A 70929-nucleotide genomic window follows, 5' to 3' on the forward strand; every position below is an offset into this window, starting at 1 on the left:
TTGCACAAATTTCCAAAACTTTTAGCCCGACGTATCAAATCACGGGAGGAGCACTTTCTTTGATATTCCAAAGTTTGAGTTACCCCTTCTTCCCATTTTATCTCTGACAAACTGAAAACTTATTGAAACTCAATCCGTTCAACATGAAAGCCCTTTAAGCTCCATTCAATTCTCGGAGAGTAGAACCAACCACGCGTACATACGCCTTCGCCATAGTTTACCTCCTCCATTGCCAACCATTCATCCATCTTCCTCGCAGATTGGAATCTTTGATTTCAACGTCGTCGTTTCATGTCGTCGGTCCTATTTCTTCACTTCCCTCTTTGCCTTATATAACCCTTCCCTGCAAACTCGTGAACAACTCTGCAAAGCCAACCAACCAACCAACCACCATTTCATCCTTGCGTTCCCAGAGGAATTCAATCTTGTCGAAATTGATGGAAAAGGCCCGGTACCCACTTTGAATTTTCACTCTAAGAAAGTTTCCATCACAGAAATGTTGCAGTCGCATGCTTTCCGAACTTATTTTCCAAGGATTCCAACCAACCAAGGCAGTCTGCAAAAACTTATTGAAAGTTGAAGAGAGAAATTTCATCTGTGACTACAAAGTTGACCAGATTGGTTGAAATCTTGAAAGTGATTTGCTATCGAATGTATGTACTATGATCAAGGACCACGTGTATGTGCTGCAAAATAATTTAGTTACAAGAAATATACTTAAATTATCCTTATGAAAGTCGTTTATATATGTTGCATAAGTACAGTCAAAATATTGTTGGAATTTTTGCTTAAAATAAAAAAAATGGCGTAGAACAGTCGACTCGGGAGCTTGAATTGAATACATATGGCGTATTTTCAACTGACACCAAACAATTTAGACTATTTGCTTATAAATAAATCTTACATAAATAATGCAAATCTATAAACCATTTTGCAAAAGTCAAGTCACCACTTTGTTGGCATTAAACGCACGCGTAGTCTGTTTGCATTGTATTGTTGCATGGGAAAATTGTTGTTTTCAATTCCTGACCAAGGCATCCAACCAAACCTGGGACAATTGCTTTGTTCCTCGCTATGGGCTTACACATTGTATTGACTTTTGTGTATGAATAAGAAAATAAATCTACGACTACGAGAGAGCAAGAAATGAATAAGAAAGAAAAGGCAATGGAACAGGAATGTGATTCATTCTTCAGTTTGTCTGCTCATCAAATCCTCTTCCTTCCTGTACACCTTTGTTGATGTGGTTATGTGTGTGGTGGTTGGTTTACCTGCCTGTGAGTGACTTTACCTTTTAAGACGCTCACTTGCATGCTGCTAACTCTGAGAAAAATGTTTCACATTCAAAGCAACTGCATTGACTCTCGTCTGGTTTTGTTGAGAGAAAGAAAGAAAAATGTCTGCATTGATTCCAGATTCGCATTCAAGGAGGTATTCTCAATTGGAACCAAAGCTTAAGTTGCACACCGTCCTAAACAGATAATTCTCATTGTGTATTAATTTCAATTATTGGCAACGTATTCATAAAATTATCTCTCTTGCAGGGATATCTGCTGCCAAAATCTAAATTCCAAAAAATTCTAAACACAATGCATAATATTTATCGTAGCTTTATTTCATATTGAGATAAAGCGCACACAGAAAAAGCTACATGCATAGTATCTCAAATTCCCACTCCTTTTTGTACGAAAACAGAGAAAAAAGCCACAAAACAGAAGGAGCAGCTCCCACTTTTAAAAAATCCCGTTGTTGGTATGATTCCCCCACTCATTCACTCAATTGCATTATACTTATCCTTTGTCAATTGTTAAACTTACACTCATGCAAGTGCTGAATGGAATGAGACAGCTGAATGCTCTTATTGATGAGACTTAAATCCGACATAAAATGCACGATGCCGAGCCGAACTGTTCGCTCCTGCCTAAATATGTATGCTGCCAACTTATTCTTACTCACATCTCACAATTTAGTTAGTAAATAGGACCAATATGTAGCTCATGTCCATGGTGTTTCACAGGCTGAATCGTCCAATCTCATGCAATGTTTTGAAATTTGGAGACTCATTCAGCAACATCCATGAATGATATCTAATTGGATTACTTTTACAAAGTTTAGGGAGCGTTTTTACGAAGGTGTATATATTCTCCGTGGGCACCCTGATGATGATATGCAGTGTAAACAGGTTAAGCCACCAAGATTAAATAAAAATTGTCCTCCTGACAAGAAGTACAAGTGGAGCGGAGCAAATCATATTTGTTTGTTATGCATGTACGTATGTGGGTCCAGCCAGACGGACGGAAGGGAATAAATGGACATGAAAAGACATCTTTTTAGCCACACAATGACTGCTGCATTTCAACCTCAAGTTTGAGATTCTCAATAATCTTAATCCAATTCAACTTTTTAAAATTCTTTCATACTTTAAACATGGTCTTTCAATTCTCGAGTATTTCTGTTAAAAGTATTAAATCTTATTTTTATCTGAAAAGAACTCGGCTTGAAACTTGTCATTGATATTGTCAACCTGAGCTTACCATAGAATAATGTATCAACTGAATGGTAAATCATTTCATGCTCTTCACAAACTAAACTGATACAATTGCATGTATGGATCTGGGAAACTATAAAAATTTGGTGATCTAACACATGTAAGATATTATTCTTATTGACAAATTACATGAACCGAACCACGCTCCCAAATTTTGCTAGCAAATTTAAAAAATGGCATACAAAGCAATTGACATGTACGATGTACATTACACACTATTTGCATTACTATGTTATAAATTGCAATAAGAGACTGATACTATTTTAAACAAGTGTTCTTATTGGTATGTAGTTATTTCTCTGTTGGTCTGTCTGGTCTGATGGTTGTAGTTTGCTGCCATCATCAGCATGGTGAAAAATGTGAAGAGGTGCCTAGACTAAAATGGACATTTCCAAGAGGAAAAGTGTGTGGCTGGCTTGGCTTGCTCTTCAAAACCACGACGCCACTACTGTACATGTGTACATATTTATTATACGCATTATATGTACACCGATGAGTATGATGACAGCTCACAAATATTTTTAGTAATAAGGTGGTTGGGGCTTGAATTGAATAATTGAATTCGCCAACCCTTTGTTCAGTCCAATCTCTGTAAATGAAAGCATTAGAACAATTAGTTTTGCTTACTAACCACCACTTTTCTGGGATACATTTTATAATCCTTTGTAGTTTGACGGTATGGTCCACATGCCGTACTCGCAGGTTTGTCAATATCATGTGTTGTTTTAGGATGGCGACATCAGAACTACCCGAACCGTTTGGCTAAGGTTTAGGAGATCATCAATCCTGCACCGGAAGATCTTTAATGACTACCGAATAGCTCAAATTTTTATTGTTTTGTGCAAACAAGGAGAAAATGAGTAATGACTCACGTACCGAATTTGGTATCTGACTCGATAAGGATATTTTATTTACAAGTTAAAAGCTGGTCAATATATAGTCCACAATCTAATCTAAGGGCGATAGGATGCGTCTTCTGAGGTCAAAATATCATCACATGCATCACATAATTGTTATCATCTCTAGTACTTTTTCATGATAAATATTTATGACAAATATAAAGGGCGGATAAAACGAGATTGCTATTTGGGTCATCAGTGTCGTAATACTCGTCGACATATCTGTTACCCTAATATTGTACTCACAAACGGACTTGAAACAAGCCCCATGCTGTGAACATACTACAAAATAAAACTTGTATGTCCGCCCTTATCTGTTGTTCATCTCGATTCTCAAACACGCTTTTGTCACAACAAGCATAGACACAGATGAACAAACTGATGCCTCCCATTCAGTTGCAGATTCCATTGTTTACACCAACTTTACATGTGCCTTTCCGTCCAAAGTGTTATGTTGTTATTTGTTTTAATTCATCCGTACACAGTTTACCAGTGATCCTGAAGAGTGCGACAAATCAAATGCAGTTGAGATACATCTTTGTAATCTCTGCCTATGTACATATTTATCAGTGAAATGACCATCTTTCATGTTCTGTTGACATGTTTGCTAGAAATATTTGCCTACGTAGGTCAAGGATGATTTTGATTTGATACTGTGTAGAAAATAAATTATGGGCTGTATCTTCTTATCCATCGTATTATCGCTGTTTTAAAATGCCTATTTCATTTATATATTAAACTAAATCATGCAGCTTTATTAGCTGATAACTTCTCTTGGTCTTTAACTAAAGTTCGTGGCATTCTATGAAACTCGACGGATTTATTGTAACAAAGTTGAGCCCTGCTTAGTTAATTCTTGAAAAGAAACCATGCAATGTATGTATGTACGTATTATATAACAATCTGGGCTGTACTGTCGCACAAGGATTAGAACTTCGTCTCCATGCAATTCTGCAAATCTGCGAGTGTTTCAGACGATATTAGAGAAAGAGGATTCTGCAAGGAGGACGGGAAATGAAGGTTGCATTATGTTTGGTGTGAAATTGACAAAGTGTGTGAGTGGTTTGTCAGGAGGAGATGGATGGTCAGACTTGGCAGTATTTCCATTCATTTATTATTTCACTTCACGGCATTCACGGTTTCTGAGTTTTCTCACTCACTTCCCATCGTCATCATCAGCATGACATGACACACTCGTCATAATCATTGAAATATACCTCTGTCTGACCACCGGTGCTAAAACCACCAACAGCTTTTGGTTATCTTACGAAATGAGCCACCAATGCGCTTTTGCTGTTTGTTGGTGAATAGCGTTGGTGGTAAAAAGTGGTAAGTGTACGAAGGTATATTTAACACACTGCTGTACCAATGTCCACAGCAGTATTTTGAAAATCATCACCACTGGAGACATGAAGACTTAGCCCTGTCATTAGTTGAAATGGATAGATGAGAATTCGTGTCTTTTGCAGACCTTTAAGGATTACTGGCCCGTCAGTAGGGTCCATTGTCCACTCTTCGAAACACTAAACCTCGTCATCATCCTCGTGAGCAGAGAGTCAGAGCATCATCCGCATCGCATCTTAATCTCAACGCTCATGTTATTTCACCTTAACCTCACTCCTCAACCTCTGCACCGACCAACTTACGGCCACGAAGACGACGACGACGGGCCAAGGAGCAAATGTGCTGAGTGAGACTCGCTGACGGAATGAACTGCTTTGGACAAAGTGTTTACTTATCCTTTTCACTGTGGTCACTTTTCTCTGATCACGTTACACAATGCACTAAACTATTGCTCAAACAAGTTCAAAATTTACTCATAGATTTATAAATCGCTGCCTACATTTAGAATTCGAATCATTTAACCATTTTTATCCAGGGTGAAAGTAGCTTTCTCCAATTGTCGAAGTGCGAAACTAATTTTGAAAATACTCTTTAAAAATACCTTAAAATTTCCAGCTCAAGTTAGAAAAATATCGATACATTGTCGTATATGCACTACGAAATGCTTTACATGACCCTGGAAATTGTGCGTACCTGAGAAGAAGCAAATGACAATAATTGTAATGCACGTTGACAAATCACCCCTCTACTTCATACATATTCAACACTTTGGTGTATTTTTTGTAAATTAATGGCATGAGACATAATGAGAGAGAGACAGCTCCAATTCAATAATACTCTGCTTGGTGAATGAATCGGTGGATTGAAGATGATGAAAAAGAGCAATTATCCTTATGCCATATTATATATTGTTTGTTGTTGGGCTGTAGTTTGGCTTTGTCATCTCTTGTATGAAACACTTTGTCCTCGTGCTGATGAATAGGTAATTTCAGTCCACAATTCATTTCAACGAATCATAATGTCCATATGGATCAAGTATGAGCGTTCCACTTCACCCGACGAGTTGTTCAGCTTTGGCCAGTTTATTATTATTCTACACTTTATGATTATGACTATTGACTAAAAGTACAAGTTTTCACTACACGCTCCTCATCGTTGCAGGTGTTGTTGTCATCGTCATCATCATCCCGTCTCTCCGTTCGTATGTATGCATTACTGCTAACAAGGACTTGTAGTAATAATGAAAACAACGACGTGGAGTGAGAGAAAAGGGTTGTTCTCCATGGACATTTAAGTAGGAGTTTGAAACTGGCAGGCTGAAACTGCACCAAATTGGAAAACATAAAATATTACATTACACCACTGAACCAACAGAACGACGGAACAGAAGGACAAAATGAAATGAAGTGGATTTTGTTGTCATTCAGAGAGCCAAGCAAATCAATTTTTGGATAGCCTGGAAAGAAGACGAGATGAGTGCATGACCAAATTGTGCGACTGCTGGCAGGAACAAGCAAGTGGACATAAGAGAGACTGGTGAAATAAATCAATCGATTCTTATGACCAAATTGTCCTCACTCCAATCAGTCAAGCCAAGGCAGCAGCCAACCCACGTCATGTCGTCAAAATAATATGCTCTTCTGAGAACATTGTACGCAAATCCACCATTTCAATTGACGCATCATGTTTACCACACTAATCGGATTCTGAAAATTATCAAAAAATCAACTTCTAAAACTATGTATTATGATTTTGTATATTTAATGCAGTTGATGTTTAAAAATAATTTGGCCAGATTAGACAAAACAACATACAAGTTTGAGCTTTTATCGGATGCACTCAATTTTTGTCTATCTTGTTAATTTTGCAATTTCCAATAATTTTTCTAGCTAAAAGAACTCCCCCGCAGTGACTTACGTAAGTAGTTAGGTACTGAAAAACGTATGTAGGTACTCGTGGAAATAATCATCGCATCATCAACACATCAAAATTAGAATAGGTGTGCATCCATGTACCGATCACGTCATATTGCTTGCTATGCGTGTATAGAAAAATACCTATATTTATGCACGTATGCAACAGTAGTAACATGAAACGACCATGTCCGCCCTTTGTGTGTTTAGAATTAGTAAATTAGATCTATATCTATTGAGAGGGTGGGCAAGTCAAATAATCATTATGATAATTTGGATGATTTTTTCTATACATTTTTACATATTGTGTATGTATGACGTCGCAATGAAGTTATCTATGCATTTGACGGATGAACGAATAAAACCGAAATGCTTCTTCTTGAATTATGAATAAATGCGAAGTATTCCAGTTCCCATCTTAATTTCAGTATCAAACATAATCCTTAGTTTTACATGCATAAGTAGCTGTAGAGCTAGCGGACCCAACCGGAAGCAGCCTCTGTTAGGTACTGACCACGCGTTGCGTATTATTATGTGACGGAGCGCTCCCATGTATTCATAAATATCAAAATGCATGGTCATCCTGTATTAATAATTTATACTTGTATACTTATTAGAGTTTGCAACTCAGCCGAGGTGTTGCTGGGTGGAATTAACTTAATTGGAACACTTTTAGTTTAATTTTGCTTATTGTGATAGAAAAGCAGGTTAACCAAACTAGGATTAAATTGATTATTAATTAAATACCAAACATACGATTCTAATGCTTGCGTTAAATGCATGCTTTGGAGTTACAATATGCTACATATAGTGACCCATTTAATGGCAATTCTCAAATAAAGGACACAATCTAGAATTTTCATTTAATAATATTTATTACGTGAATTGTTGTTTGCTGCTGTAATTCGTTTTTGGTAATATTTAATTATCCAGTACTAAGCCGATATTTACACGTTATGGGTTTATAGATACATTTCCAGCAGTTATTGAATATGTACATGTATGTATAAAGTTAAATTACTGAATTTTAAAATTGCACGTTTACCGTTATTTGATACTAAATTCTAGGTCATTTTCCTGTTTTAGGACAATTATATAAACAATCTACGATAACTTTCTATAATTACAAACTAATGATTGAAGTCATCATTTGACATTTATGCATGTATGGGGTAAAATTGTTTGTTACAAAAGCAGGAGCAGGAGCATGTTCTGTAGATGCAAAATGATTTTCAATAAAAAAAAACATCAAAGAAATCACGTGAATATTAAAAGTAAAAAAAAATTATTACAACTAATGATTGTACTGATAAAAAAGAGTTTCAAACAAATGATAAAAGAAAGTTTTATACGAAAAGGTATAAAATTTTCGCTGAGATAAAGCTCTTTAAAATAACTTAACAAAGTACAACTCTTGTGGTGTGGTGGTACATAATTGTTGTCAAAAACAGGTCAACCATTGAGAACTACTGAGCTCTCAAAGTAATCGTCAGAATGTACATATTTAATGAAAAAAAATTAAACAAAAATTGCGAAACACCATTTTCTCTCTGTTGCTATCATATCGGAATAATTTATCGCAATAATAATAGCAATTTTAGTCTTGCTAAATAACGGAAGGGTCGTCGGGTTGGTTGTTTGCGATGTCTGTATGCGCGTAAATACTATTTCAGAACGATTAATTGTTTCTACCCTGACCAAATTCAAGGGAAGATGATGCTTTACATCAGTTTTTGTCTAGTCAAAAAGTGGGCTTGCACATTGTGAATACACGCCATAAATAAAATCATTGAAATGTGAACCTTCCTCAAGAGTCGAGTTGGATGATGATGAGCGTGTGGAAACTGAAATGAAAGAAAGGTGCGACTGGCTTTTGGTAATAAAGGAACAAAAAGGGACCCTGCTGAGTTGATCTTTCTTTTCTCCACTGTGTGCCAAAGGAGCACATTTGTGAATCCACCAACCCCTAAACCCTGCTTGATGCTGTTGTTATTTGCTGTAAATTGGACACAAATTGTATGCCATTACCTCCTTTATTAGATTCTACCCACCTCGCGTAATCGCTCGTATGCGTAGCAACTTTCGACACAAACTGGATGATGGATCATAATAATAATAATAATGCTGCTATGTGCGGAAAGAAAAGAGAACCCTCCACAATGTCATGACATCCAATTTGTAAAGGGCAGGGCACCACCACCACCACCGACATTAATACTCAACAACCGATTTGTCACGGCTAGTTAGACTACTAGATACGCGTTATCGATATCCCTCCTGCTCTGCCTACTCGTGTAACCGCGGGGGTTGGCTTTCTCCTTTGTCACTGACTTATGCATCATTACATTACATAATATTATCTATCACACTAACTATTAAGTGCGGGGAGGGGATGATGATGAATAAAAGTGGGTGCGAGTGAGTATCAGGTTGCCTCCTCACCACTTTTCTTCTGCCGTGTGCATTTCAGTAGCTAAATATTATTACAAAGAGTTGCTAAATATAATATATTTGTGAATTGGATATAGCTCAACTCTTATGCAAACCATCGCACCAGACGAAGTAAGATGGATAGTAGTACTGCTACATATATGTACGATGACGGATATCTGGTCGTGAATCTGGTGGGGTCTGTTACTGAAAGGTTGTTGGTGGAGTGTTGTTGGTGGTGAATGTTATTCAAAGTGGTGATGACGATGATGATGCAACGGGGCAGATGGGCATGATTTTGATTTGACACTAAAAGTGCTCTTATTTCATTTGCTTGGATGATTTTATCTTGCAACACGGATATTTAGAGAGAGACATTATTCGAGCGAGTTGCGCTTTTGATGGAAGATTATTAGAGAAAGATTCTTACAAAATGCGAAGATACGGTTATTTTCCTATTAAATCTCCAAGTAATAGTGGTGATTACTGCAACCACCGGGTTAATAGGATGGATGGACTTTTGGACACACTTATTGTATGTATTTAGAATAGAAAAGAATAAAGTGTTTACTTATTGAATTGTTGAGTGTGATTTCACGTGCGTGATTGCACTCGTATTAATGTGAATGACTGATTATCTACCTACATACACATGGCAAGTTGCCTAACTTTTAAGGAATGTTAAACACTATTTACATTTAATTTTGGAGTCTGATTTAAATAGCAGTAACTGTATGAATAACTAGTAGGATTTTATTATACTGATTTAAATCGAGGGGAATTATGTATTGTTACCAGACAGCACTTGCTTACAGTATGTAGAGCTATTTAACTGATTTTAAATTACCAACCGTTACATCGCATGGGTTTTCTAACAATGGGGAACACCAAGCTAACCTACTTATTACAACAGCAATAAGAAATATATATGCGCCTCGTCTTTACTCACTTGCAGATTGGTAACTTGAAATCATGATAAATTGGTGCATGTTGGTGAAGGAACACTCGTAGTCAACGACATGAATGGATAACAGTTGTTTTGAAATGGACACAATTTCTAATTAGTCCCTTCACTCCGTACGTACGTACGTATGCACTACTTGCAACAACTATGCAACCAACATCTGCTGTAGTAGAGAAAAAGAAAGCTAATTACTAATTAGCAACTTGCTGCTGTGTGGTGTCTGGTGTGTGTTATTGATGTGGGCCAACGCTTAAGTTTGAATATCGTATTATTAGAATAGTGAGTGAGTGGTGAAGAAATATTCCCCACGCAACTAGCTCTTTAAAATAACTGACTGCAATGCGTCACTCGCCAACTACTAAATTCTTAGATTAATCCAACCAACCTAAATATGTATGTATGCATGTATAAAAAAAACTTGTATTGTATGATTGTAATTCTTAAAGATACAGATACAGCGGCAGAGTCACAGTGGACGATATATAGGAACAACAACACCAATGTATAAGTGATGGTTTTTCGTAACTCAACCAAACTTTCACCCTCACTCAATGCATGCACTTCTTCCTCCTCTTCCGTGCATTCTTCTCCAACATGTAATTATTTATATTATTATTGAATAGCCGAAAAAAACCCTGAAATCCAGTCGTCATGTGCTTTACCGATAGCTCCAATTTCAAGAAGCATTTCCAGCCGGAAGGTGATGGTAGATAGGGTTGTAGAAGGATGACTCTTGCGGGTTGCCCGACAAAGCACCAAAGTATCCGTAATGCTGCATCAGATCATACTTGGCGTCCCCCCGGACTGACTCGACCGACTGAGGAATGAGCGACTTGATGGAGAAGGGGTGGGAGGAGGCCACGAGGGACGCGGGGTAAGGTAAGATTGACGATGGGTCCTTTTGCATCCCATGCAGCATGCTTGGCAACTGCCCAGAGTCGCCCAGAGGGGGAGGATTCCTTGTCCCACCCACCTAACACCAATTACAGAAGGAAATATTCGTGAGACATTGCTATCGGAGCTTTTCATTATTGAACCTAAAATAAATTAAGATTAATCAAGTCTCCATTTCGTACCTCACTTACCCAGCGATGTTGGTGACTGAGCACACCTCCTGTACAATCAGACGCACCACCACCACCATTGCCCATCATGCTCATCTTCTCAATGTCCTCATGTGGACTGCCCCCGTTGGTACTGCTGCTGCCATGTTCTTTACTCGTGTGCATTAAATGGTGACCTCCCCCTGCTCCGTGGTGGGAGAGGCTCATCAAATGTGCTCCAGGATGCTGCTGTTGATGATGATGGTGTGGTGCTTCTGAGGACAATTTGCTGTGATGGTGGCTACTTCCGCTATGGTGATAACTCGTTGGGGACCCGTCACCATCGCTCTGGTGGGATGTCATGTTATCTGACCCAGAATGAGACTTTTTATTCCCAGAAGAATTGTGATGCGAAATGATGGAAGAGTTATTGTTGTTGCTGTGATGGTGATGATGGTGATGTGTGGACCCACCTGAGCTGTTTGAGCCCCCAGAGGTCGAAGATATTGACTGCTGTTGATCATTTACTGTTGCTCGATGGGCTGCACGAACCGCTTCTTTTTTGTCGTCCTTAAATCGCTTTTGTCTCCGAAGATAGCAACCGTTCTCAAACATGTTGCCAGAATCTGTTGGATTAGTACAATTTCGAGGTCATTATTTATTCTTAACTAAGGAGGGAAGTTTTTATAAACCGATTTATGTTAACATTTGAATAAAGACTTAAATCATTAAATCAAATTAAGCCCTCTACATGCCCCGCTCAGATCTAGATGCCCTTTGCTGGGTCCCCTAGGTGAGTGAAGGATAACCCTAAAGTGGTTTTACTCCATGGCCACATTTTCGCCCGCCACACCCCCTCAAACGTGTGAAAAACGCGAAAAAAGCCCAGCTTTCACTTGGTTCAACTTTCACCAAAAATCCAATTTTGCTCGGATTTTTATAATTTTTACATTTTTGTGATCCCAGATACTTGTGTTATCATATGATAAGCTTATCATATGATAAAACAAGTATCTGGGATCACAAAAATGTAAAAATTATAAAAATCCGAGCAAAATTGGATTTTTGGTGAAAGTTGAACCAAGTGAAAGCTGGGCTTTTTTCGCGTTTTTCACACGTTTGAGGGGGTGTGGCGGGCGAAAATGTGGCCATGGAGTAAAACCACTTTAGGGTTATCCTTCACTCACCTAGGGGACCCAGCAAAGGGCATCTAGATCTGAGCGGGGCATGTAGAGGGCTTCTCCTCCTCAGAAAAATGTTTCGCCTTGCTTTCACTCATTCAAATATTAAAAAATGAAGCTAAAAATATGAAAAAAACGCTGACCAGGGTGGAGCGACCAAAAACTTCCTTTTCCAGGGCGGTCAGGGGTCCGTGGAACTTTGATGAAACTAAAGAAAATTAGAACATGACATTAATTTTCCAAATTTTTTTTGCGAATTTGCTTAAGAAAATGTTAAGAATAGCGTGACTATGCACTACAAGGACGCATAATCTTGCTAACAACAAGAAAGAGATGCCAGAAGCTCAACTAGTCGAACTACACATTGTGCTTATCATGGAAAACTGCATAAGAATAATATAAACCCAAAAATAAAAATAATATAAATCAACATATAAGACTTACCAATCATTGAACGACCTGCAAACAAAAATAGTAAAGAGTTAAATATATCACCAGCCAGTAAAATTATGATAAAATGAAGAGAATTAAACGAATTCTTACAGCGAATGGCGAATGCTGTTTTGCCAGCGTTGCTGCAAAAAAATAGAATAACAATTAATTGGTGCACTGTAGGTAGGATGATTAGGTGTCTAACTGACCTGATTTTGTCGGTAGAACGGAAAATGGTCTTGAATAAATTGGTATATCTCTGATAGAGTGAGCATTTTGCTGTTGGAACTCTGCAATAAAATAACGTGCATATGTTGCAAAATCAATCAATGAAGTTTTAATGAATTGTTCATAAGGCATACGAATGTAAGTATGTAGGAGTTTGAGCGGAATTGAAAGTGAGAGGTCGTGGCATGAATGAATGAAATATTAATTAACACGCGATCACGGTGACCATGAGACAATTAAAACTCAACTCTCATAACATGCATCCCAGGTCCCCATGCAAATTCCAAACTGAGGCGACAGTTTCATCATACCCCGCACTGGGAATTGATAACCTGTCAATCATTCATTCATCTATGATGGATGGACACTTTAATTGTGTTCCTCATAAGTATTTCAGTTTCCCGATCAAGTGATTTGTAGCAACCAGCAGCACGGTTAATGTGGAAATGAAACAAGTTCTGCTACATGTACATAGTTCGCACGTCGTTATTTGTACTCGTCTCATCATTCTCATTGAATGCAATAAATTGTCCATTCCGAATCAAAATCAACCGTTTGCCACCCTTTCATCGTTTGTGAGCAGTAGTTGAATCTGAATGCACAAGAGTTTTGCATTTTATTTGCAGATCGGCTTAGCCCTATGCTCGACTGAACTCTACTCGAAAGTCTCAACTCCCATAATGTGTATGGAAAGTGTCCTGCATTTGGTTGGACTGCTGCTGCTGCTGCTGTCATGATTCATACTCAATGTTTCAAAGACAGAAGAGGAAGAGACTCTTGAAGCTTTCTCTGAATGTCATCACGTTGGACGCGACAACTGCAAACCAGCAGAATTCCTGCCTGGTTGTTGATTGAGCTGAATTGTTGGATGGAATAAAGCTACTGTGTGAATTGTGAGAGGGGGGACCCAGAAGAGAAGAGGAACAAATGAAGGATTAAATGTTAAACCGGTACAAATTTTGTTTGGTTAGCAGTTTGTCATGCACATCTTCTATTTATCCGAATAGCAGCATGCATTTGTATATCTCATCTTCCCACTACGAAATGCTCACTACTACGAATGCCCAGATGAGCCCCACTTAAATTTTACGCATCTTTTTTTATATAATAATAGCACGTCTGGTTTTCGCATGTGTACATGAGTTGAGATGGTATTTACATATTTACTGGAATGCAATGCTCTAATTTTCTCTAAAATAATAAGATACTCGATAAAACTATTATTTACTTAAAGTGTATGTTCACTGCAATATTTGTGTATGTACATTGTAGGTGTGCTTTTCTCAATGCACTTGTCAAACTGTTGAACGTCACACAACCAAACTCAAATAAAACAATGCGTGAATAAATATACACAAAAAATAATACAAAAGTTTTAACCTGGTCTGGTTTTCTTTATGCTAAAAATTGATCTTACACATCGTCGCTGTAGATCCATAATGTGCAAAGCTGGAACTATTCGAAACCAAGGCTGTTTTGGGGTGTATTGCGATTTTAATTGGTAAAATTGGGCATAACATTGCCTAAAAAGCAGGTTTTAGAAAAAATATTGACAAACAAGTTCCCGAGCATTAAAGGTCAAAAAATGCGTCAAGTGTGGCAGATAGAGCGCTTCTGCACTCACTAAAAGGTAACGGCGCGACGGGATATCCACGCGCACTGATTGATATTTTGTACGGTCTAAGCGTTCAATAATGGGTTCCTGGGTCCCAAAGTGGTTTTGGGCATGTTTTAAGTTTCTAACTACGTTTCAACTTGACACATTATGGATCTACAGCGATGGTACTGTACACACCAAACAGTGCGTGAATTTCGCCAAGTTAATAATCCAGCGTGTTCAGTTTATTCAACTTTTCATCAAATATTGTGATGATGACAGCGTAAATTTATGTCTGATACCTATATCTGTGTAATTTGAGATCAACAACAAGTGTACTCTCATCTCTTCTTGACCATTCGTCTATATTATTGTGGAAAATCAAATGGAATGATGCTATCATGTTCGAACCGGTGATCTGACTATGCGTAGGTACGTACATATTTATGGGATAGATAAAAATGCTACAACTATACGATCGAATGACAGCGTTATCAAAGTGTTAGTTGGATGATGGTGTCCATTTTGTATGATGACTCACTTCCACAGGGCTTGTCTTATCTCACTGGAAGAGATTAGAAAATATAACGCCCAACTTCCGCACAACGCATACGTACATTTGTACATATGGACATACACACGTCGCCATAAATTCCCCAGGCTACACATACATACCCTTTCGCTTTGGTTTTTATTACCTCAACTAAAATTATACTAGCTGGTTATGAAATTATCGCTAATTAAATTTAAACTAATGATAAAAAATATGACGAACATTATACTATGCAAGTCAAAACTACCAGCTATTAAATCAGAGGAACCATCTTCTGCATAAATATTTTACAGATAATAAAAAATCACAGATTGTCATAAAACACCATGAGTAGTTTAGTAGCGACATAAATTGGAGAATAATAGTCTCGTGGTGCCCCAAAAATAAGATAAGCTCCCCCAGTAGATTAGCATGGGGAATTTTTCGATACATGTTTCTGAGACCTCACAGATGCAGAAATCATGTGCATATTTACTGAAATGCGATTTTTAGGGAGTTTTGGCGAGTACATCGGTAATTTAAATGCCTTTACTTATTTAGTTCGAGGACCTTGAATAAATATGAACTATTTTTATAAAAATGGTCATGGAATACATACCTGTATCGACATTGTGATGAGGGAAATGTACGAATACGGCGGCTGGACATGAAAAACATAAAAAAGACAACATTAAAACAACCAATAATAATTTCCTTAAAAACACATTAAATTAGTTAAAACCAACAAGAACATGTAATATTCATATGCATGTGAGTGGCGCTGAGGTACATTATAAAACATGTGGCCCTTCAAAGCATAACTGTCTGCAATGTAGGCTGCATTATGTCCCTGGTGGCTTTTCACAAATTTTCTGTCCATTCGTGGTTTTTACGCTATAAGGGATACATTGATACAGTGCACGGTGCCGATTTGTTCTGCCCCCAGACTAAAGATATTGGCATTTCTGGATTGAGGAGCAGAGGCATCACTCTTAATTTTACCTAGGAATTTTTTGAAAATCATGAAAAATATGATTGCACACAAGTACACATCTAAACGGGCTTATTCGTGTATAGTTCGTCCACATACATAAAGAAATTTAATTATTATTTCTAATTAAGTGGGTGTATATAAGAATTTTTTTAGCCAAATTGATCGCAAACGTTCTGCATAGACTACGTAATCCTATCAAATATGTATGTTCATGTAGATATACTGCAAACCCGTCATCCATATTCTCATCCTGTGCGCTTCATAAAATTGTGGATTAATCCTCTATAAAATAGAAAGGCAGATCACAATGCTATGCATTGTAATGAGACCGAACAAATTTTTATTATAAAGTCTCCCAAAATTTGAGCAAAAATCAAATGAATTAGAAAACTGGTTATGGGGCTGACGATTTGAGAACAGCTAAAGTTCTCGCGAACGCTGTAGCCAATTAATGTATAGTAAAACGCATCGTGCATATTGTGTTGCTTATGAGTGACTCACCTTTGCGTGGGTGTAACTGCGTCTGTAACTCTTTAAACTGGCAACTGATGCTGCGGCCGCGGCAGACGAGGCACTCCCACCTCCTCCTCCCCCGTTTGCAATGACTGAACTTTCTCTGAAACTTGATGAATTTGTTCTTCCCCCAGGACTTGGTCCCCCGTTGATATTGACGAGGCTGTCACAAGACCCAGAGTTGATGGCGGAGAGGTTGTTGCCGTACACACCTCCTCCGCCACCTGGGGGTCCACCCCCACCACCGCCGCCCATGTACTGACCCCCCGAGACTGGAGATCCCATCGTGGTGTAAGTATTCATGGATGGCGACATGCATGGCGGTGACCCAAACTGGGCACACCCACCGCCGTTCACTCCTCCATAAGATGAATAATTCATCAGAGGTTGCGGGGAGGGGGTGGACTGACCCTGGAGCCCGTTTGTTCCAGAGCAGTCAGATGAATATAACTTTTGATGCAACATATTGTTGTGGATTTGAGTAAACTTTTTTTACTAGTAGATATTTGCAAGTATTTGGTTTTCACTTTTAAATTTTCACAATATTACACATTGCTTTTCTTGTTTTTCTTTTTCAATTTTATGTTCGTATTTGACAAATATATTTTCACTTGGTCAAAACTCACAAAATATTGTCCAGTATAATTAGTAGTGTTTTTACTTGTCCAACGAACGCCAACTATTCAACTAAACTGTATTGGCTTGATACTGTAAAGTTATGTGTAAATTTACCTGTCGACACTGATAATAAAATCGCACTCGTTTTGTTTAAACCAAATTGCAAACACTTTCTGACACAAAGTTATTGAACTTTATTGGCGTCCACTCGCTCAGCCACTAATGATCCGCGAGCGCTTATGAATTGATTTATATTTTTTAACGAATCGTTACTAACGATCGTGCAGACGAGATTATATTTAGATGTTCAGAATTAAATAAATAGTGCGACAAGATTGTCACGTTCTGTTATTAAGAGTTCATTACCATTACTGATGCTCAAACTCATGAAATAACCCAATCTGTATACAGTGACAAAAATCGTAACTTGAGGGTTCAACTCACTCAGACAGATACAATGATCAGTTTCACATTAGGACACAAAATAAATAAATAAGGCAAACGAACTCAATATTTGCAATAGTCTTTCCCAGTACGAATGGCGAACGGACTAATGAAATTGCAGTGTAAATGACTGATTAAAAATGGGTTGGTTTTGTCTCTGGTCACAACGAGCGCAACGACACCCCACAAGTAGTAATTTAGTACCAAAAAGTAGTAGTAATAGTAGTAAAGGTTCAACGCTGGACTGCACTACTCCCACTTGCTTTCGACGTGCAGGCGGTAGTGAGCTAAATAATAATTAGTATTTTTCTGACTCTTGATTCCGTTCATTGATCACTCGAATGTGCGATAATAATAATGAATCTCAAGTGGTTTCTCTTATGTATTATGGGAAAGAAGATGCGTGCCACACAGCGCTGATAGATATTACAGTGAGCAGTTGAATGCCCGATGTCCAGGACTCAGGTATTCGTCGTGGTCGTCGTCGTTGTCGAATAATATGGGATGGGGACGGACGAATGACGAAACTCTGTGTGTATGGGATGAGACGAGTTGAACCAGATATTTTTTGCAGTTTAAGCAGAATTCACTAAAAGATAAGAGCAAATCCATCCATATTAAATCATTGCTTTTTCATACCTCATAATTATATAGGGAAGGACGAAGGAGTGAGTGAGTGATAAAGCGGGTTCCGAATTGGTTATCAGCTGCATAAATTTAATACGCATTTTGTTTTTGTCAATGAAAATGAGTGAAACCAACGGTGCTGATGATGATGATGATTCCCAATGCGGCGACATAATAGTATGATAAGGACGACGAGTGATAAATAACCCATGAGCAGGTGATACTTGTGCAGATATGCATGACGAACTTTGTAAAAACAGTCGGGGAAAGGTGATGCCTATCTCTCTCATTACTTATTTCTCAAATATTGGTACACAAGCATGTAACAAGCGATTTAGGTACTGCTTGCATTTTGTGCATTGCATTAATTGTTTGGATTTGATAATAATCGAGGTAAAATGCATTTTCTGCAGGCACGTGCATATTTGTATTATCAGGATTGGTGAATAATTGAGTCTAATCTAACATACTTTTCACTGGATTAATGCATATGTGTACATATTGCAAAAAGGAAGCCTACGCACTGGGAGCAAATTAGCTAAATCAATTCCTTCATTTTTAAAAGTAAATCAGTAAGAATAACGGAATTTTTAGAGTTTGCTCAATGCACATTGACTTTGGCGTCTTTCACTGAATATGTATGTACATAAACTATTTGTCAACTAACAATGTTCAATATTTGACCTGTGAAAAAATGAATGGATGAATGAGAGGGGTCACCACTTGTAGACTTAATTCATTCATGATTCAATAAGAGCTCAATAATAATGACTCCAGAGATGAAATGAACCGGAACTGGGTATTTATGCACCCTATGCTCACAGACATATGTACATATGTACATACACGTATCTGGGTAACTACTCTTGGTGGGTTTCTCATGTACACAACTCTTGTTTAATGTTTGTTTATTTGTGCTACTATTTGTTCACCCGAAAGTTGGTTTGTTTTCTTAGCCGTGTATATGATTGTGCAAGGTTTGAAGGTGGTAACAAAAAAATCGGAACAGAATCACTTTCACCACCGTCAATCACTACTCCTACTCCTCCCTACTCAACTCTTTATGTACTCAGAAAATATGTACACACCGGAGCTGCGATGTACTTTGACTCTCAATCCAAAAAAGACTCTTGATCTGAATGGAAAATAAATATGTGACCAGCAGTAGCGTGCGTGTTATTACTTGCTTACCTACTTCGTGCTCTTCTTCCACTGTTTGATGAGGTTTTGACAAGGTTCGCACAGTCTCGTTTCTGCTGCAGAAACTATTTTTTTGCTATAATGCGTATACTTTCACTCACTGCAACAAGTGAATTCTTGAACACTGGAAACAAGTTATTTTTTTCTAAAAAATCATTGAGAAAACACTGCTTCAAACTAACTCACTCGACAATCAAAGTTTTCTCTCTGCGTTTTTTCTTGCACAAAATCAATTTTCCCAACATAAATCCGAACTGTGGTAACTTATTCAAGTCTGTTGATTTTGCTCTATTGTATTTGCCGTGTTTTTTTTGTGGTTTGTTAAATTGGATTATTAGATGAACAAATTTGGACAGGATCGGAGATAAAATTCTGATTCTTCTTGCACACTTGGAATAATTGTCAAAACAAACAGTGCACGTGATCGGTACACACAAGTTATGTGTATGCTTTGAGCTAAAGCTAACTAAACATTGAACATTAAAGGCAAACTGAGTCAGAGTTTGTAAAGAATCCACTTTGCTCTTCTGCCTTTCTGTAGCTGCAACTCAGTTCCAATAAACTTAAATCCAACCCAAGAGTCCACCAACCAACCAACCAACCAACATATCCATCAATAATGGGAAAGGAACAAGGCTGCTGTAAATGGAAGTAGGAGTATTGCATTTGGAAAAGACGACATACACGTAGATATGTACGAGAGATACAACAAGGCGAAATGCGGGGAAAACCTCCAAAGTTTTGCGTAATAGACTTCTATAATGCCAAACCAACCAACAAGCAGAGAGAGAGATCTCCTCTCTTTTAACCAGAGAAGCACAGAAAGCTGGGTTACAAAGAAACAAACGGTGTCCTCGTAGCTCTGTATATCGTACGCGGTAGTAGCGTGGCGTGTTTGTGGGGCGAGAGAGAGGGGAATCTTGGTCGCTGAGCAAACGCCCATTCAGCGTCGACATCAACTCCGCCTGCCATTTCGGAGGAGAGCCTATCGAAAGACCCAACTTGACTTGTTCCTTCCCCCCGTGGTCGTCGGAAGGATGAGACTTATTATTATCATACTCTGCTGCCGAGAGAGAGCTCAACACCACGGGGTTCAAACTCCCTTCCATTATCTCACTTCCGACCATTTACCACTCTCTTTCTCTTCTTCTTGGCTCTGCAATCCTCAAACTTTTACCAACTCGTCTTCTGATTTATATCAAAAAGAAATTGGAGAAAGAAATCAATGAGCTTTTTTAGGGGGCTCCCTTCTCTCGGGAAGAAAAACTTGTCAATGAGCCATCACGTGCCGTTATGAAATCAAATCCTCCCACACACGCAATGTTGAATCAAAATGTTTAAACATTGGTTAAGATCATTATTTAAAAATGAAACTAATCTGTTTGTATTTGCATCCGCTTTCTTTACTTAATAAAACGCACTGGGTAAACCAAAAGTAAGCAAGTCAGTGAGTGACTTATGTTATTTTACTCATGTGCTGTTTGCCGTAGTTTTTATCCAATCAACGCCATTATTGATGCATGTACATACGTAAAAGTACACACACATCAAGTTAAAACACGATGTATCTTCTTGCTAGAAAAAATTAATGGCCAATAATGTTTGTCTTAATCGAGACTTGCACAGGATCTATATACATAATATTCAGTCAGTCAGTAATTCATTGTTTGCCATTGTTTCGTTGGTTTATTGCATTTCTCATATTTATTCAAGCCCTATCGTCAAGTGTCTTTTGGATGATACACATTTATTTATACTGCCATTCACTGGGAAACTTTGTCTTTGGTTTGGGTGGGTGGGTGGGTGGGCCAGGCGCAGGTCGTAGCATCATAGGTCATAGTCAGCACTCTTGCACATACAGACAGTTTTTATGTACCTACGGATGTATGTACATAAAGGAACACTGACCAGCCATACCGATGTCAACGGGGATTGCAGGAAATGGCAAGAATTGTGATGCTGCCCTACCGGTAGAAAACTTTTCGGTTGTGCCAAAGGTTTCAAATGAAATCAAATGCTACAAAATCTCCAGAGGGAACTTGGCAAGAATGGATGAGAAAGCCAGGAGAGTTATGTGGAGACGAGGAGTTTATAAAGTTTATAAGCATTTACGTTGGTCGGTGGGGTCTTTCCATATACGTTTGTACACATATACCAACATCACTTTGGGTTGAATCGTTTGTATGCTTTAGTGAAGGACCGAGAAATCGATTTGCTTCCCATCCAAATCAACAAAGTAAATATAACCAAACTTTCAATTACGTGATGTTGGATCGTTGCTTCGTTCCTTTTGAATTTAGGGGACTCGAGCTCTGTTTTTCTATAGCACAAGACGATTGATCTCATGACAAAGAATGTTACGATTTTATTATTACGTAATTTTAAATATACGATTTGCGCAAAATTGGTAAGAGAAAATTAATGAGAACAAAAAATCATGAGAAAGGTATAGCTGCGTGACAAGCGGAAGTATAGCTTTGCAAGTAATTTATTCAGCACACTAACAGTGAAACTTAAATAAGTACTTCACTATTACAAAATCTGGACAGATTTCTTACAAAACACAAAATTTTCTTTTCAATAAAGGGAACTCTATGAATTTGCCATGAACTTCTTCTTTGATCGAGACTTGGTTAGTTGTGTGTGTGGTTTATTATTGCTTACGCACTCGTCGTTTTTTGGAGTCTCCTCTCCAAACAAGAAGCAGGGTAATAAAATAATAAAATGTTTTTGATTAAAGTGCAGGCTGGCAAAGAGGAAGAAGAAGATCAAAATCATTCATCCTTCAACATCTTTTAAGACGTAGCGTCCTCTTTGTGCACTTCTTCTTATTCTTCGCCTGAAAGACTTTGAGTTTGAGACGAGATTCCTGAGTAAATAGTTTGACTAGTTTATCTTGTACTCACACCAAATGTATCTGTTTGTTGGACTTTGTATTACTTAATAACGCTCTTAAGCTTGTGCTGTTTGTACGTAACTCCAACTTTATTACCTTTCAATTTTGGTATCAAGCGAAAGATAAGTGATTCTAAGTTTGGCAGTCTCACACGAATGCAAACCGCTTATTTGGATTAAATAATTCATGCTCAAATTACATACAATTTTTGTGAATTCTGAGAGAATGGTGATATGTACATATGTATGTATGTATGTGGTGATGAAATGTATAAAATTATATTTGTTCCACATGTGTCCGTTGATCCCAGTAACTCAAAGTCCTGTCAGATAAGAACATGACAACTTTTCAATTTTTCAAGGCTTATCTTTATCATGTTTGTCGAGTCTCGAGTCTGAATTCTTGTATCGTTCATGGTGTCTTGAGTAAATAAAATTACGAAGAAACATGTCATGGCAAAAACTGTTCAAAAATCAAACATCACAAGTCAAATCTCGAATACACAAGAGTACTGTGTAGCTCAAAACCAGATAAATTGGTTTAAATGTTTAATAAAATAATTTAAACCCATACTGAAACCAAATGTATTAAAGTAAAAATTTACTGCTGCTTTGAAAGTGCATGTATTATTATTATTTTAAGCTTTGATTATTTTCATCCCAAATCGAAACACGTCGAAAAACACATAAATTCTGGCTCGGGCTAAGCAAAGCAATACCGCATGCACTGCTTGGAGGTTTAGCAAACATGTCATCATTATACGTCCATTTCCGTAAACATAACAATATATTGCGAATTACACTTGTAATTTGTTTTGAGATCAAAATTTGTTCATTTAGAATAATTTAGATTGATATGATCACGGAAATGCACACCAATTTCCCAGAGCAATGAACTCACTCAACCAAACGTGTTAGCCATATGTATGTATCTATAATATTATGCAAAACAATTGACGCAGATCAACTGTTTATTTGGTTGGTTGTATCACTGATATCATGTTATCAACAAGTCAATGAACGCCATATCCATGAATCGGGAATCATTTTATTTGAGAGTCATTATTTGTTCCGGCTATTTTGTTTCTTAAAATTTGTTTATTACCAACTATATTAATACGTAGTTTTTAAAAATGGCATAGTGTAATAAATAAAATATTATTAGAACTTGGAAGCATGACTAATTTACATTTTCTTAGCAAGTTAAATAAATCCTCTGGATTTCTTGGTCCTTTTCTTCTGTCTCGATATGTATAAGTATAAAAAAATATGCATGAGTCATGAAGCTTAAGGTTCTGAAAAATGTAAAATTATGCATACAATCACTCAACCTTCAGGGCTTGGTTACAGTGGAATTTACCAATGAGATTAGAACAAATGGTTCAGGGGCAACCATTTTTGACCCAAGTGCAAGCATTTTAATCTGATTCAGTTAATCCTTCTAGCCGTCTTAGGATAGTTACAATTCCATAATTCCAGTTATTATTGGATTTACTTTCCTTTATCGAACCATGAGTCACACTGTAATTCCAGACACACGCTTTACAAAAAAAACTAAAAAAAACATCCGACTTTTGAACCTTCGAATGTGATTAAAAAGGGACGAATTTTAACTGCGTAGCAAGTTGAGAAACCTTATAGCAAGTTTGGGAAATGTGAGAAATTAGATCTAGTAGCTCAGCAAACTTTTCCAAAGAGCTTGAAATTACTTTATTTTCTCTCACAAATGACAATGAACGAAAAAAGTGCGATATTATGGTTGGTTCCTGTTCTACTTCTGCTTGTGATCCAATTCTGAATGGGTTTGCAGTTATAATACTCACAAATTGCATTTCATAGAAGATGGAACACAAGCAGCAAAAAGTGTAACGTGTACACACGGCCACGTAAAGCAAACTATGGAGAAGGGCAGGAGGGAAGGGACGTCGTGTATATATGAAGAATGCAACTTGAATTGGTTTGGTCTTGGTGTCTCTGATAAAATATTTGAAAGTGTTTGCTCTCAAAATACTCATTTGCTCTTTGCTTAGCTCAATAAACGCTCCCCGTCCAACAAACCGAGTTCGGTTCATTCGGTTTGTAGACTTATTGCACTCGCTCTCTCGTACGCTTCCAGTCTCCGATATTCCGTATTCCTACCTCCTCCTATATATGATTCCATGCATGTGTATGCTCTCTCTCTCCTGTCCTTCTCCTCCTCTAATAAAGGAAAATAAAATTCTAGCCTTGTTCTCCTTCGGTCTTCTGTGTGCCTTCTGCTTCCACTTTTACTTTCGCCCATTGCCATACATCTATATTCGACGAGGGAATGGCGGAAACTAAACTAAGCTACTCCAATGTTTGCTTCTGATTCATTTCAACTCTCTCATCTTTAGCAGCAGTGCAATGCATACGAAATTATATTTATTCGGGTGCTTCATGGATGGATGAAAAGTGTTACTGGGAGATGAGGACGCGAGATGTGCATTGTTCAATGTTGAATGAATGCAATCCCTTGTTGATAGATTCAATTTACACACGTTTATTGGTACATCTCATCAAATTCTTACACGAACAGCCAGGCTAGACTGATGATGTATTTACAACTCAACTGGGGATATTCGAGGAATCCTTCGACGTGATCCACCAAAAGGGAGATTCAGTACATAGGTTCAAGTTATGTTGTAATTTTAGCAGTGGTTTAGTAAATCAAGGCTCACATAAAAATACGCATTAATTTGCGAGTAAAAGAAACATGTAATATATTTTATGGAAATATACTTAATGTCAACCTATGTACACGTTTAATTTTTGACAATAAAAAATGCATAGGTTAATTGGGAAGCTTTTTTCTACTCGCCTGCCAATCAATCAGCGAAATATTAAGCTATACATAAGTTTACATGCACGGGGCTAATTCCAGATAATGGAGAGGTGCGTCTTCTTCTTCGTCATTCGTGGGAAGTCATTCTGCTGTTGCTGCTGTTGCTAATCCACTCCACTTGGATTTTTAGACGTGGTTGAGACAGCCTATAATTGTTTGCCTTGTAGTTAAGCTGTCATCCGAAGCAATTAGTAATAGAAGTCTAAAACAAACAGCGGCAACATCAATCAGTTTCCGTATTAATTTTCATCCACCACATTACAGACTGACTGACGGATTGACGTAGGTAGTCATAGGTAGTGGTTATGCAGAGGTAGGAGGTTTAGGTATCTGGCTAAGTAGCTAGCAGGCAATAGACTGACTTGACATTTCGTAGGTGGTCTCATCTCATGACTCTATATAGTTTGGCTCATTCTTCCTGTATGTGCCTCCAAACTATTGTGATGCATCATCGATAATGTCAATTCAAGGTAAGAAGAAATTGTTAAAGTGGTCGTTGTTTCACGGTTGCATTCAACGCGGATGGATATTAAACGATTTTTTTTCATTTCTAATTTTACACCGCCTCAAATTTCACTCAAATATTTGTCAACCGTCACGTCGTCAATTAATCAGTAATAATGAGACTTTCCACTTGCGGACATACATTTACACGTATGTACGTGCATGTAGTATTACGTAGTTATTAGGAAAAACATGCAGTTGACAAAAAGTGTGACGAGAAAAATTAATTAGTAATTCATTAAAATACAGTAAGAACGAAGAAACTTTGGAGGATTTGCCATGTATTACTTATCATTGTGTAAACAGACGGCATTAAAAGCCATTCCCAGAAAATGCACCACCTATTAAAATACATACACATCCATAATACGTACGTACTATCGTCCTCACTTAGTTGGCTGGTGTGGTGAGCGAGGTAATAAAAGGAGGAAATTTTCTAGCGTTGCTGAAAAGTCGTAAATTACATTTAGAAATTCATTTCATGTGACGCCTCATATCCGTTGATGACACATCCCAAAATCAAATAATGGGATGTGACAAAGTTCATATTCTCACACAAACTTGTCAACCATCGATTGTCATCATCATCGTCGAAACATTGGTTATTTCACAAGTATTTATTAACTATGGAGCTGATGGCCACCCCAAAGACACAAAAGTCTGTATCATGGAATGTATTTTTTACTTAAAACTTTGAGTAACTTTTAGACTTTTTGTATGCATATGAAGCATTTTTGAAAATTGTACGGTCAATAAAGAATCTCATATCTTCGATGGAAGCATAACACGCATGTATTATTCCAATAAAAGATAAGCCAAGGAAGTTATGCAGCTGGACCAACCCAAAAAGTATTAAAACAAAGGTTGAAGTAGGAGGTTATGACGTGATGATAATGTGAGAAATATTTCCACATGCACAACACCAAGGGCTCGGATATAAATCCTGCATGGAGCTTGAAAAGCAACGTTAAGCACACAAAAAGTGTACTTTTCTATTTTTAAGTGCAGAGAGGAGGAGGATTTAGGAATAAAAAAAGTTATGGAAGCTTCAACGCAAGGTGTGCAACACGATACTGTGCACCTCTTGCATTGATTAAGAAATTCACTTACAAGAAATTTACGTGCGATAAAACGATTGGGTATGAAGAAGAATAAGGAAACGAAGGGCTCCAAAATGCAAGTCAAGTTTTACAATCGTTGGAGGATGTGGGAAAATAAATTTATGTCAACTTTTTTTCTAACTCTAAAACTAAAATCAAACTGAAAGTCTTTCACTCACTTGATCTATCTACGTACGTACAGCATTGCAACGTCCTATATTGGATGAACTGCTTTTTGGAGCCCTCTCGTTCAGCCAGCATCACATTACATCATCCCGAACAATATATCGTATCCCACGGACTCTGCTGGATGCTGGCCTGTTTGACTTGGCGATGCGATAGTTTTAGGCACTCGAGTAGACAAACAACCATTTGAAAATTGAAAATTGTTCAAATAAAGTCATCCAATCCATTATGAACACGGAGGACGACGGTGAGTTGGCCTGGAACAAAGGAGGAGGAGAAGGGAGAGGATCGAGATATCTCTCATCATCTCGGCTGCTGCTGCTGCTGCTAACATCGCCATCGCGGCTAATGCACCATCGCATAACCACCACGACCGCGTCAACGGACCGTGTTCACTTTCGCACAAGTCGACGGAGCAAGATGGATTCATTTGTAGTTGGAAAGTGTAGTGGCTGTAAAATGAAGATAGAGCGGATCATATATCATTTATGGACGTTGAAAGATTGGGAGACGCGATTGGATCTGTGTGATGCCGTGTAATAATGAGTTTGCGATTGCCAGCTACTCCCTCCGTCCTTTCTCCTGGCTACCTCATTCGCACCAAACTATTCCTTGACTTTCCAGCTAGCTCGATACCGTACGTTTTTATAGCAAATGGAAACCACGCAAACATATCCACAACGTATGATCAGAAAGGATAATCCCTACATACAATGATGAAATTGCTTCCGGTGCCGGATGTCGCGTCTCCTACGAGATTATCCCTTGAAGGCAAAGAATGATATTTTTGACCCATTTAAAATTTGATGAAATTCTAAAAGAAATAATATCAGAAGTAAAAAAAAATGAGTGTATTCATGCACAACATGAACATAGTTCAAAACGAGAAGGAAGTGGTCATTCAATTCTAACAGTCATACACATATGTAGTTCTGCATGACTTTTATACATTATGCCAATTCGATTCCATCTAAAATTTTCAACCCTGTTGTTTACGACATAAATGTGTTAATTGTGCAAATGAAATCTGCAAAAATCAGTTCCTGTCCTCATTTTAGAGTAATGAGGCAAATAAACTTTTGTACATTCAGTACATTCACCACTCTTTTGTATAGTGGATGGCTAGAGTATGTATTTATATATCTGTTAACCACTATTATTTTACAAACTAGCCTGTTAAAACTCTGCCACCCACTTGAATAAATATTCATTGGACTTGTATTCACATTGCAAAATAATAATAACCACCTAACCACCCGCATATGTCCATATAATATGTATGTATTTGCAATGATGTGGTTACAATACTTTATGAAAGCATTTGTGCTACTACAAAATGATGGATTTTTTAATAAACGAGAGCAAATAAAATAAATTATTTCTCGAGTAAATAACAGAAAATGAGCGGGGAGGACATATGAATTCCTCGATGCATTATATATTTATCCATAATTGATTTATAATGATTGAAAATATGTGTCCCACGAGCAGGACGCAGTTCTCCTGTACGAATTTGCAACCATTTCCAAAGGGAGAAATAAAGTTATATAAATATTTGATGCAATCGTGCGCAAACGATAAGAGTGCATATGGGTCATTATCTCACCCTTGTCTCACACGACGATTCTTTATTTCTTAATACATTGTGTCACGAAATGAGTGTGCTCTTAAAATGCATGCAGCGATCATTTAGACCAATTCAGAGAACGACAAAGTATTTTTGGCCAGTCACCCTTAATTCGCTGGTCGATGAGCATGCCGGAAATCGAATGGAAGGGGTGTTATTATACTTATCACCCGTTGCATCGCAATTACTGCCAGAACATCGAACGACGAGAGAGAAGAAATGATCACGTTTTTACGCATGGACATAATTGTTGAGGATTATTTCATTTGATATATTTTTTAAAATTAAATGAAGAAATAAAAGTTCCAGCTTAAGAATTACTAAGCTTATTGCTTAGTGTTTATTAGAAAGCTATCAAAGTGCAGCTAAAATGTGATTATTATTGCAACAAAAATCTAAAATCGTGAGACGAATAATATAATTTGCATATAAACTAAATGTGGTAATAAATACGTTCTATGCGTCGGATTATGAAGGTTGACGACAAACAAGCTGATAATAAATCACTTGTGGTATAAGGTTGTTTGCAACATTGCAATTTGCAATCCACAACCACCACACAATGTTTGCAATAATATTAATAAATTACTAGAACAAATATTTCAACAAAGATAATTGCTAGCAAACACATACTTACTGCATGCAAACACAGTATTTATGTACAAGACAAACCTCTTCAGGCCATGAAATGATGAATCAGATGACTCATTATTTCCAATCGTAAGAAGAACAAAGGAATGAAGTCTTGGCTACTTTAAAGCTCATCCCAGCCCGATGGCTTTATCTTGTGGATTCTTAAAAATGCAGGAATGTTAAAGTACATTGATCATGTCACGTCGAGTAATGGCTTATATATAGAAGTCACATGTCTAGTAAATTGTGCTTCATGAGTAATTTTATAAAACTATTTTTAAAAAAGAGATGCCACTTTGGGTTGGTGCTAATTAATACAAAATGGAGTCTTATTCTTCCTTCACTTACTGAGACTTTCCTTCCTCATTATCATGTTTTTGATGAACAACGAGATGACCGTTCCTTCAACCTTTTCACATTCATTCATCATTTCCTCTTTTACCCAACTAAAGTGCATTGTTGTTTTCGAGCCTTCTGAGCATTTCACCAAGCCCTAAAACATTGTGGGCGAGAAAATAAGAAATAAAGCAGCAAATTGAATAAGGAAAGCCTATTTTCTTGACTAAACACGCATTTTTGTGTGAGAAGGAGCAGGTGCCCGGCTGTCTGATATTAAATCTGGCAATAAAATCACGATTTTCGTTAAATCTTTATTCAGCGTAAATTTCAGTCTGTTCATCACAAGCTAATGGTTTGAGCATACTTTGTACACACCCACAGCGCAAAGGTGAGAATATGTATGTACATATCTAAGTATGCAAGTGTGATTTGTATGTTACATGAATTGGAAATTGAAGCAGCATAAATACATAGAACTAAATAGACCTGCATTTGTCTGCCTTCTTCACACAAACACCTGTATTACCGGGTGGTGAAAAACTGGATTGTGTGGTTTGTAATTTGTACTTATTTGTAATTTGTGGAACCCAAAAAATCTTGCTGTGGTTTTTTGTTATACTTTTTAAATTCTATTCTACATCTTGAATATCCAATTTAAGCTGAACGTGTAAAAAGCAACAGACTCAAAATGGAAATGCCAATACAGAACATGAACAGAGCTGAAGCGTAAAGTGTAACAGCAAATAACAGGAATGGAGAACCAGTTCGCTACTCTCTACATTGTTGCAGCAAGCTTATCAAAAGCGATAAATTTATTATTAAACAAAGTTTCGAATGAATTATAATAAGTTAATTGCAAGAATAATGTAAAATGAATTCTTCAGTCGTTATGAGGTTCAAAAAATGTAATATTTCAGCTATTAAAACATCATAAATTTTTAAGGCTTTGTAGGCCTGCCTGATATTTACTGATTTAAAGTAAATAATTTTCAACGAATTTTCTAAATTGTGGTTATTAAAAGTGAAAACTGTTGTATTACATACTTATGCAGTCTTAATTCCTGGTCAAAATAGAGAAACAAATGCAGTTTGCTTTGTGTTTGTTTGAGATCAATTATGCATAATAAAGTTCAATCTTAGTTAAATATTGAATGTTAGTCCTTGTTTTGGCACTCTGTTAACTAATTTGCCAAAGAGATTTGTGCATTCTAAAATATTAGCCAAACGTAATATTTATTTACATCGGAATCCCTCTTTTGATGATCTGTTTGACTTAAAGAGTTGAGCCAATGTACACAGCGGACCCATTTCATGATTTAACCATATAAAAAATAATTTCTTGCATATATTTACATTGGCTAAATATTGAACATAGTTTAACATTGACACTCTTGTAAGCATAAGAAAAATAGAAATGCACAATTTTTGTATGCAGTCGTCATTTTGAAGGAACTTTTATGAAAATTTTATTAATTTTCATGAAATGAAATATTCAGCCCCTCGATCTTTGTTGGTGAGTTAATAACACAATGAAATTGCATGGATTTCACAACCAGTCATGTAAAAAAACGGATGAAACGTTCAAAATCAAAATTGAATATATATCCCAATACCGCATCATCCATGCTTCAGTCCTGAAGTCAAATTGAGGTTTTATTGGTACACAACTTGAGAATGAAGGGGCAGGAAGGAGAACAGCTCGGAGATAGGAAGTTTATCCAATATTGTAGTCAAATATCAGCGATTCCCAGGAGATTAGGCTTGTAGAAAACCAATAGACGTCAAATATATGAAGTACAAGTGGAGGATTTGTTGGGAAAGTTGCAGGAACTGGTGGAGAGCAAAGTAAAAGCAGAGTATATTAGCATAGATATTGATGCTCCAAGGCTTCCACCACCACCAGCTCTTCATCATGAGAAGGACCCCAACAAAATCTCAATTTCCATTCCCATCCAACCAACCATCCACCCACCCACCAACAATCAACAATTTCAAGACCACCAGCTTTCACCAAAGCCACTTATGTATCAGGCACAAGCGTACATACATACGACTGTTCATCTGCTTTGTTCTAATAAAGCATTTTTTATATAACAATAAATATGCTCCAAGTCAGCCTAATTAAAAAACGTATATATTCACAAGTTGTAAAGTATCCCTGGTTGGGTAATTGCTGCTTTATTACTCCATTTAGGTTAGTTTTGTGGAAGCAAAAAATCACAAATGGCTTGAAGCTATACTTATAAATAAATTCTACATCAAGCTGAATACGTATTGTACCTTTAGAGCAAATCTCAGAGTTTATGAATTCGAAATTTCAAAAAGCATGAATGAGAATGGTTAAGTTGGTGCTTCTCAAATGTACAGATGTTCAAGTTGGTATCAACGTGTGCATGGGATTACGCATACAACTATATGTACATATTCAATGTGGTGAAGATCCCAAACTTGAGTTTTCAGCATTTTTGTACAACTTATAGATATTCAGCCATTGCATTTAAAAATTATGTATCTTGCTGGAAACTTATTCGAGAAAGTCCATCATAACTGACGCCGAAACATCTGCACATTAAGCTTTGTTGCTGTGATCATTGATTTTTAGAGACGACTTAACCGAGACAGCATCAGAGGAGCTATTAAGCAAGGTATGGAATAATTTGTAAAGGGTTATTATTACTTGCACACTACAATACCACACTACTGAATATATGCAACTGATCCAGCCAGTCATGCGCTGGTTTACCCCCATATCAGATCTTTTCGGGATTATCTCCTGTGAAAGTTCATTGTTTTCTAATTTAATGATGATTGACACAAATCACTCTATTGAACTCATCACTCGCTCACCCTCAAAACACGAGCCGTACAAATCCTCCCATACATAAAGACAGCAAAAGTTTTTTTGTCTGTTGGCCTGATGCAGTATTTTATTTGTTTGCTCCTTTTGGTGTTTAGTAGCTCAACTTTGGTTGGAAATAATCTTGCTTTTGCATAATAATTGAATGCGTAAATTGTATATGAATTGATAGACTGGGGTATGGATACATACATTCACTGGGTGTTTTCTCCAACCTGTCTGCAACCACCGACACAAAACATTCTATACACAGCATATTAGTAAAACTCATTGAAGCCGTTAAATCATGACGGGCAAAATGGAATGGTTAATGTGCACCCCTTAATAAATAAATAAATAATAAAACCTACCGAAACCAACAGCCAGCAAAACGCTTGTGTGCATTCATCGTCGCTTAAGCGTGAAATCATCAGGACAAATTGCAATCCCATTTCCATTCAGGGAACACAATGCCAGCCTTCCCACTAACAATGAGAGCCTCCCCGCTTCCCACCCACCGGATCAATCTGATTTATCCTTTCTCAGTCGCCTCATTGTCAAACTTTACGTATCAATTTAGAAAATAAGCAGAATGATTTAATTATCACAATGCAGATCCGCATTTCGCTTTCTCATGCATCGTCAAAAATGGGTATATTTTAGAAGTAATCTTTGATTTTCTGGACTGTGTTAGATATTCTCATATGCTTGAATTCCACACACACACAGACACAAAATTTGTATCCAGAACACATCCTATTTTATTCTCTCCGTTTTTCTAAGTGATACTGTGAAAACGAGACGGGAAATAAATCGGTGGGGAGTGGGAGGAGTGCGGAGGGGTTGATTGACAAACTATACGGAGGAAGTGGCTGGCTGGCTGGCTCTAACTTTTTCATTTCAGTTTGAAAATCTCAATTGCAGAGAAGAAAAGTGTGTTGTGGGCACTTGGCATCATGATCATTATCACGAAAAATTATTATCATTCACCAACCACCAGCAAACCTTTTGAGTTCTGGTGCTCAATGGGGAAGGGCCCGTTCCTTTTTGCGTCCTTCCTCAAGTCCTCCACAATCAGAGGAGTTGAGGAAAAGTGGACTTGGATGGATTGGCATGGTGTCAAAACGGTGGGGGATATCCATTTCAGACATCCCATTGAGAGTTTAAAACTTGAATGCAATTCTACGTATTTGCCAACCTTCCTCCCTTCATTCAATGGCAAATTGTTCATGATGACAAAAAGGTGGGACGAATTTATTTATTACAGGAAAAGAAATAGCTACAAATTGAGAATTTCTACTGAATACCTTGTGACTGTTGCCCAACATTGTCTGCCACCCATAATGGTTAATTTTTGGGTGTCTATTATGAATATGTATGTATGTCCTCCTTGCACATTATGACAATTTACACTGGGTGCCTTGCTGCGTATGTACAGTAGTTTCGTATCTGTATTACATTTGTATTAGCGGTTGACAATACAAGCCTGATTTGAAAGAAAAGGTCTTCTTGTCTCCAAATGATTCATATATATTGTGAAAAAATGGGCATATCACGAACTGCTCCATTTCCTATCTTTCAGAGGGTGCAACCAAAACCAACGACGATCAGGGATTGAATTTATTGTCCTCTATTTTCATTCTCATTCACCATTATCATTCGTCCTCAAGGGTTGGGTAAAAATTAGCCACAAAGAACAGCAATGAATCATCGGTGACATAGCAAAGCCCAAAAAACATATTGGAGTCGAGGAAATAAATTGACCAGGACTAATCTTTGGAGAGCTGTTTCTGATTATGATGCTATATTTTACAGACAACGAAGCTTCCTGGGTGCACAATTTTAGTTTCCTTTTCCCTTACATACGACAACCTAAGGTAAATATGGCGTGAATGAGTTCTATGCCCAAGATGAATTGGGTGCTTTCTTTTTTATGCTTCAATTTGATGCTGATCTGCTGAACCCAGTTACATTGTATTTACTCTTACCTTGCAACAATTTAACTCGCTAGAGCGAATATCGTAATGCCACATTTGTTAACCGACTTCCTCTCCTCCTGTTCAGCAGATTGGATGAACACTAATAACCATATTATACAATCGCATTTCTTTGAGCACATTATTCTATGTGCAACATCTTTGAGATTTGAGATTGGACGGATTATAAAGGTAGGTGCAGAAGAGGTCTCAAGTCTCAACTTCTCAACATCGAGTCTCATCACCCATCTCCATAACCCTTGATTTTAGGAGCTTTTCAATAGCACATTGTACAAGAGGCAGTATGCAATACCTGTATATGTAGTACATACATATGTTTGCACAACAGCTTTACAGAACTTGCAATCATTTAATCATAAGTTTTCTAACACAATTTTTGCGCAGCAAGCTTATGAAATTGATGCCTTCTTCCTATATTTCCGATAGTGATTAATTCGATGAAATTCTTAATGATCAATGATTGTATGCGTATCCAGTGGATTACAAAATTTTGCAATGGTCTATGCGATGGCGACCTTGAGTTGAGAATTGATTTTTCAGGAACGGTCTGACCCCAAATTCGATAAATGAAAATGCATCGGCAAACATTAAACAATGCGTTTGTTGATTGTGCTAACACTAACACCAACAACTAATATGTACTTTCCACTTGTTTAGTTACACAGACATAGAAACCCACCTCGCAGTAAGTGAGTAGTGGTACTTGGTACTGTACTGCTAGGTGGGCAGAAAAGTTATCATCATCGGTCCAGGCAGAGCTACATACATACGTATAAGTACTAGACCCAGTCTGATTGTTATGGAGAAAGTTGCTCCTCATTCCACCCGTGTTCGCACAGAACAAATATTTTCAATTTGTATTGCTACTATAGCACATTATTAGCACAGGTTACACATTATGTATCATCATCATGAACTATAAAGGAACAGCAAACTCTTCGTCACGCGATCAGTATTTGTATTTACAAAGCTAACAACGGAGAGTATGTATACCGGTAGAAGTACATGTTGAGATGGAGATTTACACATTTAATTGACTTTCGGTGATGCCACTAGATCCAAAGTTTATAAATCAAATAAAATCATGTAATTCCAATGCATATGTATGCTTGATACCATTTTGATTGCTACACAAACACCTTAGTTTTCATATTTTTCTCAAAATTACTATCTAAAAATAATATTAAAAAATATGGTTTCTGTCTAGCTAGCTGAGGCTTAAAAAATCATTAATTGTAGTATAAATGTAAAAAATAAAGGTACAAATGATCCGTCGAAAAAGATGCATGTGGTATCTGGTATCGAGGAGCCGCATATCGATTACCCGATTACGTCGCCATCAAGACACACCATTCAGTACTTTCTCATCCGGATTATTGGTATATAGAGTAATAGGCAGGCATAACTGCTGGGTATGAGATGGAACGTTATTGTTCATCAGTGTTTTTATACATGTGAATCCAAATTTTATCCCCTTCAAAAGTATCAATAATAATTGATTCAATATTTTCAAGGATCCGTCATAAAATGTGCAACTTTACTTGCAACTTTTAATAGAAAATTTCATAACTGTATATGAAGAAATAATTTTGTCGTTCATAAAGTAACACGTTTACATTTAAAGCTAGATAGCGAATGTAAAATAAACGATATGGTAAAACGAGGTAGTACAAAAAAGTATGATTATATATATGTAACAGCGAGTAAATAACTGGGAAAATTTAAAGCATACATATTGTTGCAATTAGTCATGTCGCAAACTAGGGACAGACTGACTCAATGACCACGACGACAACTATGTAATCCATTTAGCAATGCGCGTCCTACGACCCCTGAGATTAAACTAACTATGCATAGTGTTCATTGTTGTTGTAGTTGGATAGCAGCAGAACCTGGCGGCGCTTCTCTCTCCTCAATGCCGTCGCTTTCTGTGACCAATGCCCTCTCCAAAATTACTCGCCCTTCCTTGTAGCGTTGGTTTTCTACAACACATTAAAGTGAATTTATACATTTGTAACGCGACAAAATGTATACCTTGCCCGAGTTATCGTTCTATATGTATAATACATAATTTTAGAGACTCACCTTCCGTCGCAAATTCATAAATCCAACCCAATTTAGTGTCACAATTTTTACAGGATACGTCTCTCACCATGTGACGCCCTGTGAGCATAACGCGATCCTGAACCTCACTGGAAATACACAAGGATTACACCTCCATAATCGTTAGCGATAGTTCAATGATGGTGGAAAATTAACTACAAACGAACCACCTGTAGGTCAGGTTGACCACTTTACTGAATAAGAAGGCACGTCCAGTTGCCCCCGTGAAGCGAGTGCTGATTAACTCGGAACGGTTGGTGAGGACGGTGTCACATGAAGCACACGAAAATAAGCGATTTCCACCTGGATGCTCAAGAAAAATTCGACCCATCCTGAAAGAAACCAAACAAACCTTTTCATTGCAAACATCGGAAACTTCTTATATTTAATATACGCATGATGTAAATAAATCTCACCTAAGTAATTTTGACGAGTTTTTTGCAAGGTATGAAATACTTACAATACAAGGATTTTCTCCGTATGAATGTAATAAATAACACCACAAATTAAAAGAAGCTAACAATTACTTTGTTCTAAGCATTCAATATTTTGGAAAATCAGCAGGGAATATTTACTAACAGATCTCTATTTCCGTGACGTAAACATTGAGCTTGTCAGCTGAGCTATGCGGAAGTTTCACGGGGCATGAAAAGAGAGTGAGTCAGGCGGCAATCATTCGTCTCTATTTTTGTCACGGTTAAAAAACGCATGGAAAATTTATAGTTATTTTTGAGCGGAAAGTGAAATGTATTGAAGTCCACATCCGGTTATTTTACGGAAGGGTAAGTAAGAATATATTGGTAGCTTATCTGATTACTAACTAATGGACGGCACAGCAATGTCAACTGCTGTTACAAATTGTAACTTACAATAGTGATGCAACATGATCCTTAAAAATAAAGTTCACGTGTTATCAAAGTTTAATTGGTTATTTTTTATATAGATTATATATGGTTGCATACGAGCAAAAGATACGTCGGAGATCAAATGTCGAAAAATAATATTGCCAACGACCTCGTTTTGGTTTTGAACGGGTTGTTGAAGGTGGCCCGGTCTGGTGCTGTCATACATAAAAGTAACGTCGAAACAATTTTGCGGAATTCCAATGTTAGGAAAGTCGTGGAAAATACACCTAGTTTATTTATAAATGTAAGATTTACTATTTTTTCTGTACGATAATATAAATACACTCTATGTGCAATTTTAAATTATACTTTAAATGTTATTTTTAAATATTTATAGAGTGTTCCATCGGATTTTGAAAATACCATTCAACGTGCATCCATGATTCCTGTGGGAATTTCTCAATTTGCTACAGTTGCACCAAAGTATATCCTCCCTGATAGGCTGACAAAAAGACATGAATCAAAAAACAAATCAGAATCAACAAACTTTATCCCGGACGAAGAAATTCTAAATATTCGGGAGGAGGACTTGGAAGGACTTTATATTCAGTCATTGGGAGTAGAAATTTTACAACAGAATGCGGATGGTAAAAGATACTGTGAAGAGGAGGAGAAATCTAACAGTAATAAAAATTGTGGAGATGAACATCAACAAAAAGTGGGATCTTTAAGTAAACCTAGTTCAATTTCTAGTTCGCATACACGAGGCGATGATTTAATGAATGCATTAGTCGAAGAAACGTCCCGAGTACTTCAACAGGATAAAACGAAATCAAGGGCGCCAATGGCTCCAAAATTTATGCAGTCATCAATAGTGGGTAATCCCTTGCCGTCACACTTTTGTAATGATGACGTCCAGACGTTATCTTCCATTCCAATTCAGGAGGAACAATTAATACCTTCGATTACTGAAGTCGTCGCTCCAACCACCGCTCGTCCAACAAGTGAACCAATTAAAATGTTAATTAAACCTTTGTCAAAGAAGAAACCAGTTTCTGTAAGTATCTACCTTATTGTTCTTGGTCAAATCCAATCACTCACGAGTTAATAAATTAATTTTAGCAATTGAGTGAAACCTCGAAACAAAGAAAAGTTCCTTCAACCAGGATAAGCCGACTTGTCTCGTATGGAGGATTGGCTGCGGGTCTTGGTTTTGGTGCTCTTGCGGAAGTTACGAAAAGGTCACTCGGTCTTGCAAATCCGAGCACTGACGGATCGTCACTGTTGGACTCGAATCCATTTTTAACAGAAGCCAATGCTACAAGGATTGTAGATACTTTATGCAGAGTCAGAGGTATGATCACGATAGAATGAAACATTTATTATTTTTTTCTATTTCTAACAGTTGTTTACTGTTTATGAAGGAGCTGCATTAAAAATCGGACAAATTTTGAGCATTCAAGATAATTCAATGTTGAACCCAGAATTACAAAAAGTATTTGAACGTGTTAGACACGCAGCCGATTTCATGCCTGATTGGCAAATGGAAGTATGTATATTAGTTACTAATATGTAACACTTAATCCAATATGCCATTATTTAAGATTAGTCGACTGACTGACTATCAGCAAATCTAATCGTAATATTGCTAATCTAGAGAATTCTGGTATCCGAATTGGGTATCGATTGGCGAGAAAAGCTTTTGGAGTTCGATATCCGACCATTTGCTGCTGCTTCGATCGGACAAGTACATCTTGCAAAACTACCTGATGGGCGACCCATTGCTGTTAAAATTCAATATCCAGGCGTTGGCGAAGGAATCAGTAGTGACATTGACAATCTCATGGCGGTTTTAAGTGTTTGGAAAATAATACCTGATGGTGCACTATTTCTTAAATTAGTCTCATGTTTTGATTTATTATAAATACACTTACATATATTTAATACCTATCCATCGTTTTCAGGTGTATTTATAGATAGCATCATTACTGTTGCCAAACGGGAACTGTCATGGGAAGTTGACTATATAAGAGAAGCTAAATGTGCAAAACGGTTTCGAAAACTACTGGAACCACACCCTGATTATTACGTCCCTGATGTTGTGGGTATGATGCTAATCAAGTCTATTCTGAATTTTAAACGGTGCGACGATTAATAAAGTATAACAATACACAACTTTAATACTACAGATGCACTGACAACTAAACTTATTTACTCGACCGAGTTAATTGAAGGCATTCCAGTAGACAAATGTGAAACCTTGGATCAAGAAACTCGTGACCGAATATGTTTTCTAATGTTAGATCTATTTTTTCGAGAACTTTTCGAATTTCAATTTATGCAGACCGATCCAAACTGGGCAAACTTTTTATATAACACGGAAACGAAACAGGCAAGAATTTGTTATAGATAATCAATATGCAACAAGCAATTATAACTATATTGCCCTACAGATTGGACTTTTAGACTTTGGATCATCTCGAGAATACAATAATTCCTTTGTTGACAAATACATGAAAATTCTGGAAGGAGCTGCAAATGCAGACATTGGAAAAATTATCCATTACTCTAGAAAAATTGGATTTTTATCTGGACACGAGTCTAAGGTTTGTCAAATATATAAAAATACGACAACGTAATACTACTACTTACTAGTATAACCAAAAACGCATAATTTGAACGGATGTCATTATTCAGGTGATGGAAAATGCTCACACGGATGCAGTATTGCTATTGGGTGAAGCTTTTAGAATCGGGGAGGAACCCTATGACTTTGGGAAGCAGGATATTACTATGCGAATTCAAAGATTAGTTCCCGTTATGGTCAAGGAAAGACTGGTTCCTCCTCCTGAAGAAATTTATTCCTTACACAGAAAGCTATCTGGAGTCTTTCTGCTGTGTAATAAGCTAAAAGGGAAAGTTCGATGCAGGCAAATTTTTGAGCGAGTTCAGAAAAATTATCAATTTGATAGACCCGACACAGAATCAGAAATATAAAGAACAGAAATATATTGATTTGGCAGACAGGGACTGCATGACTGTATTCATATTTCCTAAGTGCTAGTCAAGAATATAAGGCTATTATAAATCCTTAAAAACAGATACAGTGTCATTTATTATAAGATATGATAAGATATTTACTATAAGAAATTAAACCATGTATACAAGAAATGTGAAGGTCTGGAAAAATCAAACGCGAGGAACTAAAATACGATAATCACGATTCTAGGTTGACTTCACCCCCATACAATTCAATAAACTGCAGTTGTACACTGGTGACAATTTCTTCAATAACTCTTCGCCACTGAGATTCTTGAGGCAGGGTCTTGTGCTTCCTGTTGAGAAAACTTGATTAATACTTGATTCATATTATTGTCGCCATAAAAAATGACACTAAATACCTAGATATATATTTCAACAGCAGATGTCCTTGCTTTATATACCCTCGTTGAATAAGGTCACGAAAAAATCCACGCAGAGTTTCGGCGTCCTCCGAGTCATAAATTGTAGGATCATAAAGGCTGGAAGAAATGCCCAGTCGAATTACATTTCTAGTCTCTTCAACACCGACTGCACCATTTAAAGCAGGCATCACAGTACAAACAGGCTCTGGGGGCAATGGCATATATGAGTTGTCCGTCCAGAATCTGTGTATGTCGAACTTTTCCGCAATTTCATGTGATGGTATTGAAGGTGGGCTGGTATCATGTACTTCAAAATTTAAACGACGTCTGCTGGACAAGTGAGTGGACTTACTCTGACGACTTTGGAATCTCCTTTGGCTAGTTGAGCTACGTGGAACGGATAGAATTTGAGGTGGGGTTGTACACTCAAACTCATCGTGCATGACCTCATCACAAACGAGATGAGACGGCCCTGATGCATCCTTTTTGCATTGCTCTGGATCCGACTTTTCCGTATCATTAACAATATGAGACTTGAGTGCATTGTCTCTTTCCAATGCTTGTCTGCTAGAACATGGCTCGTCTTGGGCCACCGTTACACTATCAATTTGACGCCCTTTTTTTGCCTATTGTACGAAACCATTAATACCATAAATTAAGATGTTAATAATAAATTGAAGTCTTTAATTCATAATCGTACATGCATAAAACGTATGTACCTCTTGGAATTGTAATAAGACTTCGTTCCTTATTGCTTCAGGTAAGGCACACAAATACGTTGGGTCAATCACATCTATTTCTGAATACGGATTCTTACTATCATTTATTCTAGTCTCGCTGGACATTTTCTCATTATTAGAGGGAGAGTTAGCCTTGGATTTTGTAATAGTTGTTGTAATATCATCTTCGACTGTATTAACGGAAATCGAATCCGAGTTTTGTTGCTGTACAAGAGAATAATCAATTTTATACTGTAGAGCTATTTCACGACCAATGTCTTCAGGTAATTCTCGTAGCACATTCAAATCAACGTCCCCTGTATCACTAATGGCACTTTTTAGGGCAGGCTTGGGTTTGGGAGACGCTTTGTTTTCGTCAGCCCTAACTATACTTTTGAAGTCCAATTTTCTTCGCTTAATATCTGGAGGGCTAAGACAATTTGCATCATCAGCTACCTGTTGCTGTGGGGGTAATGGTAAAGGAGTCACATTCTGAGATGCTAGCCCTCGCTTATTGGAAGACTTTTTAGCACATTCAAGCATTTGTCTCCCACGTGAAGATGCCAAGTCGAGTAGTGTTCGTTGTACTGTTTTCTTTTGATTGGAGGATTTGTCAAATTCAAATGTCAAGGTACTTAGTGAGAATCCAACCCCACGATAGTCGGCGATGGGTATTGGTAGTAACTTTACAATTTTCGATACTACGCGATAAAATGAAGACCAATCATTAGTAGGTTGAAATAATCGAGTTGACCTACATCAGAAGGACCATTTAATAACAAAAATGTCCATGTACAATGTACTATGAATGTAAGTAAAAGTAGGCATAATTTCTGGCTGACCTGCTAATGGTGTCAACTATACCGTGTCCACCTTGTTTTTTAGGCTCACCAGCACCTTTCTTGCGAGACATGATTCTTATAGAAAGTTGAGATCCTGTGGCTTGTGCCCTAGTCGCTCTTGCAGACAATTCTTTACAAAGCTTCATGAGGAATGCAAAAAGTTGATCAATGTTTGTAAATCGGATCCCAAAGTTTACGTCCAGAGAAATACTTTGTGGTCTATCAAAGCCATACTTTAATTCTGTCGGGCCTATTGCTTTGCAAGACCTATGAAACAATTCGATGAGAATATTGTTACATATTTTTCTTTGCGCTTTACATTTTATAATGTTGTTAATCTCTTACTTTACTATATTCTCTGCAGTTTTAGGACCAACCACTTTACTCAAATTCTGCATTGGAATTTGCAACAAATCTTTACAAGTTTTAGCATTGAATACGTCTTGCAATTTTGACTCAGTACTCCAACCAATGCCTGCAAATGCACATAAAAATAACCAACAACTTTTGGACCTTTGTCGTGGCGTGCAGCACACACACATAATTGATAAGAAAATGTGGGGTTATACGTACCAGGAAGTTCTCTGACTTCTAAATCTTGTATGAAATCTTGTGCATCTTCCACTTTTAGATGATGTACTCCGTTTGGTTTAGCTTTTTTGGTTGCCAATTTTGCGAGAAGTTTGTTACTACCGATCCCCACAGAAGCGGTACATTTAACGGCTTCCTAATAATTTAACGTGATTTAATAAACGTATTAAAATTCGTATAGGAAATTTAGGTTAGCCAAATATAAAAGTAAGTATAAAGTCATACGAAAATTTTGGTTCTAATAAATTCTGCCAGATCTCGAGGAGATGATCCTGGGACTTTTTTCAATATCGGTGTCGCATCGATAACCATTTCGTCTACACTAGAAGGCTCAATGTCCAAAGTGATCCTAAAAATGAATAGAAACAAGTAGTATTTATTTCATGCATTACTCATGTCAGGCAGTCTTTAGGTTGCCTACTCATCAGATCTCATCTTAACTTAGTTACTTGAGTTCAACGTACTTGGATACTACATCTAAAAATGTACCAGATACGCGTCGATATTCCTCAAAATCATAGGGAATAACTTCCAATTCGGGGCATAATTTCATTGCATCTGAAACCCACATCCCATTTCGGACCCCAAATTGTCTGGCTTCATAAGAGGCTGATGCAATATCTGACATTGAACTACTATTTTTCCCCGTAGAATGGGTAACCACTGTGGGTTTGCCTCGGAGGTGTGGTCTGCTCAGTAGCCCCACCGACACAAAAAAGCAGTCCATGTCAATGTGCATCAAGATAACTAAAGACAATAATAATTATATTAAAAACCACCTGTTCAAATGGTCCAGAATGCATTATAATAAGCAATAATACCTGAATCCACAAGAATATCTGACACGCTAAAATTATTATTTTGATCGTTTTGATGTTTAAATTCATCAAAATATTCGAAAGTATGTGAATCAATCGCTTTTCTCAAGGTTCCGATTTTGTTTTGCATGTCCTTCTTTTGATCAGAAATTAAATGGAGTCTAGAGTTGCCAAAAAAATCTTCAAGAAACCCATCTTCTGCAGCTGTTTTAATTTTCTTCCCATTTACGGGGGCTGTGTGTGTGGACAAAGATTCGTTGACTTGAATAAATTCTTCAAGTCCTCCTGATTCATCATTTTCAGGCATAATTTGACTGTTGACTGCATTATCTTCATCGCATGGAAGTAAAGCTTCATCCTGGACATTATTGTCTTCGTTGGAAGGAAGTTGTATTATATTATCGTCGTCATCATTAGAAATACTAGTAGTGTTAGCAGCAGGATTATCTTCCCCGGTTGTATCACATGCAACTGATAATACGCCAGCCACATCCACATCTAACGACTCGTTTGATTTAGAAATTCTAGAAATTGACGATTGTCCACGTTGGTTCCCCATCATTTGAGTTAAAGTAAGTTGATTGTTTTCTCTAATTAAAAATACAGCAAGGGTTAGGAGGAAGGGATTCTCATGATGTTTGGTTAGGTTAGACTTTCTTACTTATTAAGGTCATATAGTAGATAATCTCGATAATTCAATTGAACTCCTGAGTGGAAAATAATATATATGAAATAGAGTGTTATTAACACCGAATTTTTCTTGACTCACCTGCAGCGATACTATCAGTAATCCACTCGGGTTTCACTGTAGTGCCTCCATATAACCTAGGATAAATGTATACATGCTTTTAAATGTATGCACGCATATTTGTATATAAGCATGATCCGTACGATTTTGACGATTTTGACAAATTGGACGCAATTATAAAGTCTGTTTTTGCATTTCTGTAAGGATGAAACTGTCCCCCATACTGCACAAATAGTTTTCGTAGCTTAGGTTCCGGCGGGTCTAAAAATTAATTAAAATTGATTATACAAAATCAGGATCAAATATAAAAATATACGTTTTACATACCTGTGTATCCATTTACCTGCAATGCAACGAACAAGGTGTACATAATTGCAATGCTTTCGAATGAGATAAGCTAAGGGACTGTGCAAAAAGCATGTGAGCGATTTGAGGGGAACTAGGGGCCAATGCATCCTATCCTTCCCATGTAAATATAACATGGCAAGCATATAGGTCGCACTCGAGGGATTGGGGCCAAAATTCTCCAAATCAATCACATGCTTTATGCAATGCATACTAAAATCATACTGACTTCAACTACAACAAAGATTCAATTAACTTAATCACGAATGTAATAATTAATTTCAAATGTTACTTACGTAAACGGATAGTCCGTTGAATAAATTTATACCCGATGGAGGATCATTTCCAATTTTTTTAGAAGAATTTTTATTCAATTGAAGGTCTAATTTAGCCTTTTTCGCTTCCATGTAGCCTCCCTAATAACTAAATCATTAATACATGAACTATTTTATTTAGCTTCCGTGTAATGACGATGACATACCCATTCTTCAAAGCCATTGCAGTTGTTGGCGTCTTCCCTCCTCGCCCGATTTTTTTGCTTAATAGCAGCATTCGTTGTGGTGGTCGAATGTCCATTCAACACGGTCCCGGTGTAAGTCGAGGATGTGGTCGCCGACGTATCTCTTGATGTCGTGATGTCGACTTCCGTCGTATTCTTCATCCTCAATCTGGTTAATATCTTGTCACTTCATAATGAGCTTCCACAATGACAACTTCAAAATCCATTTATATATAGCGTCAGCGTCCAAGAACAAACAATAATAAACGTGTTAAGACTAATTTACCTTCACCTTTTCATATTAAGACTTTAGACCTGGGAAGAAGAATTGAAACACAACCTACAGCTACTTACCTCACAAATAATTACAACAAAGCTAAAACATTTCACTAAATTTGAAATTACAATTTAGAAGAGAAATAACAACAGTAAATAATACAGAGACATGTAGAAAACGAAAGTGACGACAAAGGAAATTCCGCTCGTTCGTCTCAGCTGACCCGCCGGGATCCAGCCTTCCAGTCAATAATATTAGTCATAGTCATTTTCAGGTATTCAGGTTAATTGTCGAATTGGAACTTGAAATTAACTGCCAATTGTGCTGTGATTTAACTGTTCTCCTAGCAAAAGTTCTACACTTGTTTCATGTAATGTGTAGAGACAAATTACATATTTATGACTGAAAAGTAAGCGTTTTACTCCTATCACTATTTTATGTTATCTAGTAGCTAATAAGAATTTCTTATTAAGAAACGTGGACAGATTATTTGCGTATTTACGAAATTACGAATGCCTCTAACTTCTTGGTGCCGTCATGATGAAAAGACTGGATGGGAAGGATATTTGGATCAGAAAATTCGAAATTTCGGAACATAAACGCCACAAAAAAGGATTCACAGCTTACAAAGTCGTATCTACGGTATGTTGCATTCATAGAAATTATCACAACATTTCAACGCTATTGAAGGAACAATCACACCCAATTGCATAATTTTTTGTTAGGTTTTTCCAAGGAATTTCCCCGATGGAGCTACAAAAATTACAGTGTGGAAACGATATAAAGATTTTAAAGCTCTGCATAAAGAATTGGAGGCCTTATTTGTTCAGTTGTATTTGAAAGGGAAATTCCCCCAATTGCCAACTGACAAGTTTTTTGGGAGATTTGATCATGATGTGATAGAAAGACGAAGAATAGCTGCTCTGGAGTTGTTGGAATTTTCTGCAACATTTCCACAACTATTCTTGAATAAAATATTTGTTAATTTTTTCGAGGTTAGTAATATAAATCTTCGTCGATACAGTTATGGAGTTATCAAGTTTATATAGTTTTACTTTATTAATAAATTTATTTAGGATGGTCTATATCCAAGAGATTTTGTTGATGCTGCTACCAGCACTGAGGACGGAAAAGACCAAAATGTTCGTGTTGAAGCCGAAGACATTAACTTTGAAGATTGTCTGATCCCTGAAAAGTAAATGTGATATAAAACGATGAAAATTTGATATGAGTTATTAAATGTGGGAAACTGAAAGAGTTTTTGATGTACTTTAGAGTGTGGCAAGAAGTCAACCCTGGTGAAGGGGTTGATGAATGTTCATCACCATCGTTTAGTGCTGCGTCCCCAGAGCCAAACTCAGTTTCTAATTTAGACACAAATTTTTCTTTGCCTATTGGTTCAATGGTTGACAATGTTTCGTCTGACAATATTAACCCAGTTCCTGATTCATCCGAATTAATGCTATTACAACACCATCCGGACCAGTTATCAATCCCTGTTGTCAACCATACCACACCGAATCCAATTGTAGTAACCTTTTCCGATATAGGCGCAAGTCTTCCCACTCTTCCAAATCATTCTAACAATGGTTCCAATTCACAACAAATATCAACTGCCGCTCCTTCGCCTTATTCTCTGTAAGTCATACACTACCTCCTTTCGTACTTTAATTTAGAAACACTGACAAGTCCTGCATGTGTCGTGTGAGTATATCTGTTATCATTTTTCCATAGTCAAGAAAGCAAGCATTCCTTCTTCAAAGGATCAACTACCAGTTTAAACGAAGACTTGAATTATTTGGAAGAATTCGATTTTTGTCAGAGTGAATCGTCTCCTCACATTCCAAACTCTTCGTCTACTTCATCGCTCAATACATGTGGTAGAATTCCAAAGACTCAGGATCTCAAGAAATCAAGTTTAAAGAAATATACTGGCTTTAATTTGTTTGATTTCTTACCAATTTTTACAAAAAAGCAAGACAAATTGACTGATGAGCAGAATTTGTCCAACTCGTTATCTTCCTACATTCGAGAGGCGGCTGGATTTATAAGTGTAGCTCAACATTATGAATCAGATTATGATTATGCAGCAGCCTTAAATTCATACACTGAAGGAATACGTGTGCTTTTGGAAGGTGCTCAATGTACGGTTTTAAACGACGCACACTTTTAGCTATTACATTGCATCTTAATTTATATTTTAAGTATATTAAGTAACTGATTATGGTTTAGGTGACCAAGATATTCAAAGAAGAGCTTTAGTCAAAAGAAAGGTTGAAAAATACTTGTCACATGCGGAGGAGTTAAAGCAAAAGGTCAAAGATTCTTTACCTGACGCTTCACTAGAATTACTTAGACCCGGAGTAGTCGTAAAAGTGAGTTATATATCTTGAACATTTTTCGAACCTTAGCAAATTTTGCGCAAATTAAAATTGTGCCAAATGAATTTCAGGAAGCATGTGTTGGGTCGATTGAATCTCATGCAGACGATGATTTCGTAATGATAAAAAGTAATGTAATATCTTCAAGCATCGAGGAGTTAAAAAACTTCAAAGTTGTGGGTTCTACATACAACAACATTTTGGTTGCGGTTGATATAACGGCTCAAGGTGGACCAGATTGTTTTGCAATTAAGGTAAGTATAGTAAATACACATATAATTTTCCTTTAAGAGGCAGAAAATACACTTGAATAAACTGCTTACAGGTTCTGAGAAAGTCATCGTCGTTGCTTGACCCTGAGAAACCTACCCTAATACCTAACACTATCCCCTTCATGGTGCAATTGCTTAAATGGTTTAATACTGAAGACGGTATAATACTTGTTCTTCAGTACGCGGCGGGAGGAAGGTTGCTCAACTTTGTTCAATCTTATCAAACGAAAGAACTATCAATGACTGAAAGCCAGATTCAAGGTGATCCAAAATTTCAAACAATTTTACCCACCCCGTCCTACCACTCGAGTTTACCGTCTAATGTCAATCTAGGTAAATAAATACATATACATAGTGTATTAGTGCTGTCGATTTGTTGAACGTGGAACAAATTGACTTAACTGACTATTGAGATTTAATTTGTTGATTTGTAGAACAAATCATGCTGGAAAATCAACCTATTTCAATAGGACACACGGACACGCTTACTACTAGTCATAGCCAGATCGAGAAAGAAAATCTTATGGTCACAGAAAAAGTAGCGTTAGATCAACTGCAACCAAAAATAAATAAAGTTCCATTGTCATCCCCTGAAGAGATAAATAGACAGAAATTCAACTGGGAATTGGAGTCAGTTTTACCCCCTTCAACTCCATACCCAAATACAGCTCTTGATCTCCAAACTGACGCTTTACTAGAAAACTCCAGAGAACTACTTAAAACCGTATCAAAGACTTTGGAAACTCAAAAGAAAGCTACTACCACTGTGTTAGACTCCTCGATCATTTCTACTAGTTTGGATATTCGAGAGGAATCGTCTCTCTCTTCAACCAATCGTTGCATGGTTGATGTTGACGACTCAATGAGATATAGCAACCCAAACATATCAATCCCAGCCGCTTTTATGGTGCCTAATCCCTCTAATAATCAAATAGAAGATTCTCAATGTAGCGCGACCCCAAGTTTGCCGGCACGAGCTATTCCCGAGCGTTGTGTCAAGATTTGGGCCGCAGAACTGGTTATTGCATTAGATAAACTTCATTCCCAAGGAATAACTTACGGGTAATAAAGAAATGGATCTCGTTTACCATCAATGGGAGTTTCAGAAGGATATTTAATGACATGCATATATATATATTTATTTAATTTAGAGATTTGGACATTAACAACATTTTGCTTGGTGACTCTGGTCATATTTTACTATCGTATAGAGCGTTTTGGAATGAAGTGGACTCAAAATCAGAATCTAATGACTTTTCTGCCCCAGAAGTTGTCAATGGATTAGGAAAACCTTTATGGAAGACGAATCCATCGTCAGATTGGTGGAGCCTTGGTGCTATTTTATATTTCCTCTTAACTGGATTGGTAAGTATATCCTTTCTCCCACTTACAATGGAACCTTTTTTCAAGCTACACGAGATAAGTTTAGTGAATTATGCTAAAAAATCAAGCTAAAAATTAGAAATGACGTGGTACTTATCTTTCCGTTGAATGGGAACTTGGGGGTCAAATATTTGAGGGCAAAGTTCACAGTAGCGGCCTGTTTTTTCTCAAGCGGGCGAGCGGAGGAGTGCAAATTTTCTCCTTCGAGGTCACTCCGCTCCCTTCACTCTCGCACGCTCGCACTTCATTCAATGCATATTATTTTTGACAAAATTTCACAATCTCGTAAATTGCTTCATACATTCATATAATTTTATATTTGCTATAAATATATATACGCTATATTTTATAAATTTTAAGTTATAATTTATTGAACCCATCGTCACTTTTTTATTACGGATCGGTGGATAGTAGGGCTTTAAAAAATAAATATAAAATTATACGAATGTATGAAGCAATTTACGAGATTGTGAAATTTTGTCAAAAATAATATGCATTGAATGAAGTGCGAGCGTGCGAGAGTGAAGGCAGAGGAGTGACCTCAAAGGAGAAAATTTTCACTCCTCCGCTCGCCCGCTTGAAAAAAAACAGGCCGCTACTGTGAACTTTGCCCTCAAATATTTGACCTCCAAGTGCCCATTCAACGGAAAGATAAGTACGTCATTTCTAATTTTTAGCTCGATTTTTTAGCATAAGTCACTAAGCTTATCTCATGTAGCTTGAAAAAAGGTTCCATTGTTAGATATGTACAACTAACACAATCAGTTAGTCCTCTTCACTTATGTCAATTCTTTACACAGACGGTGCAAGATACGCATCCCGAAGGATTGTACCCTGAAACAGTGATATGCGTTCCATCACTTAATATTTTAGAAGAACCATTGAGCTCTGAAGCAAAAAGTCTGCTTGTTGAAGTATGTTGTCCATTTTAATAATGCACTATTATATCACGATTGCTTGACTTTTAGTGCCTAGTTACCCTTAACGGTTGCGACAAATGGTCGAGTTACAAATAAAATAATTATTTTTAAAATAGTTGGTGTAAAAGTCCCTTACAAATACACCAACTACTTTGACCTTTAATAACTTTTGAACGGGCAGACATAGAGACTTAATTCTTAAAGATGAAATCATCGTAATTTTTAGCTTGATTTTTTAAGCTAAAAATTTCGAGGGTACTATTTCGAAGATTGAACTTGAAATCTCCAGTGTGCAGCCCGAGTCAAGCTCGCTGTTATCGGTCAAACCGACCATTTTGCATAGAATTTTATTGTACCAAATACATTTTACTAATGCACTTTACGCCTGTTTTTTGTCAAATAAACAATGCGTATTATGCATTGGTGAAAATTTTAACTAAATATAGGTTTTTAGCCTGAATCAGGGCTTATGTACCCGTTATGTCCGTCTGTCCGTCTTGCGATAACTGTCGTAAAACTAATCGTAGCAATATAAATTAAAATAGGAAAAATTTTCCGAGTTTATTAAGTTCGTGTTTTGTAATGGTTTATATACCAAAAATAAATCACAAAATTATATGCACATCGTTCATTACGAGTCCTGCTCTCAGAATAATGCCATCTTACAAGGCTCTGCAAAATTGTTGCCTTTTTAGCCTAAGTCAGTTCTTATGGAACCATCATGTCCTTCCGGAACACGATAGCCAAAATGGCTGAACCGATTTAGCTGAAATTTTCAGAACGGGTGAGACCGTAGGGCTTGATCCATACAGATTTTTCAAAAATATGTCACTCCACAAGTTTAAATGCATTTGGTACATTACAATTTCATGGAAAATGGTTGGTTTGACCGACAACCACAGAGTCTGACTCGGGCTCACTGGAGATTTCAAGTTTAATTTTCGAAATAGTACTCTCGAGATTTTTAGCTTAAAAAATCAATCAAAAAATTACGATGATTTCATCCTCAAGAATTAAGTCTCTATGTCTGCCGATTCAAAAGTTATTAAGGGTCAAAGTAGTTGGAGACTCAAACGCCCTTTTTGAACCAACGATTTTAAAATGAATTTTTAATTTGTAACTCGACCATTTGTCGCAACCGTTAAGGGAGACTAACGTTACCTAGATACTTAAAGTCAAGCAATCGTGCTATTATATCATTATATATTCATTAATTTTTGCAGTTACTACATTTTAATCCAACTTTACGCCTTGGATACTACGGCGTTGAAGAAATTAAATCGCATCCATTTTTTGACGAGTTTGATTGGGCAGCAGCGGAGTCAGTACAATCTGCATTGTAATGTAATGTATCATGCATTTTTTAAAAATCTTTTTACTATTGTCTTCTTTATCCTGCCATTAAGTTTTCGTAATTACGTTCAATTTGTCGTATAACGTTGAAAGTGCTAAAGATATTATTTTTGTAATAGTTCCGTTTAATTTGTTATGAACTTCTATAAAAAATATTTAATTTACTCAATTATGGATAACTTCAAACTTGGCCTTCATTATTTAGATTACATAAAGGACACAAATATTTTTCGACAATCTAAAGTGACACAAAACATGAAATAAAAATGAAGTTGAACATCTGTGGAAAAATTTGCATACGTACATCTGTACTAAAAGGATTATTTTATGCAATATAAAAGCATATCAAAAAGGAAAATGCTACATGTGTGTTCCTATATTGCAACACACTCATTTTTTTAGCTGCGACATGCATTATGAAATTGGTGACAAATTAAAGTCTAATCACTTATGACGTTATCCGTTGAAGTTAAATACGACATTATTACGGAAGAAATGGAAAGTGAAAAGTTTTTTGTTGTACCCTGCTGACGCTGTACAGCATCCAGCACATTTCTATTTAATTTATGGTATGGTTACATTGCATGACATTTCTTCATTTCAAAATTCAACAAAGTATATGTTAAGATTCAGTGGAAGTATACACTCTGACACGTAGCAGTTCTTTGCGCTTATACTTTCACCACCAACAACAGCATGCACCCACATATTTGGCCTACTAGTTGAACAGAATATTTATGCATGCATAACTAAATAGCAGGCTAACATGGGGACTAGTGTCAAATGATATGCGAATGAGGTGTAATATTGTGCAACGCCGAGATGTGAGGTGACTACATAGGATGGAGAAATGAAAGAATTCTCACATCTCGGCCAAAAATATTACGAAGAGCACCTCCCACCCACCGAACAAGACAAAGTTTTTGGAGAAAGGAGACGGGCCATCATAAAACAGAACACACATGACATGGTCCATGACATACATCTACTCCCTCATCTCTGGGTCGTCTCATTCTCATCCCCACATTATTACCAACATGCACACGAGGAGAAAGCTGGCTGGTGGAGAAAGCAGCCACCAAGATATTCACATCCCTTCTTACTCCCACATATTACATTACAACATTAGGAACCAACATCCAGCTGTTAGGACGTTTCATCATACTCAAAGTGGAGCATTTTATTTATGCACAGCTACATAAAATTGTCGTAAAGGTAGGTATGATACATAAATCTTGCTCATATACTCGTAAGAAAACGGGGACATGGAAATCCAATTTGAAACAACTTTACTGGGTTCTGCCTGTGTATGTATGCATGCATGTCGACTACTTGAGAAGTAAAAATATATTGGCCACCTGCTACCTGCTGCGAAAAAAATCTGCGTGTTCTGATCTGCTGCTGCAAAACAATGGACCGAGGGAGAAAGTGGGACAAGGAAACGAACGGTGAGACTGGGACTCCGTCACTTTCAGCTATTTAAAAAATTTCTCAAAGTTATATATACGAAACAAAAGTGGAGTGAATAAAAAGAAAATGAATTCACTACGGAATGCAAGAAAGTTTTCACTTAGCAGATGACGTTTCAATTTTGTGGGTTTTCTGTCATTTATATATGAAAACTTTATTTGACACTGTTGGAGCCATATCTTTTGTTCTATGTGGTACGTTATGTAACAATGGAGGAACTACAATAATTATGCAGCTTATAGTGAGAATATGGCTTTTCAAGATGTGGAGTGTGGAGAAAATAGCAAAATACGTAGTTTATGTACATATGCATATACAATAAGTATACAAAAATGTATATACATATCTAGATGTATGTATTTTGAATGTCCATTCCATATTGCGTTGTGCTGGTTGTTACGATTTGAGGACTTCATCTATAAGTTTATGGTCTGTGTAGCTCTATAATTGGATCAGGATTATGTAAGATCGGGAACTACGATCGGCTGCCTTCTCCCGAGGAGCAGACTGAAATGTCGCATTTTCTGCTTGAGCATTCTTATACGGCTTCCTCAAATCAAATGTTTAATATGAAAAGCTATATGTTATGGAATATATACTCTAAAAGTACTAATCCTTTTCCCTGTTTCATCAACATGAACGAGCTGGATTTGTTACACATACAAATCGTTTGCAATGCAATTGACACGTTTCTGTCGTGTAAAACTGGTACTGTAATCTGAAGAATTATGCATTTAGTCAAGAAACCGAGCCACATATCCACCCAAACATTTAGTACGGTCGCTTTACCACCAAAAACCTTCACCAGTTCACCCACCAGCAGAACAGCTCGTCAGTACGGAATCCATTAGCGTGTGTGAAATACTGCGAAACTTTTGTGAGCGACCAAGTGTTTCTGCAAATCTCCGTCTAACCAGAGTCACGATATAAATGTATCACGATGTGAATGTATGATTGTATACGTCTCATTGTGAAGCTGATGATAAAATAGATCTTGCTTTAGATTAAGAGATGAATCAATAATTGATTACGATTTGTGAATCGCGTGCTTCTGAGGCGTACATTGGGTGTCTATTTTCAGAGACTTTCTTAGTGGAAACACACAGCGAGGCACTTGACCTCCCTTCCTACTTCTCATCACAGCAGGCAGTTGGTACTTTTCATTTCGTGATCCTAGAGTTTAGCAAGAGTTTCCAGCTGAGGGGAGCGGATTGAATCGCAATTTCGCAATGATCATTGATCGCAAATCAAGACTTGAGAGGAATAAATGTGTTCTCGGCTCTGTGAATTCTGCTGCTGCTGCATGGGTCTCTCTCCGTCAGCCTTCTAATAGATGAGGATTGTTCTTGACTCCACGTTCTTGATCCGCGGATTCTTTCGACATACGCATTAGACTGCTACTCACTCCTTGGTTCGACAGACAGTTGAATTTGGATATCTTTCACTTTTGTAGCCCATCCATTCATCTAGCCAAACCCATGCCCATAATAACACGACTCTTCTTTGCACAATCTCGCCTCTCTCTCCTCGCCCTCCTCGCTTTCTCCCATCAGTCTCTCATTCTTTCGAAATCAGTGACGCAGAGAGATAAAACACTGGTCTCTCCGAGTAGTAATAGTGATGGATTGTGAAGATGGATTCAGTATGAGATCTCAAATCTCACTCAGTATAAGTTTCTATTACTTTCATTCACTTCAGTGCCACACTGCCACTCACCTAATCTCGAGATTGATCTCGCAAAGATCAACTTTGCGAAATGTACCGTTTTTTATCCAGAGAAAGTGAAAACCAAAATGAAGGACATTATGAAAATGGGAATGGGAGCATCTAACTACTATACATATTAAACTGTATTTACAATAATGTATACTCGATTGCGATAAAACTATGTAATGTTCCAAATTTATCTATATATCTATAATAATGCAATAATATCATGCTTGCTTCCTTCAACGGATGCAGTTACAATTATTCCCACTTCACTAGAGAGAGAGTGAGAGTGCACAACAATATGTGTCTCGAGCGTGTCTCAAGTATGGACTTTGGAATTCATTCACTTCTCTGGAGTTCGTAAGCTAAGGATAAATATGGCTGCATTATACATACTATTACATGCGTCGTATTTATAGAGTGTTGTTGTGACTGTTGGGAATAATGGTCAACTATATAAACGATATCTATTATAACCCTCTTTCCGTTTTAGAATGTCGTGCGGTGGTCCTCTTATCATCCACTTTAGATGATTCAGTTTCGATAAGCTGTTTTCAAAGTAGTGTTGAAACGCAGTAATGCAGTAATATGATACCAATAACCGGCAGACGTGCCAAATCTATACACCCACCAGCCTGTTCACCATCACCCCATAAAATGAGCCTTCTCTTCCCATTTGCAAACAATGCGATAAGATGAGTACGTACTTTGCAAGGAAAGGTTACTGTGTTGCTTTTGTGAGTGCATTATTAATAGAAAATACTTTATCTTTGCTCCAGTAAATGAACAACCTTATGTAAATTTCTAGAAAGTGGAGCACATCATTTCATTCATCTTCAAGAATCAAGAAAATTAAACCGTTCAGTATACCAACCCTACGAGAGTGGTTGTTAAAGAAAACTCATCTCAGTGGCTAGTACGTGATTGTACTGGTCCAACTTGTGTAAAATAATTCTATGATCAACAGCTAGACGAACTGAGAAGATTTATAAAGCCGAGAAGCTCTAATTCCGCACTGCAGAACTTTCACTAGAAATTCACATCGACATCATACCAGCAGCAGCATCACTCCCAGGCGACTGTGTGTGTAAATGTATGTGATACATACACATATGCGACCGTATGTGTGTACATACACACAAACGTAGAGAGAGGGAGAGAGGGCGTCCTGAAATAAAATAATCTGGGTGGCGAAATCGAAATCTGCTCTGCCTGGATTACCAAACTGGTGAAATGCAATGTACGTACGAGAAGGATGTGATACCGACCAACCAACAAACCAAGCTGAGACTCACTTCTTGCCTTTCTTGGCTTAGGTGTATTGCCACTGCAAGCATTTAATGTTGGGAGGCGAGTGAAAGTGAAGTTTTCTGTACAGAACAGACGTAAAGGAATCCCACTGGTTTCATTTTACTCAGTGCTGAATGTAATTTAATCACTTGGAAGATCAGATTTAAGTAAAAGTGAAAGCAGTAAAGTTTTCAATCTTTCTTAACGAGTTAGCACAACGCCGGAGACAACACGCTCATGGAATGAACAATTAGAATAAAATGCTGTGGAATTAAAATTCTCGTGCAATTGTTGTAATCCTATTGTCCTCATCGCACATTATCTTTTTGGTCCAATTTCAAAGTCTGTTTTCTTCTCAACTTCCATTAGTGAGCAGATCGTGTATCATGATAAAATATCTCAAAGTAAATACTGCAACAGTGACAAGAAGGCGTTAAGACTACGTCATCATGAGAATTATGTAGGTATGCAAACTGTATATGAATGGCAAAACCCGTGAACTATACCAAACGTGGGTAAATGTACTGGGCTGATATGATATAACCATACGCCTACGTTCAGGAGTAAGTCGTTTCTAAACCAATTGATCGATTTCGAAACACGTTACCTAAAATTAAAAAGAAATGAAGTAGGTTAAGCCGTAATATGTTTTTCCGATTTAAAAAAGTATTGTTTGTGCAGGAAAAATAAGCGAAAAACTAAAAACGGCCATAATTGATTAGTGTACATTTCAGTAAAAATATTCTTGAGATTCAAAATCGATCTAACGAATTAAAAATGACTTGCTGTTGAATGTTCGTTCTTTCTTTGGGTCTGGGCAGCACTTTATAATACTTATGAGTCATACAGTATGTTATTGGGTCTAATTTATCAAAAGTGTTTATTCACATCCTGGTGGTGAGCAACATTACTCTAAAGAGCAATGAATAGAGAATTTGATGCAATAAATAATTCAAAAGTTGCTAAAAGCATCCTTACTTCATGGTCAAATTGTAGTTGTTAATCCATCCATTTCGGTAGTGGTTTTCATATGTGAATAGTACTTAGGAACTTGCAAATCATGCACAGATCCTTCCTTCCAGCCATACACCCTTCATTGCCTCCCTTCAAATCTTCATCTATGGAATTTCACTTCAATCTAGTAAGTGCATAACGTATAAGACTGGGTGTAAGTAAGAAGGTGGTTGCTCGTACGAGATGCGTAATATTTATATGGATGGACTTCTCAAACAAATCGAAGACTTCCAACTTTCTTTCACAAATAATAATAATTTTCTTCTATCATTCTTGCGTGTGTAGGAATTTGAGACAAAGTAATGCAGGAAATTTTATTAATTAAAGCAAAAGTTTCCAGCAATAATGACGAAAGGGAGATGCTGAAACTCGGGTGCAAATGAGCCCAATATAATAGATCCTCTCTTTGTGCGATAGTTAATAGTTGAAAGCAAAAAAGCTAACTTTTCTCACTTTCTCTTCTTTATCTTGTTTTACTGTTGTTTGCCCAAGTAAACTAAACTTTTAGAGGGACATTCCCTCCTCACATCATCATCCTGATAAAACTGCTTTTTCATGCCCACACACCTTCCCTTTCCCATTTCTATCTTCTACCCTAGAATCCTGCCTACTGTAGACCTTCTTGGAGAAAGTTAGGAAGCTAACCGTCACAACACCTTTGAATGCCTCCAAGTGCATAGTATATCACTTTCCAAATGCTCACACACATATCACCGGTTAGTTAGTGAATATTACGAGTCTCGTCCTAGTGATAATGGCAACTTTGCAGTTAGTCAAGAGCGGAAGAACGAAGGGAGCAAGAGAGAGAAAGACTGAAGTTAAGTGCCTTCAATTACCTTTCATCAACAAGGGGTAGATTTCACAGTTTTTTATGATAGAAGTTCGCTGGCTACTTAAACACTGAATCTGCAATTTACTGGAAAAATTCAAAAGTAAATGCATGAAATTTTGTGGAGATAGACTCGGATAGATAGAATTCTGGAATGAATGAAAGTATAGAGATTCACAGTCCAAACTGGTCAGACACACCCCACCAAAAAGTTCCAGGAAGCAACCAGCAAGACAGCAGAAAAGTTTTGTGACTTTTAATCATCTTTATGCGAAAGGTGTGACACCTCATACGCTCTGATTCAGCCTCCGTCGCCTTGTTTTTATCTTTGGAAAATATGTCCACTTGGTTATGACATAGTGAATGTCGCCAACCTCGGCAACCACTATTTCCCCCAACCAACCAAGAAATCCATGTAAGCGAAATTCACCTCTTTTACTGAGCAAGAACTGTTATTGAAACTTTTATGTTCTCTTAGGATATGTACATATGCCCTGGATAGCTTTGGTACAGGAACATATTATTTTGGCATTGAATATCAGAACATTTCCGCTTTTCTGCAAAAGATAAATCGCATTTTTGTACAATTTTATGACCAACCTATATTTCTGGCGTGCGAATAAATGGGCCAACATTCTGTTAAAGTATTTTGTGAAATATTGTTTCTGGAAACAATGCACTGGATTTTGTAGGGCAGATTTGAAAGAGCAGTCTCCCCATGTTACGATTTTTGAAATGTGTATATAAAGAAAGTAATAAATTCCGACGACATAAAAATGCCAATAACACATCAACTCAAGAATAAAACAAGAGGCGGCAGCTCATTTGTATTGTTTATTCACTTGGATTCCGAACGTGACTTACCAAGACGCAGTATTTCGTTTCATTCAAGAACGTTGGAAATACTCTGACGAGAATGGGGTTCATTGAAGCAAAAAGTCAGCCACACACATCCACAAAAAGTAATCTAGATCAACGCCTGGCTGTCACTTTTTCCGAATGGTGAAGTACTGTTTAAACAAAGTCAGACATGTGAAAAGTCGGCCAATGCATCTCTATATTATTCTATTCTGTATCTAATATGTGCGGTGGTGAGAAGACAGTTTTCTATACTTTTCTGATGCACCAAAGCACACATGCTGTGTATGAATGCAGCAACGCCCACCCATTGCAAAATTTGTCTAAATTTTCCCTTCAGCTTCATATGGTAATGCATGTGCCATTGCCATTCAAAAGATGTCAAATGTCAAGTAATTTTAGTATCAACTCTGTCCTCTACTCCTCAAGCTAACTAAGGTATTTTATATTTTACGAATGTCTGTGTTTGTATTTAATAAAATGCTTCTAATAAGTACATACATGCTGCATGTATTTCATCAATGTTTTTGTGTTCAAATAAAGGCTTTACACAATTAAAACAATATGCAAAAGACCAGTTTAGCCGTACAGCGTGACCTGTTCCTGATTCACGAGGATCAGAAAAGTTATTTCATGGAATATCAAATTGCACATAAGGTTGTTTCTCTAGTTTAAGTAGAGATTTCCTCACCATTTGGGGTTTCTCTGCTCACCAAGCCAACTAATTGTTTTCAGTTACATTATTATGTTGAATTTCAGGATGAATCCAAGATTGCTTGACAATTTATCATAATACAAGGTTACGACAGTTGCTTCGATAGCCTCAAAAACCTCCATTTTTGAAGTGCTAACTATTTGGGCCGTCGCTAACGGTAATTAAAGCACACAAATTTCTAACAGAACGCCGAAATAGCCGATTTCACATTTACAACTGCACTGATTCTTGTATCCATGGTTAAAAAATTAATTCGTGGGATGTGATGTGAGTGCACACTGGTTCCAAAAGGTACCAGGGTTTTCGAAAATTGAAGTTTTTTCATCGTCGAAGTAAGAATCGAAGACTGTGAAGACTGTGAAGAGACGAAGTTGCAGTTGGCATGTAGATTATTACAAAAATTATCACATAGTGGCAGTAGTGAAGGGTTCCCAAACGTTTCACTCTCTGATTGACAAGAGTTACATGAATTTATGTCAACTTTTAATTTATTCATAAATTACTACCAAACCAAGCCTTATATTTGCAGCTTTATGTGTTATTTTAACATAATTAATTGGCCTTGTGTCCCTTCCCATGATGTCGCAACCGAAAAACTGACCTCAGATTCGAAATCAGCGACCAAAAAACTATACGAATCAACATTTTCGCAACCTCAACAACGCTGAAATAATTAACTATTAATAATGAATTATTTGTAACAATTATAAACACGGAACATGTGAGGCCGCTTATCTCAAGTGCTATTAATATACATAGGCTATTAATAGCACCCAGTCATAAGTATGACTGGGTGCTATATATAGCAGAACTTTCACCGGGTGCTATTTATAGCAGAACTTTCACCGCCCTCCAGAGGGTATAAAAGGAGCTGCACCAGAAATTTTTGTCAGTCTGCGGGAGGCGCTCGTGGGGGACGGCTCACCGGGTGGGGAGCCGGCGGGGCTTGCCAAAAGTGCGGGTGGCGCTTGGCAAGTGAGAGGGGCTCTCTACCTCCAACCCTTGGATGACGCCGCTCTTTAGCGATCCTCCCCTTGGGGCCGGCCGGGTTCCCGGGTTCGAAACCTTAATGGCGGGTCGATTTACGGGGACCTCCCACCTCGTAAGGCGAGGGTAAGACGAGACCCTCCGGGGGAACGCGGTCGCGGAGGCGGTGACGTGGATAGGGCTTTCCCGGCCGGTGGAGGTAGACCCCCCATGCGCCTCAGGGCGCGAGTGGGGGCCCGCCCGCGTGGAGCACGAGGGAGCGACGTCCTCGTCGTGTGCTCTGGAAACGCCCTTCTCAGGGCGGCCAACAGCTCCCTCGCCTTATAAATGCAGGGCATGGCGACAACCTTTGTCGCCATGCCATAATATCGCCATTCATCCTCCGATTTCCATCAAACTTCGACAGAGACTTCTTTTTGGTGTTATCGACATGTCGCAAGGTCCCACCCGCCGCCACCCCCTTGTTTTCGACAAATTTCGTCGCCATGCCATAATTTCGCCATTTCTCGGCCGATTTGCATGAAATTGAGCACAATGCTTCTAATTGGGGTTGTCGACATGTCGCAAGGTCCCACCCGCCGCCACCTCCTTGTTTTCGCCAAATTTCGTCGCCATGCTATAATTTCGCCATTTCATGGCCGATTTGCATGAAATTTCGCACCATGCTTCTTTTTGGTGTTGTTGACATGTCTCAAGGTCCCATTCATGATCATACCCATCCTCAAATTTGACAGGTATAGGAAGTCTATCCTTCAGACAACCAACCTCAACCGGTGCACAACCGGCAATGTTGTGCAGATAAAGATCCATTGCCTCCTTAATCTGCCTTTGAATCACCACGGAAGTCTGATCCACCACGATGATTGAAAAATTGTCCGGGCTGTGCATATTGAGCAATTTGTACGAGTACTTCCTATTGATCATCAATGGACGATCCGGATAGCACCAAATCCTCATCAAGCAACATTTCAGTAATCAGTCGTCGTTCCTAAACCAAGAAAAAAAGAAATGGTGATGTTTAACTCCAGTTACAAACTGAAGAATTATTTTTTAGCATTATGATGAAGTTTTAAAGTTAAACTATCAAAGACAACTTGACCTTTTGACCCACCTACCGCGTATTATTCTCTTTCTTACCTAACAAATCAAGTTTTATGTTCCTTCAATTTTTTGTCGACAGGCTCGTAAAAACCCTTCGATAATCATTTTTTTAATTAGAAAAGGCAGTTTTCTTATTTTCTTCCAGCAGTCTTTCAGTGAGGAGAAAAGACATTTTGGTCTTTTCTCCTTATTAACTTTGAGTGCAAGATTGCTTGACAATTTATCATAATACATCCATGATTAAAAAATTAATTCGAGAATCGAGAGCACGAAATGTGAGTGTTGACAATTTTTGTGCGGTTTGTTTCTGGGCGACAGTTTGTGCGACGCACACTGGTTCCAAAAGGTACCAGGGTTTTCGAAAATTAAAGTTTTTTAGGCGTCGAAGCAATTGTCGCAACCTTGTAATTATTACTAAAGTTGTCAAGCAACCTTGGGATGAATCAATTCGTTTCCTCTTAAGAAACACCGGCGTAGCCGTTAGTGATTGAAGAATCCTGGTTGAATTTGTTTAGTAAATTACATCAATTGAGACAGTTCTACCATTTTGACAATGCAATGTTCTCCTACGCTCTTGTAACCTTGTGGCTTCTGTGTGTCTCAAAATGCGAAGCTCGAAGAAGAGGAGAATATGTGGAAACTAGATCATTCCACGTCCCTGTCGTAAATGAAGAAGAAGGACCAGGCTATAAAGCTAGGATCATTCTGCATCACGATAAACAACAACCGGACCAAGCACAGATGCACTTCAAGAAAATGTATCAACGAAACTGGGATTCCAATGACTGGGAGAATCCTCCTCGTCAACCACAAGCCACGATCCAAGGCATAGTAGACAAAATATCCCAGGTGAATTTCCAAGTTTGCTTTTAGTTTTGCTTGTATGTTTTAAAATTTAAATGTGTGTGACGTATAATTGTGCAAAGGGTCTCCTGAGCAGGAAGCTATTACCACACGAATTGGAAGAGAAGGAGGCAAAAATTAATGCATTAGGATTGGAACAGATTCACAACCAAACACTGGCGAGAAGTGTAAGTGTGAATTATTGGTCAAAATTTCCTCCATTGCACATCAGGTAATAATCTAAATTGTGTTGAACAGGAGCGACGGAGAAAAGCACATCTACTTTTAGAACACTTGCGTCGTCAAAAAATGGAAGAGCAAAATCGTAAAAAGCAACGTGCCCAGAAATTGCGCCGGCGAAGAGTACACCACATTTAGTAGCATCATGAGGCATCGTGTACTAATATAGAAAAACTATGTATGAACAAAGTCAAGACAGCTTAATTGGACATCATATTACAGACAGAACCTTGGCTCGAAACATGTGATCATCTTTGTAGGAAAAAGTAAAAGAAAGAGTTTTATTAATTAGTGAAAAATAAATAATAAAAAAAACTTTAAAAGTAAAAAAGAAAGTTCCAAAGCTGTACAACAATATTTAATCGAGTTCAATCAAGCTTACGAAAAAGCATGTTCGTTTCAATTAGTTTCTCTTGTCATCGTTTTGACTGAATGCTTTATTAAAAAATACTTTTTATTAACAAAAGCACGAACAAGATGCTTATAGCAAATCTAGGTTAGTAAGCACTGGTCAGCACATGGATGGAACAGCACCGTCCACCACATCGCCCTCCTAACATCATTATATTATTGTGTGTTTTTTATCGACAAAGGAGCCGGAGGAAGTTCATCTTCTTCTTCTTTGGATTCCATCTCCATCCAGCAACCAAATCCCAAGTTGCCTTACTTTGCTTTCACCTTTGATGCAGACAGAGACACATCAACAGCACCCACAATAAAATGGGCGACGCAAAGCAGCCAACAACTTACTTACGCACTTCAGCTCTCTCCTCGTCTTCCTTTCATCTAGGTATTTACTTCCTTCTCTTGACTGCGGCCGTGCTTGTGCTTGTTTGGGTCGAATGTCGAATTGGAATCAGATCAGAAAAGGAGAAGGCAAGAATCAATTGCGAGTAAGACACGAAGAACAGAACAGTGCAGTGCAGGAGGAGGGACCAAGACACCCCACACCAAAGAAAAACTCAAACTTCAAAGAAAGGATTTCTAGATTTTTTTATTCCACGATGTGACTGACTTTCGCATGAGAAGAAGAAGACGAAGCGAGGCCCGAGTTTATTATTTGCGAGGTAAAAGCAAAGTAAAGTAATACAATGGATAGTTTTAGAAGAAAGAAAGAAGGGAAGAAAGATGATGACGAGGATGAAAGGTGGAGGGAATGGCGATAACACTCCTCGAGTGAAGAGTCACATTGCAACTCACTCACACACAAGTTCGCAGACAAATAAATAATATCTGCTCTCCACTTACGTTGCTGGGTTGGAGTGGCCGATGGACGGAGAAAAGGACGTCGGCGGATGGATGAAGCATTGGACGGGAAATCGGGATCGGATGTTACTTTGCTTTGCATTACTCACCTTCGTCTCATGTATTCCTGCTCCGGAAAAAAAGTTGCGACTTTCACAACTAATACTCCTCCGACCAACTTTGATCGCTCACCCGCCCGCTTTTGCTATATGTTTGGTCTTGTGTTAGAATTACGACATTGCTGTTTTGTGACAATAAAGTATCAGATTTCCAAAGCTCAGAGTTACGCAGAAGTAATTGAAACACAAAGCTTTCATAGTTTCGTGCATTTAATAGCATGACAGCGTCAAAATATGATTGCCTTCGTTGTATTGTTCTCCGTTGTTGTGAAGAAGAACCTTGTGTTCAATTTCACTTTATAACATGAAAGAAAAAAGGTGAAACAAAACTGAGAATGTTTGGAACAACTTTATTTGAGACAATTGAAGCATCCAATATAAATATCTACCCATTTTCAAAACAGCGGGAGGAAATAGTACATATATCGTGCATCTTCTCCTCCTTCTGGCGTCGTACTTGTGTAGGTACTTATTTTGGGCCCTTTCTCTCTCCGAGTCTCTCCTCTGATTTAACATCTAATTTTAAACTTTATTTCCGTCCATGAAATTCAATAAGAAGCAAACTCATTCTTGAAATAATGAAAGAAACGATGTTCTCGCGTGCATAAACTTGAGAAAAGTTGTTATGAAATACAACACAAAGCGTTGATTTAAAAAGCGCTAAGAAGAATTAAATAGAACACCCAGAGATGCCGGATAAAAATACATTTTGTATCTCGTAACAAACATTGAGGGCAATTTATCATGCACTGTTTATTATATATGCTCAATCAATATATCAGTACATAAAATAAGCCATTTAAGGCAGGGAATGATAATAATATGTGTGTGTGTGAATTATAAAGAAGCGAGGCGCCGGGTAGAATTGGTATTAAGAAATTATCGCGTCTCACCATCTTCATCTACGACGGTTTGAAGGAGCAAGGACAATGAGTCCGATTTTGCTTCAGGAGGGGCGATATCATCGCATGAATGATGTGGCTCATTGTGTTGCGTTGGGTGGTTTCGAATTTTTTTTCTGCTTGGTTCCATTTAATTCGTTTGTATATCTAGTGCGTACAACCAACAACTGAACACATTTATCTTCAATCTTGTCACTTACCATTTATAATTTCTCCAGCTTTTATATTTTTATTCATAACTTGTGTTGGACTACTCATAATTTGAACTTGAGAATGCACGACGAAAAATTCTTCTCTAAAACGTGACAATAATGGTGTCTCAAGATTGAAGATGTTGACTTAACAAGTTGGCTTGTTTGTGGGCCACCAACAGAACTCTGGATTCATGGGCATTCTCCAGACAAGAATACGGAACAACCCTCATATTATTCCCATTGTTGTGCTTCCAGAGGTGGCACACAAAGATAAGGAGTATATGTACAGTTATTGAGCATGGAGTCAGTGTGGCCAAAAAGCAACCTCAGTGAGGCAAGGCACATTCTAATAATTTAACACCAACGTCGGCGACTATGTTCTGAATGACTATTTTAAAACATTTGATTTCAACGTTAGTTAAATATATGCTTTATTTATTTAACAGTAACAAAAAAACATTATTGTCGAAGAGAATAGATAGATAAAATAATGCTGCTGCGTGGAAGCTACATAATCATTAATTCTTGCTTTTATTACATCCACAGTTTACTACCAAACTTCTGATAAAACCACTTAATAAAGCTAGAAAAGACATTTGCGAACCAAAGAGACCTTACAAATACTAAACGAATTCACTTTATTTAATTGTACATATCAAAATTGTCCACAAATGTTACGTATATAAAACCAACATTTTACGTAGATTCATTGTTGTGAATTTCCACGTGTCTGAAATTGAATACATCAAAAATTCACAATTCAGTTCAAAGAGCTGATTGATTTCGGCAAAAGCTGTTACAACTAATTTGCAATCAATCTTTTAGTTGTGCGTGCAGAAAATGGGATTCGGTTTTATTCTTTGGATATAATGAGCCTAGGCGAGGAGTGTTTTTTATAGGTTTCTTGTCACTCTTTCCTCAAATGTAATTTATTCATCAAGTCTGCAACATTAAAGCACAACAAAATGTGAGCTCATTTTCATAGCTGGGTGCTAACAATCAATTTTGTGAGTGGGGAAATTGAATTCTGAACAAATCGAAGCATTTTATGGTTCCGTGAGAGATCGATACGACGATGAACGAAAGTCCGCTCCTTATTTGTATTCTTATTTAACAGTGAGTAATGTGCACGAAGCCAGGATCGCACAAAAAGCTGTTGACGTGTATAAAAGAAATGGAGAAATGTCTTCTGGAGCTATAACTCAACAAAAGTTGTCATCTCCAATCCAACTTCTCAAATGGTTTGCTATCTTATTTTACTTTCATGTTTTTGATGCCTGATGGTATAACGCAATGGGACGCCGTATATCTTTCAAAAGTGATGGGAAAAAATTTTAATATTGCATCGGTACTAGCTCTCAATTGTGAATTGTGCTCTCTACAAACCATGTCAGCTAGAAGAGCCAGCAGTATACACAGAAGTATTTACGTATGTACATATTTACGTATGTAATATACCATATGATTGATGTAATAATGACAAGTCTAAAAGACAAGGCAAGTTTTTTTGTAAAACTATGTATTGATAAACACGTATGAAACTTGAACACAGATCCGACTTCAGGTTGATCTATTTATTTCGGTATGAAGAAAGCAAGCAGTACAAAAACTGACATGCACAATACAATTGAGATGTATCAAAGACTGAACTAATTCAAACGATTTATTTATGGCCTTATAGACAAATGGTAGCTTTCAAGCAAAAAAAATTCAGGGAAAAAGTGATACGAAAAGTGAGAATAGCCGTTGATACATACAATAGAACCACATGCTTTAGTATAGAAAAGTTTAGACTTTTTTTACAATTTAAATCAAAAAGTTCCCATGCAGCGGTAGTTGAATTATATAAATTTGAGCCGTATTCAGTATTTATATGTATTTAGAACAAATCCATCCTACATTTAATTGATTCGTATTAATTTCGCTATCCAAACATTTTCAATTTGGGCGAAATTGTAGATTTGATACAAGACGGAACTTCTAAATAACCACTTATACGTATAAGACAGCGCAGATGTACATGTGATACGGGTTGACCTATTTTATCGCGATTTCTCATTAAAAGAGCAAAGTTGCATCAATTTTGGTGTCTCCCATGAGCAGCAGAAATAAAGGAGAGGAAAAGTCAAGAATCGTGCTTCCATTTAGATCCAACGATTTGAATTAGCTGCGGAGAAAAAGAAAACCAACAAGGAAAAAAGAAGGGGTTTTGTCGGATGTGGATGTACACACATAAAATTAAACTGGGTGAAAAGTTCCAAAATCTATTTTCAGTTTGCTCCTCCGATTTGGATACCAATGGAAACAAAGTTGCCAAGTGAAACTTTGTTCCCATTTCCGAAAACTTATGTGATATCGAGAGTGAAAGAGAGAGAGAGAGTGTTGAGCGAAGGCGGTGCGACTCCTTTTCTTGCTTTCTCTTTTTCCCAGCACACAAGTTGCCTCATCTCGTCTTTTCAGCAGCATGACACACTCGTGGCAGTCCACATACGAGACGCGATCCCACCACGCTGCCCATCCAGCCTACTCAAAACTGAGGCAATGTGTTGCTATTTATTTCGAAATTCAGGTCCTTAGAAAACAATCTGCTTTGTCTGATCCACACGCCATGTGACGTCGGGTGGCTGTATCAACGGCCAGCTTTGTTTCTCTTTCCGTGCTTCCATTAGCACAATAACACAATTCTACAGACATGTCCAGCCAGACTCCCCTTTTCTTATCGTGTTGATTGGTTTAGTTGGTTTTGGTTGTTTTCCTATTAAGCCTACTTCTATGTATGTATGTCTTTAGAACAAACAGCTAAACAGAGGAGACTTAGTTAATCAAACTGATTCACACTTCAGCAGCAAAAGTTTGGAAACTAAAACTTTTCTGGGGAACAAGTATTCTATTTTCTCCAGTTATTTAGCCTACTTGCTCCAGTTTACAAAGAGTTGTTGTTTTGCTAGAACAGTAGGTGTTGCTTCGCGGCATAATAATGTCGTGATATTATTGGTTTAGGTACTTCACTTACCCGTACATTGATCAATTTACAGATATTGCAAAGTATTAGTGCCTGTTAACACGAAATGTAGATTTCATTGTCGTGAATGATCATACAAATGTGGACGATGCAGGTATTACATATTCCAACATGCGTTCAACAACCATCTAGAATGTTGATCACAAATTAACAAGTCACTAACAACCCTTGAACAACCACTTCCTCATTTGGGGAACTATACATATGCCCTGTAATCGGACTTAAAATGCACTTTTGCCCACATGCTCACGCTATCCGCCTAAATCAATCTTTTGCATTAAAAGGTCCTATTATCAAATAACACGTACGAATTTTCAGATACTTGATCCTGTTATTGTGTTGTTGAAGCTATAAGCATAAATATCAGAGCTTTTTGCTTGGTTGCGACCCTTGCTTTAAGAGTTAACTACCTACATGCAATATTTCAATCAAGAACCACACTTCAAAAGTCATTTTCCCGAATTACAGATTGGGTAGTGGGAACATGAGAAGTCGTAAATGAAAAAATAAAATTCAAACGGAAGTCAAGTGACAGCAGCTGTAGCAAGGGTTTTATGACAACCATTTCATTTATGGATATTGTGTTTTGCATTATTGGAGATTTACATCTTTTCCCGTAGTGCCAGCAGCGCAGTGTGCTTCTGGGAATAAGCAAGTGGTGTTAGGAATACGGAATATGGGGTGGAAATTGAAATCACGAGAAATGTTTATTGGTCATATTCCTTTTATACGCGTATTCCTTTCCTTTGTCAATCTTGATGCTCTTGGAACTTGTTTGTTCTGTTGGTCGTGGTGCGGAAAGAGGTGGCGTTGTTCGAATGTGACCAGCGTTTGATCCAGCCTTGGAATTTGATCCATGAAACATTAATTGCTGACAATAATGGTTACCTATTGTTCTTTGCACATGTGTATGTGTAGTAATAATGACCTGCTAATCTTTGCAATCCCCGCTACAAATACGTATATTGTAAATGTACAATTTAAGCATGCATAACATATAAACCTGCGGATGGTTGAATAGAGACACAAATTACATACAAGCACAGGTTTACCTGCATCAGAATGGTATCCGATAGAATGAGAAACTCTTTGGTAGGTATATTTTATTCAGAATGTGACTCAAGTTTTGGGTGTGAGACTGTGAGAAGGAGGAAGGCAGGTACAAATTTGTTCAGTTGTTTTTGTGTGCTGGCCTAATGCACAATTTCGTTCCGTTGAAGACAACTTTCCTGTAAAAGCGTCTCCTGGATGGAACCAGATTTACTTCACTTTCCAGAAAACCTATTCAATTTCAACTCGGTAAAAATAACGGAATCGTAATTGCGGTGAGGAAAGTGACACTTTCCAGAATTAATGATCCCTGTTATTATCCTCGGCTTCAGTTTAAACTGCACGGATTATCTCCACAAGCCTTCCGACCTTTCATACTAATAAATATTTCTTACCCAACCAGGTTGCGTTTGGTCGTGCGAGCTTTCAACATGCAGCACGGGAGGGATGATATATTTCTAATATTTTTTTTCTCATCGCGAGGCTCTCTCGAATGAATGTGTGTACGTGAATTTACATGCTCTGCATAGCACCGCACACCGAGTTGGATTTAATGCAATGTCCAAAATTCGAGATGAAGCGAGTGTATCTACGTATTTATAACGAAGAGTGTACTGACATGCACACACTCGGTATTCACAGAGGCACAAAAATATCTAGTGTATGGAAATGGCATGAAAACCGACGAGTCGGTAAAGCACTAACATTGTCACGCATCATGAACACACTTAGCCTTGGTTTACTTCTCCCTAAACACCAATCCAAGCCATTTTTCAAAAAAACTCCATTTACCATGAAAATTGTTGTACCCATGTCTTACAAAATTACACGGAAAGAGTCATAATAACAGATAACTGTGCGGAGGGGGAGAAAATACCCCGAGTTCTTTATGGCTACAGCCACCACGAGTCACCAACCAGTGTCAACTCACCAGAAGAAGAATCGAGACGGAAAGTTGTAACAAACTTAACATAATCGTAATGACCTCCCAAACTCGGCTTCCATGGTGAACTAGATGAACGTCCACGCCGAAAGATATCGTTTCACTTTAACAAGAAAAACATGAAAAACGCAACCGCTCAATCGCATGAAATGGAATAAAAGTTGGGTTGGAGACTCGTCTCGCACAAAAAAGATCATGCCCAGTATTCTATGTACATAGTTCATTTATAACATATTTATACAGAATGTATGTGTCATCCTGTTGGAGCCAGACAAATTGTCAACTTGTCCAATGACTGACAGTTTAGCGTTAAATTGTGATCCTGATGGACGTGACCATGCATCTAAAACTCTAAATTATTCGTTACCATTTTTATATGTGTATTTACACGGCCAATCGGCGTTAATTAT

General features: G+C 37.5%; 6 protein-coding genes across 16 annotated transcripts; 3 read left to right on the forward strand and 3 right to left on the reverse strand.

Annotated features, from left to right (window-relative positions):
• Positions 1 to 7560: 7560 nt before the first annotated feature.
• On the reverse strand, positions 7561 to 20041 carry LOC110843851 (forkhead box protein A2-B). Of its 5 annotated transcripts, none has more exons than XM_035847752.1 (10): positions 19503 to 20040; positions 19396 to 19442; positions 16607 to 18269; positions 15731 to 15772; positions 12964 to 13044; positions 12866 to 12897; positions 12767 to 12781; positions 12466 to 12530; positions 11175 to 11767; positions 7561 to 11071 (listed from the first exon to the last, which is right to left on the reverse strand). In XM_035847752.1, the coding sequence occupies exons 3-10, from the start codon at positions 17081 to 17083 to the stop codon at positions 10775 to 10777; spliced, it is 1602 nt and encodes a 533-aa protein (XP_035703645.1). In that variant the 5' UTR covers positions 17084 to 18269; positions 19396 to 19442; positions 19503 to 20040; the 3' UTR covers positions 7561 to 10774. The 5 variants fall into 5 exon arrangements, with proteins under 5 accessions (XP_035703645.1, XP_021945591.1, XP_021945590.1 ...); XM_022089899.2 differs by lacking the exon at positions 19396 to 19442 and having other exon boundaries at positions 11175 to 11509; positions 11615 to 11767; positions 19499 to 20040; XM_022089898.2 differs by lacking the exon at positions 19396 to 19442 and having other exon boundaries at positions 11184 to 11767; positions 19499 to 20041.
• Positions 20042 to 36003: 15962 nt separating this feature from the next.
• On the reverse strand, positions 36004 to 37183 carry LOC110843820 (protein yippee-like 5). 2 transcript variants are annotated; one of them, XM_022089863.2, is made up of 4 exons: positions 37007 to 37183; positions 36758 to 36922; positions 36573 to 36679; positions 36004 to 36469 (listed from the first exon to the last, which is right to left on the reverse strand). In XM_022089863.2, exons 2-4 carry the CDS (start codon positions 36919 to 36921, stop codon positions 36348 to 36350), a joined length of 393 nt encoding a protein of 130 aa, XP_021945555.1. In that variant the 5' UTR covers position 36922; positions 37007 to 37183; the 3' UTR covers positions 36004 to 36347. The 2 variants fall into 2 exon arrangements, with proteins under 2 accessions (XP_021945555.1, XP_021945556.1); XM_022089864.2 differs by having other exon boundaries at positions 36761 to 36922; positions 37007 to 37176.
• Positions 37184 to 37230: 47 nt separating this feature from the next.
• LOC110843155 (atypical kinase COQ8B, mitochondrial) lies at positions 37231 to 40702 on the forward strand. Of its 2 annotated transcripts, XM_035847122.1 has the most exons (10): positions 37231 to 37372; positions 37534 to 37739; positions 37833 to 38492; positions 38558 to 38789; positions 38860 to 38984; positions 39093 to 39315; positions 39400 to 39540; positions 39625 to 39827; positions 39889 to 40041; positions 40133 to 40702. In XM_035847122.1, exons 2-10 carry the CDS (start codon positions 37578 to 37580, stop codon positions 40430 to 40432), a joined length of 2199 nt encoding a protein of 732 aa, XP_035703015.1. In that variant the 5' UTR covers positions 37231 to 37372; positions 37534 to 37577; the 3' UTR covers positions 40433 to 40702. The 2 variants fall into 2 exon arrangements, with proteins under 2 accessions (XP_035703015.1, XP_035703016.1); XM_035847123.1 differs by lacking the exons at positions 37231 to 37372; positions 37534 to 37739 and having other exon boundaries at positions 37977 to 38118; positions 38189 to 38492.
• LOC110843154 (DNA repair protein REV1) lies at positions 40445 to 45931 on the reverse strand. 4 transcript variants are annotated; one of them, XM_022089096.2, is made up of 16 exons: positions 45756 to 45931; positions 45384 to 45615; positions 45199 to 45318; positions 44885 to 44900; positions 44701 to 44818; positions 44579 to 44634; positions 44471 to 44516; positions 43813 to 44399; positions 43456 to 43738; positions 43217 to 43340; positions 42974 to 43127; positions 42746 to 42875; positions 42401 to 42667; positions 41559 to 42312; positions 40837 to 41465; positions 40445 to 40770 (listed from the first exon to the last, which is right to left on the reverse strand). In XM_022089096.2, exons 2-16 carry the CDS (start codon positions 45561 to 45563, stop codon positions 40653 to 40655), a joined length of 3582 nt encoding a protein of 1193 aa, XP_021944788.1. In that variant the 5' UTR covers positions 45564 to 45615; positions 45756 to 45931; the 3' UTR covers positions 40445 to 40652. The 4 variants fall into 4 exon arrangements, with proteins under 4 accessions (XP_021944788.1, XP_021944790.1, XP_021944789.1 ...); XM_022089098.2 differs by having other exon boundaries at positions 45694 to 45931; XM_022089097.2 differs by having other exon boundaries at positions 45688 to 45931.
• An 11-nt stretch (positions 45932 to 45942) lies between these two features.
• Positions 45943 to 52281, forward strand: LOC110844513 (ribosomal protein S6 kinase delta-1). Of its 2 annotated transcripts, none has more exons than XM_022090731.2 (13): positions 45943 to 46087; positions 46152 to 46320; positions 46404 to 46673; positions 46755 to 46873; positions 46954 to 47316; positions 47413 to 47822; positions 47911 to 48053; positions 48131 to 48313; positions 48385 to 48664; positions 48766 to 49393; positions 49543 to 49696; positions 50515 to 50628; positions 51858 to 52281. In XM_022090731.2, the coding sequence occupies exons 2-13, from the start codon at positions 46216 to 46218 to the stop codon at positions 51975 to 51977; spliced, it is 2889 nt and encodes a 962-aa protein (XP_021946423.1). In that variant the 5' UTR covers positions 45943 to 46087; positions 46152 to 46215; the 3' UTR covers positions 51978 to 52281. The 2 variants fall into 2 exon arrangements, with proteins under 2 accessions (XP_021946423.1, XP_021946422.1); XM_022090730.2 differs by having other exon boundaries at positions 45944 to 46087; positions 49483 to 49696.
• Positions 52282 to 61563: 9282 nt separating this feature from the next.
• Positions 61564 to 63315, forward strand: LOC118434554. Its single transcript, XM_035848336.1, has 3 exons — positions 61564 to 62810; positions 62888 to 62992; positions 63063 to 63315. Exons 1-3 carry the CDS (start codon positions 62520 to 62522, stop codon positions 63180 to 63182), a joined length of 516 nt encoding a protein of 171 aa, XP_035704229.1. The 5' UTR covers positions 61564 to 62519; the 3' UTR covers positions 63183 to 63315.
• Positions 63316 to 70929: the final 7614 nt, after the last annotated feature.

This window comes from Folsomia candida, unplaced genomic scaffold (assembly GCF_002217175.1).
Source record: "Folsomia candida strain VU population unplaced genomic scaffold, ASM221717v1 Fcan01_Sc002, whole genome shotgun sequence".
Lineage (NCBI taxonomy): Eukaryota > Metazoa > Arthropoda > Collembola > Entomobryomorpha > Isotomidae > Folsomia > Folsomia candida.

Bases quoted from the DNA above. Each gene is read 5' to 3' on its own strand.
- LOC110843820 (XM_022089863.2), bottom strand. From the start codon at position 36,921: ATGGGTCGAATTTTTCTTGAGCATCCAGGTGGAAATCGCTTATTTTCG. The intron at 36,680-36,757 runs GTTCGTTTGTAG...GTGTATTTCCAG, and splicing joins GTCAACCTGACCTACAGGTG to TGAGGTTCAGGATCGCGTTA. The intron at 36,470-36,572 runs GTGAGTCTCTAA...AATGTGTTGTAG, and splicing joins TTATGAATTTGCGACGGAAG to AAAACCAACGCTACAAGGAA.
- LOC110843851 (XM_035847753.1), bottom strand. From the start codon at position 17,083: ATGTTGCATCAAAAGTTATATTCATCTGACTGCTCTGGAACAAACGGG. The intron at 15,773-16,606 runs GTGAGTCACTCA...TTTCATGTCCAG, and splicing joins GCAGTTACACCCACGCAAAG to CCGCCGTATTCGTACATTTC. The intron at 11,768-12,465 runs GTCAGCGTTTTT...CTAATCCAACAG, and splicing joins TTTTTGGTCGCTCCACCCTG to ATTCTGGCAACATGTTTGAG.
- LOC110843155 (XM_035847122.1), top strand. From the start codon at position 37,578: ATGTCGAAAAATAATATTGCCAACGACCTCGTTTTGGTTTTGAACGGG. The intron at 39,316-39,399 runs GTGCACTATTTC...CATCGTTTTCAG, and splicing joins TTGGAAAATAATACCTGATG to GTGTATTTATAGATAGCATC. The intron at 39,541-39,624 runs GTATGATGCTAA...TTAATACTACAG, and splicing joins TTACGTCCCTGATGTTGTGG to ATGCACTGACAACTAAACTT.
- LOC110843154 (XM_022089096.2), bottom strand. From the start codon at position 45,563: ATGAAGAATACGACGGAAGTCGACATCACGACATCAAGAGATACGTCG. The intron at 44,517-44,578 runs GTGAGTCAAGAA...TTTTCCACTCAG, and splicing joins TACTGATAGTATCGCTGCAG to GAGTTCAATTGAATTATCGA. The intron at 41,466-41,558 runs GTACATACGTTT...TTCGTACAATAG, and splicing joins TCTTATTACAATTCCAAGAG to GCAAAAAAAGGGCGTCAAAT.
- LOC110844513 (XM_022090730.2), top strand. From the start codon at position 46,216: ATGATGAAAAGACTGGATGGGAAGGATATTTGGATCAGAAAATTCGAA. The intron at 46,674-46,754 runs GTTAGTAATATA...AAATTTATTTAG, and splicing joins TATTTGTTAATTTTTTCGAG to GATGGTCTATATCCAAGAGA. The intron at 49,697-50,514 runs GTAAGTATATCC...TTCTTTACACAG, and splicing joins ATTTCCTCTTAACTGGATTG to ACGGTGCAAGATACGCATCC.
- LOC118434554 (XM_035848336.1), top strand. From the start codon at position 62,520: ATGTTCTCCTACGCTCTTGTAACCTTGTGGCTTCTGTGTGTCTCAAAA. The intron at 62,811-62,887 runs GTGAATTTCCAA...AATTGTGCAAAG, and splicing joins TAGTAGACAAAATATCCCAG to GGTCTCCTGAGCAGGAAGCT. The intron at 62,993-63,062 runs GTAAGTGTGAAT...TGTGTTGAACAG, and splicing joins ACCAAACACTGGCGAGAAGT to GAGCGACGGAGAAAAGCACA.